This window comes from Argentina anserina, chromosome 6 (assembly GCF_933775445.1).
Source record: "Argentina anserina chromosome 6, drPotAnse1.1, whole genome shotgun sequence".
In the NCBI taxonomy this organism is placed as follows: Eukaryota; Viridiplantae; Streptophyta; class Magnoliopsida; order Rosales; family Rosaceae; genus Argentina; species Argentina anserina.
Window position 1 is genome coordinate 15832570 of NC_065877.1, and position 72089 is coordinate 15904658.

The window sequence follows — 72089 nt, forward strand, 5'->3', positions numbered from 1 at the left end:
AGCCTCAAGTGACTGTGACTTAGCTGATAGTAAGTAAATATAGCGGTACCGAGAGAAATCATTAATAAAAGTTATAAAGTAGACATTACCACAAATAGTTTGATGTCTAAGAGGACCACATATATCAGTATGTATTAATTCGAGTGAGTTGGCAATTTTTCTGGTTAAGTTTGTGATTTTTCCTTTGTAACACTCAATACAATCTCCTAAATCACTAGAGTCTAACTCGGGTACAGTTTTATTCTTAACTAGTTTCAGCAATCTTCTTTTAGAAATATGACCTAGTCTTCTATGCCACAAATTGGTTGATTTTAGAATTATTGTTAGTTTCTGTATTTTCAACAAGCAAAACTTCTTGCCGAGCTAAACAACAATTCAATTTCATATAATCATTCTCAATAACACTAGTTCAAAAAGTTGGAACACTTGGAATCAAGAAATTTGCAGAATCTTTAAAAAAATCTTTATTTCATGAGAATCAATCCAAAAAACACAACCAAGTTTAACCAAACGGCTGAGACAATAAATTTCTCCTAATATAGGGTACATAGAAGACATTATCTAAAAATAAAAGGTTGCCGAATCCTAAGTCCAATTTGAGAGTGCCTACATCCTTCACAACCACACGCATTCCATTACCAACATAGACATTGGCTTCCTCATTCCTTGGTTTTCTCTTCTTTATAAAGCCTTACAAAGAGTTTGTAACGTGTAAGGGACTTCTTGAATCTAACCAATAAGTATGAGGTGTTATGCTGACAAAATTAACTCCTACAGAAAAAGTATTTATCAGATTAAGAGAATTAATCATACCTTTTTTTCTCTAACCAAGATATAAATCTGGAGCAGTCATTCTTCATATGTCCTACCTTTTTACAAATGTAGCATTTGAACTTAAATGGCTTGTTGGCTTTGGTTCATGAAGTGCTAGCTGAAGAAGTTGAAGGCTTTCCTATGGTTTTATTGACCTTAAGCTTATTACTTTTCCAATTATTCTTCTTTTGCACCAAGTTGACAGGTTGTTGTAGGTTGCTTCTCAATTCTCATCCTATTCTCCTCTACAGTGCATATGGCAATAAGATCATTCAGTGACCAGCTCTTCTTCTGTGCATTGTAACTGGTTTTGAGTACACTAAAGTTGGGTGGCAAGGTTTCTAAAGCATGATGAACTAATTGATCCTCTTTAACGCCTAGGCTTAGCTCTTTAAGCCTACAATTTAGCTCAGTGAGCTTCATAATATGATTCTTGACACCTCCAATGTCGTTGTACTTGAGCTCATTGTACTCCTTTCCAATCCCAGCAGCTTCAGCCTTAATGCTCTCCTTGTACTTTGCCTCAATGTTCTCCATGAAATCACAAGCAAGAATTGGTTCTTCTATACTTCCTCTAACTATAGAGCTTAGAGAGTTTCTTATTAGTGTTTTGGCTCTATGGTTTGACAAATACCATTTTTCCTTGTAGGCTCTATCCTCAGGTGTGCTATTGACATCAGTAGGCAAGGGAAGGGGAGTATGGAGACAAAAATCCATGTTTTCATGAGACATCATATAGAACTCTAGGGAATCTTTCCAAGACTTATAATTAGATCCAGTGAGCATCTGGATGTTGTTCACATTCAAGTAAGTGATTCCTAAAGCGCAAACAAAAGAAAACATAAGTTTTGACAGTTCTTGAAAATTTTGCAAAAAAACAGTTTTCAAGTGTGTGAAAAATTTCTTAAGCAGTTCATGTTTTCACACATTTTCATACAGAAAAAAATACAAGAAAACACCCCAAAAATACTGAACTTGACATCGCACATCACTTTTATAGTAGAAGACATGATATCCTTAAGTTCTTAATCATCAGACCACAACCGGTGAATCGAATTTATACTAAAAGCAATCAACATCTTTTTTACAGTAGAAGAGTTTTTAGTATCTGGATTTGAATCCAAAATTGTGTATGATGCTTTTATTTAACTTTAAACTATATTAAAAAATTCTTTTGAAGACAATAGGTACATAGCTTAAAATCAAACAACACAAGTTTTGGTCTATTAAATCATTTTTAATTCACTTGCAGAAAATTGCTTTGTGCAACATTCAATTTTATAATTATCTTCTATATTGTTTTTCATTAGTGATTCGTTCAATTATTAAACAAAGTCATTCTTCTATATTGTTCTTCATTAGTGATTCGTTCAATACATGGAGATACCAAAACATGCCATGAACAATCACACAATCACAAAACTCAATCAGAAGCATCAATTCAGAAAGCTTATGATCTAACATGCAGTCCCACAAACAATAACATGCATCAACCTTATTGAATTGAAATTTCATCCGGCCCAAGATCTTCCTAACTTAGGTTCATGCTGAGAATGCTTCTAGAGTTCTTCAATTTTCCAGAAAAACCAAAACATGCTCATAATCGAAGAAAACAAAATTAAAACATAAGTATAAGTATTTAAAATGCGGAAGCAAAACCAAAATCGATTTACCCATTTAAAACACAACATAGGAGTGTGGAAGTCCATAGAGATCGTGAGATTCCTACACCATCGAGCCCATAACTGAAGAACCCCAAAAACCCAAATCGAATATGACCATTTAGGACAACGGTATGTTGGATTTAATTGCTGGAGCGGGTTTGGGCCGGTGCAACTGCGGGTTATTTAACTCGTGTCTGTTTTTCTTGACCCGAAAAGGTTTTATTGATTCTTAACATAAGTAAAAATAAAAAATTGAATTTTTACAGTTTGCAAAAACGAAGAACAGAAGAAACCCAAAAAAAAAAATCCCAATTCATGTTTTTGATTAGTTTTTGAAAAGATTTGTGCTTGCACTTGGGCAAGCTTTGATACCATAAAAAATTTGTATAAGCATTAATCAGAATCCAGTACAATAAACAGAAACACACCATATACTAATCACTGCATCATGAATTATCCAAAAAAGGAATAACTTCATACCTTCAGCTTGATTGATCGACATTGTTCCAAGTTATACAGGTAAGCAATTGATAACAATAGTTGTGTTGATCTTCTATTCACCTCTAGACTTAGATACCATCTATGGGGCAGGCAAACTGAATATCTTGTTGTAGAGGGAACATGGACCAACAATCATATATATAGAGATCTCAACATCAAGATTCTACCATAAAGACATGACTTGATTCCTAAGTTAACTCTAATTAGGTATCCTGAAGCAATACCAACACAATTACCTTATTTCATGTTGATTATGGATTCATTTACCTTTTAGGACTAGATATACTTAATCCTAAAACAAACAAGCATGAACAAGAATTATATCTCCTACAATTTGATTCTTGTTTAGATTAATACTTTACTGAATCTTGATGATGAGTTCACTATGGTTCTAACATTGTTGTCAAAACCTACGAATCAACCCTAGAGGAGTAGAGAGTAAAAAAAAAAAAATAATAAATGACTCTTTACTTTGCCGATGACAAATTTGACATGAGAACTCAACATGTCAATTGACTACTTGGTTGGAAAAGATTAAATGCTATCAATTATAAACGTTTATTGTCTATATAAGATTTTGACTATATGGTTGGAGTTGCTCTTAGATTGTAATAACTTTTTATTGTCGTTATGACCGAAAACTACTTTTTACATCTACGAGAGAAATGAAGGTGCAAACCCCACTAAATTGCCAATTTGGAAAAGCATGAATTCCAGAATCCGGGGTTCGGAAAAGCCTTTGTTCGTCCAAAAATAAAATAAAGAAGCAAGGTCAGAAAATCAAAGAATTTTCCTCCTAGGCCTTCATATGGTGCTATGAGTCTATGACATCTCCTTGTTTCTACAGTGCGTGTCGATGGTGACCCTAGTGTTGATGGTTACATTTTCATTTTTCATAAGCTCTGTGAGAATATTGCATGTTGTAGTTTATAGGACAACCAAGTCTTTGTATCAAACTATCAATTATCTGTAAACGAGCAGCAAGGCAATGGAGATGTATGCTCTCATCGACTTTGATTTTAGAAAAAAACTATCATCAAAGATTTGTTGATATATCTTTGTAGAATGAATCTACTGCTTAGTTGCTTGTGACTTGTGAAAGTTGAAGGGTTGTAAATGTGGTTAAATATTTCACACTTGTGTGGTAAACTGGGGCTAGTGAGACAAATATCAATGAACGAGTCTTAAACTATGCAGTGTTCATCAAATATGTAGAACAAGAATAACAAGAATAAGGTGTCATAGAAGAACAAGAATAAGGCAGTTGATTTCAATATCATGGCTTTTTCTCGAAGGTTGAATGGTGATTGATTTACAGAAAAAGTCTGAACCATTCACTACTACAAGTAATTACATCAACGGCGTTTGAAAAATGCCATAGAACATATTTTACGGCATTTTTAAACGCCATAACCAGACGCTGTAATAACCGACGCCGTCCATTATTTGACATTTCTGTGGCGTTTGCAAAATGCCATTGAAATTGTTTTTTACAGTATTTGACAAACGCCATCATTTTTTATTCAATGGCGTTTCGAAACGCCATCAACATGTACCACGATAGCATTGAACTCAATTCGATAACACTTCATAAATGCCATTGTCATTTTTTGATGGCGTTTTCTAAACACCATCTATAAAAATGATAGCGCTTAGAAACGTCATGAATCTCTTAGATGAATGTGTATATGAACTTTTCATGGCGTTTCTCAACGTTGTCAAAAATATTTACAATGGCACTTCTCAAATGTCATCTACGTTTATATGGAATAAAAAAATATATAATAAATCTGGGCATAAATTTTGGGTAAAAAGATCTTGCCATAACAACTAGCTCACTCCATAAGAAAGTACTAAATTCTACCATTGTCTTCATAATCAACCTTAGCATAACCAAATCCGTACATATCACCAATCTTTAGCATAAGAATATACCAAGTAGAGTACTTGTCACATATTAAAACTTTAAAACTAATACACAGTAAAAATCCCAGTAGCTAATACTACTCTTAAACAAAAAGGTCCATCTACCAACATCAACATATTTCCAGCAAGGGAAATGATCAACATGCTGCATCCAAACCTTGCAAGTCTCCATGCCAGCATACACAAACTGTAATATAGAAAATAATATGATCACTAGGAAATCTAGCAGGGGATAATGTGACTAAAAGATTTGTAAAGTCTCTAAAACCAAATTAAAGCTTAGACCTTTTCACAACTTTGTGGAATTAAACCAGTAAAGTTTTCAATTTACAGAAAGCAATAACACCAATATAAGTACCATACCTCATTACTCATAATCAAAGACAATGTATTTAATTGGCCAAGCTATAGTGCTTCCAAGCGCATCATCAAGGTTAGAAAATTCAGGCTCAGTCCTATAGAATTTTGCTCTTTCCACAAGAACTTCATCAATGAAAACCCTATAACAATCAGGTTCTAGAGTGAAGCCATGCACCTTTGATTTTGGATCTGTTGCTGAAACAAAAGCTATCGCCACAACTTCACATTGCCAGCCCAATTCAACAACTTACACTTGTCATTAAGTGATGGCAGATGAGTGCTCCTTTGTCGAGACTACAAATTTAAATACAATCAACTTCCAGTAATTTCCAGTATAATCAACAACATATATTTAATTGAGATAGATATAAAAACAGATTTAGGCAAACACAAGAGGTCATACCCTTGGGGTAACAACATCTTCTGGAGTTGCAGTCGCATGGACTTGATTCTAAGTTATAATTGAAAATGCATGAGTATTCTCATTTGACATTACAAAATCATTTTTAAACCCACATGAAGCATGTACAACAGCCAACCCAGAAAATATCTTTGGACTTCTCCTTCTTTCCTTTATACCATCAAACCACTTGTTCTTAATGCGATAATAGTGGTTTTGGGGCAAAAATCTTCGGTGACCCATATACACAGTCTTGTTAGCAAGTGGTAAATACTTGGAACATGTTTCAGGACCACACACAGGACATGCAAACTCCCCTTTTGTGGTTAACCCAGCTAGATTTCCATAGGCTGGAAAGTCATTCACTGTCCATAACAAAATAGCTTTCATGTTGAACACGCACTTCTTGTACGCATCATACATCTCCACCCATTTTATCAAAGCTTCTTTAAGTCATCTATTAATGGCTCTAAATACACGTCAATGTCATTACCGGGTTGTTTTGGCCTTGGAATGAGTAAACTTAACATCATATTTTCAGCTGACATGCACATATTGGGTGGCAGATTGTAATTGACCAAAATCACAGGCCAAATACTATGAGTAGAACTGAGATTTCTATAAGGATTAAACCCATCAGTGGATAATCCAAATGTCAAGTTTTGAGGATCAGAAGCAAATTCAGGCCACTTTTTATCAACAAACCCCCATTGAACTGAGTCAACAGGATGGCACATCATGCCATCCTTACTGTGATGAGTTGAGTGCCAAGTTAATAGCTTAGCAGTACTCGGGTTAAGATACATCCTCTGAATCCTAGGAATTATCGGAAAATAGCGCAAGACTTTTGCAAGCACTCCAATATCTATCTCTTTGGTCCGGGGATTCACTCTCCACCTCGAAGTATCACATTTGGGGCAGACCTCCAAATCCACATTAGCTTTTGTAAGAAGGACACAATCATTGATGCATGCATGGATTTTTTCATACCCTAAATCAAATTCTTTCAAGATTTTTTTAATTTCATATGTTGACTCAGGAAGGGTGTTAACTTCTGGTAACATGCCCTTGATTTCTTGCAACAACTCATCGAAAGCTGAGTTAGCAAGACCATTGGCAGCTTTGAATTTGTACAAGATGAGGGTGGCTGATAGTTTTGTGTGCTTCCCAGACCCTCCTAGAGGGGAACTTCAACCTCCTCTATTTTTTTTATACTCTTCCTCTATATTTAAAGCTGATGACCTCTCAGATCCATAAAAAAAAGGGCAAGCTAGTGTTCTTATACATTTGATGGACTTCAGGATGGTCAAAGTCCACATCTATATCATCCTTTGATTCATTTAAGTTTTATTCATCTTGTACAGGAGGACCTGCATGTGCACACCAAATATCATATGCAAGATTGATGCTGTATTTATACAAGTGTATCTGTAAGTCATCATCAGTTTGTGGGATAAGGTTGTGACAAATAGCACAAGGACATATAACCATTTCTGGATTTCTAGCATACCGCTTGGAAGTTAAGACAAATTGTCTTACTCCTTCTCGGTACTCATCACTACTTGGATCCAAAGCTGTCCAGCTTTTATCCATGGTGGCAGAGAATAAATTTCCCATACCTAAAAGAATATAAAAATTCAACTATGAAACAATTGACATTCAAGTAATTAAATGAACAATTATTACAAGAATGAAAATCAATGTCTAGTCTTAGAGGCAACCTTTGACTCCATCACAAGTTGAATTTATTAAAAAAGAAGCTCATAAACGTAATAGACAATCATACAAACCAAAACCCAATCAATTTATCTATCACTCTTTGATTAAGATTAGTCTCCAAGAAAGAAAATCATTCAAATCACAATTGGTAAGACATGGTAGATGTCATGAGAACTCTTAGATGCCCCATATTCCCACAGAACTTCAGTGAGCTTATTCAACAAACAAGCATAAGACATATTGAAAGCCCCATATTCCCTCAAAACTTCAAACATCACTACTCCAGCAGATCTTAATTAATTATCAACAAACAAGTTGGATATTGAAAGCAATTGATTAATAATGCTAACCTGGATATTGAAAGCAATTTATAGTAACTTCAGCCAAATCAAATCCTCACAGAGCCCATCACAAACCTGAATAATCGCATTTGAAACAATTAGAAATTAAACTCTTAAAATGACAATAACCATTAACCAACAAGTAAAGTGCTAAAACCGTCCCCTTTAATTATCAAAAAGTTCCATTTTAAGTGTCTTTTAGATCAAAATCAAAAGATATTAGGTCCATCTCCTTTCACCTGTCAACTATATGTTTCCTCCTCAATTGCAAAACGTGTGTGTTTTCTAATCCATAATTAACTTCCTAATCAATAGGTGTTCATGCTAGTACCTAATTAATTCACTAAACCCACTACTTTTGTGGATTAATCTAATAAAAAGCAACACTAAAAATTCCTTTCAATTGAGGACCAAAATGTCTGGTTGTTGTTTCTTTAGTATAAATGTGAGTCATCTTCACTAGAAAAGAGCAATTGACTTCATCTATTCAGACAAACGTATTTACAAATTTACAAACCAAGATTGAATTTAGGGTGTTTTACTTGAGTAAACCAAGATCGACAAGAGCCCAGAAATCAGAGAGATGAGTACTGATAAAGAGCACGTCAGAGAGATGCAGCCCCAAGTGGGATTACCCAGAAAAAAACCCAAGTCTATCCCGGGTCGCGAGGGTTTTGGGGAAAGAAGGTTTTCTGGGTTTTGAGGAAAGAAGGTCATTTGGTGGAATTGGTTTTTGGGGACTTTCATTTGGATCCAAAATGAAAAATAAATTCCCTCCCCCCCCCCCCAACCCCCCAATCTTTTGGTACTTAGCGCCAAAGTGAAAAAAGACCCACTTCACCGCGAGCTTAATTTTGTAGAAAGTATGAGATCTTTCGATGTCGTTTTTGAATGCCATGGAATTTATGGCGCTTAAAAACGCCATAAAAATAGACACATCAAACTACTATGGCGTTTGAAAACGTCTTCATCATTTCATGGAGTTTTGAAAACGCTGTCACTTTTTCTCATGTATTTAGACTACAATCATCAGTGGCGTTTTTTTATAAAAATGCCGTTAAATGGTAGTTTTAATGACGTTATTTGAAAAAAGGCATCCCTAAAATGCCATAGAAGGCTATATGTGTAGTAGTGATTAATGAAGGATACGAGAAAATGTGTCGTTAACATAGTACTGATAGGATTTCATGAATCATATAAGCATATGGCATACATAAGATGTTAAACAAAGATAGAAATACTCCAGTAGGCTTTAAAATCTAAACTGATATTCACTGACCAAGAAAGAAGTCACATATCTACAGACATAAACCATGGACTTCAAGTACTGGGATGAGCATTTAAATATTGATCTAATGAAAGAAAACCCAAGAAAAACATATAACAAAATTATATTAGCTCCATCAATATGAAGATGATTGATGGCGCATTACATCATACAGAGTTTGGAAGCAGTGCCTTGGAAACTATGGTGATCCCATCACCTGAAAATCATAGTCCTCCCATATAGAAGGCAAATTGGAATAGCGATATGGTGATAAAGGAGGAGAATTGCAAGGAGGTGTGTAACCTTGCTTGATAGGTAGCAACAAGGTGGATTGATCCTCATGTATCTCTTCCAAGTACATTATCAGACTCTCCTGCCAAAGATCAAGATACAAAGATTGCTAAATGAAGTGTATTGTACTGTACATACTAATACAAACTAAGAAAATAGCTATTGATGAATAGTGACCAGACTCCAGAATAATCCAAACTAAAAAGCTTTGCTGCAATAGAAAACACTTGCCAATTTACCCCGACTTTGGTTGGCAGAGAAGCTCTTGGTGGAGATAAAAGCTTCTTGGATGAATTTGGTCCATGTATCAATCTAAACATATCCATTTCATCCATATGGGTAGCCTTTATCCTTGCCTTGATGCACTGCTTATGGTCATGCAAAAAGCCTTCCTTCTCGTAATCAAAAGATGATTACTCTGCCAAAACACTTGAAGTCTTATGTAAAAGTGGTTCCATTGTGTTAGACAACATCAGATAGAGGCTTTCGGTGCATATTGATCTGCAGTTTGCCTGAGGTTTTGGACGAGCCTTTCTTACTGCTAGAGTCAGCAATGATTTCGAGAAAGTTAGTGAGAGCGGGCTTTTTTGATGCCTTGGTAAAATCAGGCTCCCCCCAATGTGATAGATCTCCCAGAGGTTTCCTTCCACCAAGTCTCCCTTTCTTTGTTGATATGAAAGCATCACCCTTTCCTAAAACCCCTGCTGTAGATAAATGATAATATGGTCAGACCAAGATATCATATGAATGCTTTTAAACCATATGGAAATGCATAGCTATAATCGTGACAAGTACCATCAGGGTGAATATTAAGGTTCTGATCTTGAACCAAATGAACAACTTTTGATGCCATTGGTTTACTCTTTGTAGCCAACTGAACTTGATTATCTGCTAAAATAGAAACAAATAAAAGAAAGAAAGAGATCAACCATTTACTAACCATCAGCCATCATTCATTGCCAAGATGTTTAGCGGAGTCAACATGAAACATCTTGGCAATCTCAGCAGAAAAATTAAAGAGCTATTTAAAGGATTTATCCAATCATGACAGAGGCACTTATACTTTAGAATTAACACACTCATAAATCAAGTGAACATGAACTATGTCATATTAAAGGGAAGAACCTTGGACTAACTGTATATTATTGTTAGAAAGAAGCAACGTATGAATGAGGTTTCAACATTTTCTATTGCTAATAACCAAATATATATTATCTTACTTAATATCAAGGTTCTAAAAAACGCTAGGCGTTAATCGGGCGGACAGCTAAAAACCAACGCCCAGAGGATTAATCGGGGATTAATCGGATTTGTATTTTTGTATATATTTTAAATTTTTAATAACAAATAATTATATAAATATAATTAAAATAAGAATATAATGCATGAAATTAATGTAAAAATATATATAATTTCTAGAATACTGAAAATACATATGTTCTTAATACTTAATCCTTAGAAATGTTCAACAATATTGATCTAATGATCTTAGCCTCTTAGAAAAAAAAGAAATACAATTCAACAACAATGAACTTAGGAAAATCAATAATAAGAAACACAATTCACCAACCCTTTGGAAAATAAGAAAAACAATTCAAACAACGGGAATGTATTTTTGCAAGCATAATCCCTTGGAGCTCATCAAATTCTTCTTCTCCATATCATTCAAGTACTTCTTTTGTATCCGAATCATACTCAAAATCCAAAACTTAAAAAAAAAACATAGCCGCCCAGGATCCACCCAACCGCCTAGGCGGGAAAAAATCGGCTCAGGATCGGCCCATAAGCCGCCCAGCCGCCTAACACTGCCGTTTAGCCCAAAATTGTGGTGGCCAGAGGTCTCCGGTCGCCTAGGCGGCGATTTTTAGAACATTTCTTAATATTACAACATCCCAGTCAGACTAACACGCTCCTAATACAAATACATTTACTTAATATTAAAACACCTTTGAACTACCAGACAGTTTTTTCGTTTTGCTTAAATGATTTTTTAATCTCTGGGGACTGGAACCATTATCAATTCATGAAAAAAATAAACAAAAAAAATGAAAAAATAAGCTTGCTACAACATTCACAAAAGGCAGAAGTCAAAATAACCCAGCTCTTCCCATCTCAACCAAGCATTCCACCTGATACCATAATTGAATCAAATAAGAACCAATCAACATACCACTGCACCAAACAGTAACAAAACAGAGAACTAATACCAATCTTGAAAAAACAAAAATAAATCAAATCCATTCCTGGTATTTTCCCAACCAAATATCCATCCCATAAATTACAAAGGAAACAAACCCAAACAAATTTCAACATTATACCAAAATCTCCAATCTTAAACTGAATTAAAACAAACAAATCCCAAAACCATTACCAAATTTGGTTTGCTTTATGCCCAAATCCATACTCTCAATTAAAAATCCATTCCAATACCAATTTTTGAAACTGAATATCCATCCAATAAGTTACAATGAAAACAAACCTAAACAAACTATACATTGTACCAACATTTCCAAGCTTACACTGATTTACCACCAAAACTACGGCAACAGTCAGAACAAAACACCAAAAATCCATCCCCAACAAAATTTCCACACCATCAATAACCACATAATCAATCAACTGAGATAAGATCAGAAACCATTCATAGAGATTAACCATACTCATATAAACCCTTTTCACAACTACCACAAATATACCCTATAATTCAATGATATTGTAATCACAATTAGATCTAGCTCCATGTCCAAACTCATCACTAAATTTATTTAAATCAAAATGAGCAAAAGCAAAACCATACTTACAACCATACTCTATGATCTAATTCTGTTTGGTTCATGCCCAAATCCACACGCTCAATCGAAATCCATTCCAATACCAATTTTCCAACCGAAGTTCCATCCATACATTACAACAGATACAGACCCAAATAAACAAAACGCTATACAAATCCATGCTTATATTGAATTTTACGCAAAATTAGCCAGAAATCCCAAATCCACAATCAAAAGAGAAACCCAACATACAAAACTACATACCCCAAGAAATTGCAACAAAAAACGCAGACAAAATAAGAGAACAATACCGGAAACCGACCTGAAAACATATACATGATCGGATCGATTACTCGATATCAATATTTAACCATGTAAGCATCGTTAGTAGTATAAAGCAAGAGGGTATCGTTCACAAACCGGGGATCCAGCCAGGGCATAGAATCACAAACATTTAACAACAAATTCATTAAGAGATATAGATTTTGATATATAGGTTCGGTATCAAAACAAAAAATAAATCCTAAACTAATATATACATGTGGTCACCCAACCAACACACAATACATCACCAAAACAAGGTACACAAAGGCACCGAAATTGAAGTTTCATTCTCCCTAAGGTTCATGCCGAAACAAGTCAAGAACAACTAAGGTTGGATCATGCAATCTAGGCTCTTACTCGGCATCCTATATGCATAGACACTTAACACATTCAACCATTGCTACTTGCCATTCATTGAAATCTAACATGTTCATCTAACCACATAACTCCAAGCCATGTATATCGAATTCATTAAGCATATCACCTACTTAACCCTCAATCATGCAATTTCGAAAATCATATAGAAACGAATAAACATGTTTATAGCATAAGTCTTTAATCCAACAACCTAAATATCATGCTACTACTCACATACATAACATATAAGTATCGAAATCATTCAAAGCATGCCACGGCAGATAACCAAAAATCATAGAATCAAAAACCAAAATCGGTATCTTCATATATCTTGAAATCAATAATCAACTTCATAGACAAAGTCGGAATAAATTAACAAAACCAAATACATAATCATCGAAGAACAGAAGCTAAAATACGAAATCAAAGCTAGAAGGGTCATTATTACACTTGATGATGTCCTACTCGGTGTCACTGATAGGAGCACAAAGTGTGACATTCTTAATGTGATTATGCCCTATTCTTACTCTTTGTTACCTCTTATTTAGTATGTTTTAGTTTCTTTTGTATGAATAAGTGTCTAGGTAGAGCTTATATCAATTATGAATGAATTGATGATCAAATCGTGCTAAGTGTTAAGAATCCTTGTTGAGATATGCTTCATTGTTCGAGTAGGATTCATCCTTGTGTATTTCTTTGTTTCTAACATACTTATTCTTATTAGGAAATACAAATCCATGTTGGAGAAGGAAAGCAATCCTAGTTCCACAAGGAAAGAGAAGAAAATACACTTCAAAGCCCAATCCATTCAAGAATCAAAATGCTGTCAATATTCGTAGTCCATCTTCGACGGGCTCCCCTGGATAGCTCCGATCGAGTTAGAAGACCTACTTTATATGGAAATAAAGGTATTTGAGTCTAGTTTCTGTAGGATTTGGAATCAAATCAATATCTTATTCCTACAGAGAGATATGACTGAATCATTGATCGGAGGTCCAGTGAACTCGGCGGAATTATCTCAGCCATTGATTTGCTTTTGATCCAAGGGCTATGAGGGAAACTTGGGACTTTGTTCCTCCTGCAAATAGAGCACAAATATGTATCAGAATGTCCATAAATCCCAGCACCAAAGAATGTCAAAGAAGGCATGCAGCAAATTAAATGAGAAGAGGCAAGAAAGTCAAAGAAGGCATGCAGCAAATTTAATGAGGAGAGGTAAGAAAAATCAAACATGGCTGCAACAATTAAGACTTTTGCTGCCTCCCTAATTCAAAGGAAGAAATTTGTGCAAAAGAAATCAGCAATAAAGGAGGAAGAAGATATGTAATTAATGCAAAAGATATGCAATCCTTATAGAAATCAGAATTCTGCAGTGCAGATCATCCATCTTTGACGGGCTCCCCTGGACAGCTCAAAATGATTGAGAAAATGTACCTTATATGGATGAAAAGCCACGGAAGTCTAGTTGAAATTGCCAGTTGGAATCATCTCAATATCTATTTTCTAGAGAAAGTTATGGCCACAACAAGGGACAAAGGTCAAATCTGCCGAATCTAGGAAACCTCAACCAATTTGGTTTCAACTTTGTGGACTTTGTGGCCATCCTCCCTTGGGTTTCTTCCTCTATATATAGCACCTCAATTCCACAGAAACAGATCATCAACCTTGTGCACATACTAGCCAAAGCTCTACCAAATTTCATACTCACCCATCCAAGAAATCCTAAAACCGATTCCACCATTCTCCACCAATCCTTAGCCTTCAAGCACGCTTGTGAAGAGGTTTCATCCCCTTGGAAAGCCACGGCTACACCTTGTGAGATCGCTTGATTGATAAAGTGTAACCATGATTCTCTCTATGTTTATTTCGGTTTTTGGTTTTTTCTTGTTCTTGGTTGTGTATGTGTTTTGGTCATTGTAAACTTGTTTCAATTTTGTCTATAAGATGTTTACTTGTTTCAAATTATATAAAGTTTCGATTTTAGGTTTGTAGTTCTATGATTTTAGTTTATGCCGTGACATATCTTTGTGTGATTTCGAGAGTATCTATGTGTTATGTATACGCTTGTAGCGTGATATTTAGGTTGTTGGATTTATGACTTGTGCTATGAATATGTTTATCTTTTCTATGTGATTTTCGGAATTGCATGATTGGGGGTTAAGTAGGTGACATGCTTAATGAATTCAATATGCGTGGCTTTGAAGTTTCATAGTAAGATAAGTATGTTAGATTTCGATTAAGACCGCTTGGAATGAATCGAATGTGTTAAGTGTCTATGTGTTTAGGTTACTGCTTAGGACCCTAATTGCATGATCCAACCTTAGTTATTCATGATAGTGTCTCGGCAAGACTGTTAAAGGAGGACTAGAATCTGATTTTCGTTAGCTTTGTATGATTTGTTTTGGTAATATATTATGTGTTGGTTGGTTGATCACATGTATATATTAGTTTAGGTTTTATTTTCTGTTTTTATCTTTCAACCCGATCCTATATATCAAACTCTTTTAAACACTCATGAATTCGTTGTTAAATGTTTGTGATTCTTTACCCTGGTTGGATCCCCGGTTTGTGAACGATACCCTCTTGCTTTATACTACTAACGATGCTTACAGGGTTAATATTGATCTCGAGTAATCGAACCGATCAAATGGCGCCGTTGCCGGGGATCCATCATTATGGATTCCAATCTTTTAATTTCGAATTCACTGTTCATATTGTAAATTTGTATATATTTTTTTCTTACTTTGTTCTAATATATACTAATTTAATCTTAGGTTGTTATTTTTTATGATTAATGAATGATTGTTGTAGGTTGTAAATCGAATGGAATAGGTAAAGTCCCTTTTGTTAATATTAGCCTCAACCCCTCATGTTTTCTTCCAAAGTTTTTGCATGAGGTTGAGGGCGGCTTTTATTAACACTTGGAGAATTGTCTAACACCCAAGTTTAAGTCCAGCTGAGTAAGAGGCATGCTCTTTTATTACCCTGGTGCATGGGACCAAAATTGGATCTCAGAGAACTATTGACTGACATACATCTCGGTGATGGAGTCGATAGGGAGTTCGCTCTCCGTAGTTCAACAAATGAGTCCTACCATGTTCACTATCTCTAATTGAGCTATACGGTCTTCTGAAACAAAGACTTGATCTTGTGTCTAGACATTCATACTTAGGCCGCACGTCCACCTCGGTTTACAACTTAGAATCAGTCGTTCATTCAGTCATTGAAATAGCAAAAAGAACTTGTGAATTGTGTGAACTTTATAAACTTAAAGAACTAACTTGTGAGTCATTATTTTATTTTGTTGTAACATATAATAATTGTAATTGTGTATACTTTATTAGGTTTTTGAGTTGAGAAATTAAAACGAACTTAAACATAAGATTTGACATTATGTTGGATTGGTTGTTAAGCTTGTTTTCGTTTCTTTTTCCCCTTAACATGTGCTTATTATATTTAAATGACTTTTGACATGTTTGTGACTTGTATATACAATGACTTCCTAATTGTTATTCTCTAACTTTTGCATTGCATCTTCATCATTTCATTCCGCATTGCATTCATTTTGCATCTCATTCATGTTGCATTTTAAATTCCACGGAATATCATATGCCTAGAGGAACATAGTCTCTTAAGGACCTCGTGTCCTATGTTATGTTCGGTAAGTTCCCACTTTCACTAATGATTTTAATTGAGATTCTACAGATTTATAGTGAAGTGACCAACAATGAGCTCAAGAATATACTACAAGGTTGGACAACAAAATGGCGGAGGAGAAACCCCATAATGTGTCACCTACAAAATGATTGAAAGGAAAACTCGGTCTAAGCTTTTAGAATTTAAACTTAAGCGCTTGTTGGGAGGCAACCCAATTTGTTTTCTTTTATATTTATTTTTTTTTTATTTTTTTTTTGTTCTTTTTGATTTGTTTTGTGCGTGTGTAGCTTAGTTTTCGAGAAAACGTGAAGAGGAGCAAAACATTTTCGTTCAACATAATCTGGCAGAAACAGTCCGTCGACTTCGGCAGACTGTATCTCCCAGATCAGGGGGAGTTGGAATATGTGCTTTATATGGAAACAAAGGTCTATGAGTCTAGTTTCTGTATCATTTTACAGAACTGAATTTAGAGGTCTACATCATTCCCGGTTGCAATTTGAAGGCAGCAAGGTCGTGTCAGAAATACAGAACTCGTGCAGTTACAGTCTGGAAATGGCAAACCAGCGAGCACTTCCGGCCTAACTGGGCAGTCGTGCCATATATGGATTGAAAGCTTGTTGTGTTATCTTCAACTTTTATTCAGGCCCCATTTCCATTCCAGCTGTTTAAGTCAACGGAATTCAGGTACAAAGAGCGAACATACTTTATATGCTTGGAAAGCTAGAAACATCAGCTCTCTATTCCCACTGATGTCTTACTTATCGGAGATTATTTTCAAACGTTACGAAGCATGGAATGCAGGCTGTTAGACCGCGTCATGGGGGAGCTTTTCTCATCTTTTTCTCTTGTTTTTATTTTTGTGTCTTTGTTTCCTTCCACTATACTTTTGTCTTTCATTGCATAATTTATTTTTGACATTCATTGAGGACAATGCATGATTCGAGTGTGGGGGAAGGTTTATATATTTGTGTTAGTCATAAAATAAAATAAAATTTCTATTTTTTGTTTTGTTTTTGTTTTGTTTTGAGTCTTAGGTATGCCTTTAACTGTCTAGGATGAGTATGATCTTTGGATGATTGGGTGAAAGATGATCACAAGATTGAAAATTGAACTTAATTTCTATTTGATGGTTAATGGATGTGTAGAGATTGTACGAACATGTAGTAGATGAGGATTTTGAAACTTAGGTACAAAATGAGCATGTTCCTTACTTGTTTAAATTCATGTAACCTATGTGAGTTTCGAGCTATATATGTGCCTTTGTTTAGAGAGTTTATTCTACCATTTCTTGGCTATATAACCTCATTACATCTATTTTGATCAATTCATATGTCGTAGAATTGCAATGAACTAGAGAATGCTAGAACTTACTTTGTGAAACTTTCAAAACTTTTATCATAATATACTCTGATTTTGAAAATGATTGTTGGATCTTTTTAGGGATTCCACCACTTAAACCAAAAGGCCGTATGCCTTATTTGTGCCATGCTTGGGACACCTTAGTATGAACCCCTTTGAGCCAACATTAAACCTTTTCTTTCATTACCAACATGTTAATATCCTTGCTTAGTATAGTTATATCTCTACCTTGTTCTCAAAGCTTGGCAGAGCCGATTTCTTGGTGTTAATATGGAGTGATGATTCGATTCAAGTGTGGGGTTATGCTATGTATGTATTTGTGCCTTAAGAAAAAGGTGAAAAGAATGAAGAAAAAATAGAAAGATGCCGTAAGAAGAAGAAAAAAAAAATATACATGAACACGGCTTGAAAGAAAAAATATATATATATACAAAGAAGTTACGGCATAGCTATGTTTGATGTGAATTTGGAGTTGTAATGTATTTGTTGAAGGCTCAATAATGTTGTACTTTAGCCTTTGTTCGTTTTCACAATGTTTAAAGTGAAGAATGGGTCCAACATGATAAAATTGGCCCTTGTTTTATGGAGTACGGCGACATAAGGTGAATGATTCTTGCTCTGCTAAGTCTTGAGGATGACCTTTGTGATTCCTTTTACCTAAGAAAATAATATCCTTACCGAGCCTAAGCCTACCTTTTATAAAGATCCGCATGATTCTTAAAATGAGTAGCTCTTGATTTGTGGAGTTTGTTTCATGAGTAAGCATATGGTTTGGGTTCATTTGTGCATATGATTGGTATCTTTCATGAGGTGTTTGAATTCACTATGTGTTCATAACTCTTGTGTGTGAAAAGCTTTTAAGCATATGCCATGTTCTTGAGAGAAAATATTTGGAGTGCATATCCCTTGTCAGTTAAATTTGAACTTGTTTTGAACATGTTGAGCTTAATATCACCTATCTTTCTGCCATGTCTTACTTGTTATATGAGTTCTCATGTTTATTAACCATTAAATTCATTCTATCTATTTCGATTAAGTGTTATTCTTGATGCTATGAGTTTGAAGATCGCGGAGACAAAATGTTGAAGGCATTATAGTTGAGTCATTAGTTTAGTTGTATTGATTTTTATTTTTTGTTTTTGTTTCCCTTTTCTAGTGTTTGCTAAGGGACTAGCAAAGCTTAAGTGTGGGGTTGTTGATAGGAGCACAAAGTGTGACATTCTTAATGTGATTATGCCCTATTCTTACTCTTTGTTACCTCTTATTTAGTATGTTTTAGTTTCTTTTGTATGAATAAGTGTCTAGGTAGAGCTTATATCAATTATGAATGAATTGATGATCAAATCGTGCTAAGTGTTAAGAATCCTTGTTGAGATATGCTTCATTGTTCGAGTAGGATTCATCCTTGTGTATTTCTTTGTTTCTAACATACTTATTCTTATTAGGAAATACAAATCCATGTTGGAGAAGGAAAGCAATCCTAGTTCCACAAGGAAAGAGAAGAAAATACACTTCAAAGCCCAATCCATTCAAGAATCAAAATGCTGTCAATATTCGTAGTCCATCTTCGACGGGCTCCCCTGGATAGCTCCGATCGAGTTAGAAGACCTACTTTATATGGAAATAAAGGTATTTGAGTCTAGTTTCTGTAGGATTTGGAATCAAATCAATATCTTATTCCTACAGAGAGATATGACTGAATCATTGATCGGAGGTCCAGTGAACTCGGCGGAATTATCTCAGCCATTGATTTGCTTTTGATCCAAGGGCTATGAGGGAAACTTGGGACTTTGTTCCTCCTGCAAATAGAGCACAAATATGTATCAGAATGTCCATAAATCCCAGCACCAAAGAATGTCAAAGAAGGCATGCAGCAAATTAAATGAGAAGAGGCAAGAAAGTCAAAGAAGGCATGCAGCAAATTTAATGAGGAGAGGTAAGAAAAATCAAACATGGCTGCAACAATTAAGACTTTTGCTGCCTCCCTAATTCAAAGGAAGAAATTTGTGCAAAAGAAATCAGCAATAAAGGAGGAAGAAGATATGTAATTAATGCAAAAGATATGCAATCCTTATAGAAATCAGAATTCTGCAGTGCAGATCATCCATCTTTGACGGGCTTCCCTGGACAGCTCAAAATGATTGAGAAAATGTACCTTATATGGATGAAAAGCCACGGAAGTCTAGTTGAAATTGCCAGTTGGAATCATCTCAATATCTATTTTCTAGAGAAAGTTATGGCCACAACAAGGGACAAAGGTCAAATCTGCCGAATCTAGGAAACCTCAACCAATTTGGTTTCAACTTTGTGGACTTTGTGGCCATCCTCCCTTGGGTTTCTTCCTCTATATATAGCACCTCAATTCCACAGAAACAGATCATCAACCTTGTGCACATACTAGCCAAAGCTCTACCAAATTTCATACTCACCCATCCAAGAAATCCTAAAACCGATTCCACCATTCTCCACCAATCCTTAGCCTTCAAGCACGCTTGTGAAGAGGTTTCATCCCCTTGGAAAGCCACGGCTACACCTTGTGAGATCGCTTGATTGATAAAGTGTAACCATGATTCTCTCTATGTTTATTTCGGTTTTTGGTTTTTTCTTGTTCTTGGTTGTGTATGTGTTTTGGTCATTGTAAACTTGTTTCAATTTTGTCTATAAGATATTTACTTGTTTCAAATTATATAAAGTTTCGATTTTAGGTTTGTAGTTCTATGATTTTAGTTTATGCCGTGACATATCTTTGTGTGATTTCGAGAGTATCTATGTGTTATGTATACGCTTGTAGCGTGATATTTAGGTTGTTGGATTTATGACTTGTGCTATGAATATGTTTATCTTTTCTATGTGATTTTCGGAATTGCATGATTGGGGGTTAAGTAGGTGACATGCTTAATGAATTCAATATGCGTGGCTTTGAAGTTTCATAGTAAGATAAGTATGTTAGATTTCGATTAAGACCGCTTGGAATGAATCGAATGTGTTAAGTGTCTATGTGTTTAGGTTACTGCTTAGGACCCTAATTGCATGATCCAACCTTAGTTATTCATGATAGTGTCTCGGCAAGACTGTTAAAGGAGGACTAGAATCTGATTTTCGTTAGCTTTGTATGATTTGTTTTGGTAATATATTATGTGTTGGTTGGTTGATCACATGTATATATTAGTTTAGGTTTTATTTTCTGTTTTTATCTTTCAACCCGATCCTATATATCAAACTCTTTTAAACACTCATGAATTCGTTGTTAAATGTTTGTGATTCTTTACCCTGGTTGGATCCCCGGTTTGTGAACGATACCCTCTTGCTTTATACTACTAACGATGCTTACAGGGTTAATATTGATCTCGAGTAATCGAACCGATCAGTCACAAAGGAGAAACAAGTCTTCTAGGTGGATGGATCTTCAAGCCGGATCCACACTTGAAGGCTAGGGATGGTGAAGGTATGATGAAATCGGTTTTAGGATTTTCTGAATTGGTGATTATGGAATTCGGTAGAGCTTTGGCTTATGCTTGTGTGCAAGATTGATGATGCTTGAATGGTGAGGCCGTGCCTCTATATATAGGAGATATAATTGGATTGGGAAGCTGAAATCTTCTTTGATATGGAATTTGATTAATGTACTCCAAATCCAACTTGATATAGGAAACCAAATCCAATGAGGAAACACTTAAGGGCTGCATGGCATCTCTCATTCTTCAACTAGGAATAGCTAGGCCAGCCTCTATTCTCCTCATCCAACTCGGACATGACTTCCTTGTCTTACTAGGAATGCATCACGATATCACTACTCCTTGTCCAAATAGGATTTGTCTTTCTTGAAAAGAATTCGACGATTAAGGAATAGGAAATAATGAAAATGGGAAAGTAGAGTCCTAGTCGAGTAAGGAATCCTAGCTCAATAAGGATTTCTAACACTTGCACAATTTCATCATCAAAACATCCAAATTCGGCATAGCTCTACTAAAACATACAAATGACAAATACGAACCTAAAACAACTAAATAAGAAGTAACAAAGCATAAGAATATGACATATATACATTAAGAATGTCACACTATGTGCTCCTATCAATACACCGCCAAAAAAAGGAGGAGAGCGGAAGCAGAGAAAAGAGAGGAGACTAAAAGAAGAACAAATATGATATTGAGGTGTCTGATGCGTGTAGAAGGGGTTTAATTAAGTGCGTGGAGGAGGTGTTTGTTATCATGAGAAGACACGAAGCCTCCGTCAAATAATGTTCATGAAGCCTTTTCGGTCTGATAACGCGATAAATCCACACCTATCTCTGCACAAACATTTCACCCAACCCGACCCATTTAACACAGAAGTTCCCCGCACCTGACCCAGTGGCATTCTTGAAATTACACAGAAGTCTCTTAGCTACACTAATTTTCTCCCATTCCTAATGTTGCTTAGAGTGTCTTTCAATGCCTTTTTTCCCAGTTATCTCCCCATACTGGTAGTAATCTTTCAACTTTAAATCTATCTTTGTTTCCTAAGATTGAATGTGGATGTTACCCTGCATATGTTGATAGGCAATAGTAATGAGAATGGCTTATCAATGAACTTGTCTTATTCCGGTGAGATAGATTGTGAGTTAGTTTTGCAAAGCTTAATGTGTCAGTAGATTGTAACTACATCAGTTTTTTATGTTTTCCTTACTTTGACATAGTCTTACTTGATATATAAGGCTTTTATTTGACATTAACAACTATTAATTGAGGAAGCATATAGCTAATTGCGGTGTTTTCTAATCTCAGCGGAAGAAGAATGGCAATAATTGGTAGTACTTGATCTGCCACCACAGATGTGCCAAAACAACCAGGGACTCATGTTGTTTATTGTCAACAACATGGCGAGCACATAGGAACTCCTTTGTAAGTAATATTTACTTGCTTATACTTATATGTACATGTCTACATGACTATATATATAGCTGATTATCAAGTCGGATTTTAGTTTAAGGTTATTTTAAGAGGATTGGTATTGTTAATAGGGCTTTTGTGCAAGTATCTTTAGGCAAGTATGTTTGTTTTCATTAACGAGCATATGCTTTGAAATTTTTATTTGGTGGTGATACAAATAATATACCAATAATACCATCAGTCATCCAATAACCTTCTTCACATTAATCTTTATGTTCACCTTCATTCTTTATGTGTTCTTCACAGTGATCTCATTGAAATGCAATAAACACTTTTCAGATTACAGTTTTGCATCAGTTGGACAAAAATTGCAAATTCACACTCCACTTAAGGTTAGTATTTGAAAGCCTAATATTGCTCGGTTTTGAAGTCTTATGTAAATTTTCCTGTTTTAAAAAAGGGTGAAATGAATTTCATGCCAAAACCTAAATGTAACGATAATTTACAACCACCAATAGAGCAGAAGAAGACTAAAATTGGTCCAACTTTATGAAGTGTTTTTAGAGCAAGTGAGTTTCACTGTTACAATGAGACCAAATTTGTGTGGCATGACTACATTATTTTGGGTGGGAAATGAGCCTCGATATGATGCCAGTGAGGTCAAAGAAAGATGTTCTAAGTTTTATATTAAGTAGGCTATTTAATGTGTATGTTATCTATTACTCTTATATAGAATAAATAAACTTAATGTCAATAGGATATGTTAAAACAAATGCAAAAATCTATAATTCTCAATCATTTTAAATTCATAGTTTATATTTGCATTTGTAGTTTCATTATAGAGTTGATAAGGCAACCTACTACTCAAAACTTAAGTCTGTCATTGAATATTTGTAACTAATAAATTAACCTGAAATATTGAGGATGTTTAGTTAGAGCAATAAAATTGAGCGATACCAAACTTGCCTCCAATCGAGAGTGGAACAGTGAGAGCAACAATGTTTGAATTGATGAAGTCTTGCATGTAACATCTTATTAGAAGGTGGCTTCAATAGAAGAAATATTGCATATCAAGATGGAAAAGCATTGACTGATAACAATGTGCACCCAAAGATTATTGTGGAGACTAATCATGATCAATCTAAGTTTTTACTCACATGCTTTGTTAAGTTATCTCTTTGCTAATTCATGATGTCTTCATTCTTTTTATGCATTTGAACTCGAGACAAGGTTCTTTTTTAACATTAATTTCTTTGGTTTTGAGTACTAATCTACAAACTGGAAGTTAAGTTTCTCTAAATCTACATTACGTATCTATGAGGTAGGCATAAAAAATTAGATCGACTATCTCTATCTAAATTTTATTTTTCATGAGGGGTTTTTTTTATTATTTTCTCTGTGTTTGGTTTTCATTTGTTTTAATGGTTTCTGGATTCTTCATGCTTGGTAATGGGGAGTGGTGGTTTGTGCTTGGTATGATTTTTTGGGTCGGTTTTTGATGTGGTTGGTATGTATTGAGAAATTTGTGATCATTTGTGTTGGCTTAGTATCTTTGCATTTTTATCATTGGTTTTTGATGTATTGATTTATAAAGATGGAATTTTATGAAAATTTTATAAATTAGGAGTATTTAAGTAAGACAACCCGCAACAAGGTGAAGTAGCACATACAATTCATACAAATGAGTTGATTTGGGGTTCCTTATTTCCAATCCCCAAAGTGGATTGTCTAAGGTCTAAAAGCAGCTGTGAGTGTTTGATTCGGATTCTATACTATACATATTTTTTTAATTTTGTTTTCTGCTGTTTGGTTGCTAAAAAAGTAAATTACTATTTGAGAAACAATGGTCTATTAGTTTGGGGTCGGTCTTTAATTGAGAAACTTGCGTTTGGTGTGCGTATGTGCTTCATAGATGTTCACTGTAGTAGTTTGTTTTATTCTACACTATATGGATTCTATTTTGTGCCAATTCAAATGTGGCCTATACATTAGTGTAAATATGTTTATAAACTAATATAATTTTGTATACTGACTGCAGGTGAGTGTTTGTGGAACTCCTAACCTGCAAATGTAAGGATCATATACTGAGCACACAACCTGGCCACCTGATTTTAGGTGATCTCTCTGTACTAGAATTGTCTTTTTTCTAATCATGTTGGTTTGATATATGTTTCGATTGCTTTTCATATATGTTTATGATCAATCTCTTTTTCTTATGTAGGAAGTAGGAAGAGGAGGAGACTTGAAAATGAAGGATTGAAAAATTTACCCAAACATTTGGTCATGTAGATCTGCTCCGTGAAAGTCATTATTTTAATTTCTCAGATTTTCTGCGTATTCCAACAGAGGTAAATAGCTCTTTTATTGTAATGTGATTCCTCATTTTCTTTCAAAATTAGCTGATCCAAAAGACTTAACTCAAATAACTACATAAGAATATTCAATCATATATGGTATTCCATTTGGTCTAGCAATTCTAAATGACTATACATGGACATAAATTTAGACTTATGGAAGCTAAAGGGGTTCTGGATTAATTGAGTGCGAGTTATGTGTGCATCTAATTAATATATATGAATTTCTTTATTATTTTTTTGTGGCTACTTCAGGTTGCATTGTTCTTTATGGGTTGACATAGGCTTAAACACCAAAGTCCTCTTATAATTATCGAGGTATTTCTGATTCTTTGTTCTTTTGATCAATGCTTATACATTCTTTGTTCTGTCTATCTATAAAAAGGTACTCCATATATTGTTGTTGTAGATTTTCCTCCAAGGTTTTATCAGGCAATGCATTTGAAATTTCTAATTTGAAACTGGCAATGAGAAAAGCTAATGTTTGCATAGCCTAACCTTGGTTTCTTATATTCAGATCATTGTCGTATACCAGAAAGCACATATTTGAGAATAGAGTGAAGTTGCTTAGATGCAAAAAGCTTCACACTTAAAGGGAATTGCCTAATGATTAATTGTAATTGATCGTATTTGAGAAGTTGGATGTTGGGTTGTAGCTCTACAAAAAATAAAGATGTTTTTGTGATAGGAGCAAGCCAGGTCAATCATTGGCCTTCTCAAAATCAAGTCAAGTATAATGTCCCTATTATTCTAAATTCTATGTATTTTTTCCCCTATGTGTGTGAGTATTAGCTTGAATAGATGTGGTTGTTATAATATCTGAATATTTTTTGTCTAAGTAAAATTGGTAGAGAGTTGCTCAGTATTATGGAATGTTTTGTAACTGATTGCTAGTCTAATGTACAAGTCATTCATTAAGAGGTTTGATATTGTTTTGATTACACTGAGAATTAAAGGAAAATAACATAAGATTAACAGAGCTGAACTTTAAAATACTGGTGAAAATAGCTTGGTGAGAAAAATAGACAGATTAAAAAAAACCATAAATTTGGTTTAGACTCTATGTTGCCTTAAGTTTTTGTTACTATGGTTCTACATGTTTTCATGTATTGTTAGTTTAAACTTTAAATGGGACTGGAGTGATCAAGATGAAAAATTATGTAAAACCCAAAGTTTCTAGCCCTAATTGTCGTTATTGATACACTGATATTACTACGTAGGAGTCTACAACGGTCTCATGGGTATGGTGAGTTTTGTTCTAGATTTGAGATAAGGTAGTATGAATTTTAATTGTGTAGGGTTTGAAGGTAGTTATTTTTAGCTGGATATGGGATAAGGTAGGTTTCTCAAACTGTTAGATTAAAGTAGAAGTGGTTTGATGTGATTTAATCGTGGTTTTTACATTTTAGAGGTTTGGTTTATCTACGAGTTTGGTATATGGTTTGATTTTGAATTGATATTAGTTTTTAGTTTTTACATTTTAGGGTTTTCGTTCATCTTTGGTGTTGAGGTATTTGCCACTGATTTGGAAAATCTGAATGGTTATGATCTTTATTAGTGTAATGAATTTACTCTTTCACCTTTATGACATTATTTTAATTTTTATGGTTTGTAGAGTTTGGCTGTTTTTGAAACTGGCCCTCTCCTCTGTAGTAATTGTTTGGTAAGTGTTTTTCTGCATTTGAAAGTTTCTGGTAATGGACTGGCATTTATATCACAAAGCAGCGGATAACTACGTACGACGGAGTCTTTAGTCCTAATGTTTTTTATTCTAGGCTTGATGTATGATATCATTTAAATTTGTTTAAATTTCATTTTTTTTTGTATTTTCAGGTTACTGAAGAGAACTTCAGTGCCAAGAAATGATGAATCAAAAGCTGAATAAGGTAGCTGGTCTTGGTCTTTGGAAATACTTGTATCATGAAAATTTAGAAATCATTGATGAAGATAAAAAAGGTTGCATAGGTATTTTAAAATAGCAGTCAATATCATAGAACCTTCAAGTGTTAAGGTGTGATACTATAAATGAGAAATATGTTAACAAATTACAACAATATAGAGAGAGGAGACAACCAAAAGTGTTAGTTGGCAATATCCTTTGTGTTTTTGATGTAATAGGGTTTTTGTAATTGGTGGTTGTTTGGACCGTATTTGATGCGTCAAGTTTTACATGTGAATTGGAGTCGGTTTAATTGTTTTTTGGGTGTGGATCATATTTTATATTATGTTGTAGGTTGATTTTAATTGGGTTAGAGTGAAAGAATGGTGTTGTTGAATTAATTGTGTTATTTTCTTATTTCCAGTATATACATTTGCTCCATTGAAGAAGTAATATAGTTGCTAACGATCTTTGTATATAACTTGATATATTTATCTTTTACTCATTAGGTACGACATATAGGAATTTATAGTTGACGATGATAATGGATTAGAAGTGCGAGTAAAAGGCAATGTTGGAGATTGACGATCAGCAAAACCCTCCACCAGACGTGCTCGAAGTAATATATAATGAATACACGTAGACAATAGTCTACAAAGATGGAGGATACGAAGTCATTAATATAACACCAATCAACAAAAATAAAAGGTCAATGTTAATATCAGAGGTGCATACAACTAATGGAACAGCTAAAGTATGTGGCAACTAAATAGATAGCTAATAAATAGTTATCAAAATTGTTATCAAATTATCATTATCAGGTTAAGCATTTACTTGAAAACATAATATCAAATTGTTATCAAAATTATCATTATCAAACTAACCAAATATAACCACTTGTTATTTGTTGTTTTATATGTTAACAGTGATGGAGAACATAATAATTCCAAAAAATAGATATATCATAAATAAAGTGAGTGAAAACCAAATGAGATAGCGTTGAAAAATGTTTCAGTTTCTTTATTTTTCTACGTAATAAGCTCTTGCTTTCTATTGGAAAATATGTAATCTCTGTGGACAACAATTAATAAAAATAGGTTAATATGAGTTAACAGCTCTGATGAATAAAAATACAACTAATGGAAACAGATGTCAGCGCAACGCTTGACCAGTAAGCTAGTAGTATACAATGCACAACACATGTTTAGCATAACTTTTCCAATACCAACTCATGTATAAGATGTCCCTTTGTTGTTATATTCATCTTGCCCATTGACTTGAATAAGTGAAAGGAAATATACAGACACAATCAAAAACAAAGCTATGACCCTTGCATAAACACTTTTCCAATGAACAAATAGCTACCAAAATTCATATCAATACACCCAAGTACTAATTGTTTTAAATTAGAAACATCAATCATAAGATCACAATTAAGTGAGAGAGTTAGAATAAATGGACATTCAATCACCAACATGTAGAACATGTCCTCCCTTTTACCCCTAAAAACACAATCTAGTAGATTTACCACATGTAAAACCAGTGACAATTCAGTAAATCTAGTCTTAGACATAACACCATTGGGACAATTCTCAGTTACATGATCAGAATAAGAACATATGCCACATACATTGAATTGACGTGGGAACTACTAAATACCTTGACTAAGACGTCAAGCTTTCTCTCTAATATAGCCATTTGGTTCCTAATATCCACTTCATAGATGCCACGACCTTTTTCTCTTCTCTTATCCTTAGAACTAAATTGGCGATTGTTGTTTGCCAAATCATCGATCAATTATATACTTATTGGCCGGTCTTGTTCATGAAAGTGCATCCACATGCAGAATCCACCATGCTCTTGTTTGTGGTGTCGAGTCATTCGTAGAAGAAATGCACAATCCAACAAAAATCCATGGTGAGGGCACTTGCTTTGAGCGAAGTTCTGAATCTCTCTCCTAAGTATTTTCGTTAGTTGAGCAAGGAAGAATTGTTCCAGGAACTTCTTAGTTATTTCATCCCATGTAGTGATGATTCATGCAGGCAAAGAGTATAACCAATGTTTATCATCATCCTTAAGAGAGAAAAGGGAATAAAGTAACTTCAAGCCTTTAGGGGTTAGATTATTAATAGATTGCAATTTGTATATATCTAGAAACTCTCTTAGATGAACATTAGAATCCTCTGTTGAAGAACCTGAGTACTTAGGCAGTTGCCCAAGTAGTTGAACCGGTATGGAGAAAGCTCCATCAACTGGATTGTAGGCAATGCATGAAGGGGACTCTTCTATCGTCGGAATGAATGCTTCCTTCAGTGCCATTAGCGCAACTAGAACAATATCACCTATTGTGTCTTCTTCTTAATCAAAACGAAATGGAAATTGAAAGTTTTCCTCCTCTTATGATCTAGGTGAGGAGTTTAAGATTGTGTTGCTTGGTGATCCTTCGAAATCCAAAAGTCTTCCTTCGAAAAGAGAGACGTCAGAATTAGATGTTTGTGCGTCCTTAAGTCTTTGAATTCGATCTTTGAGCTCTTGTGTTTTTCTAGAGACAACGGACATTCATGGTCTCTAAAACGAAAGTTAGAAAGTTAGAATCGAAGAACACAACATGAAAGCAAGAAACATGCCCTTCTTTGTCATACACATGGAAACACTTTTAGAGAGGAGGCACGACAAACATTTCACAAGTTACAAAAATTCTTTATTTACGTTTACAAAGTTCATACAATTCACAAGTTCATTTTTCCGTTTCAACAATTAAATGATCGATTGATTCTAACTTGTAAACCGAGATGGACGTGCGGCCTAAGTATGGATGCCTAGACACAAAATCGAGTCTTTTTTCAGAAGGCCGTGTAGCTAATTCAGAGATAGTGAACATGATAGGACTCATTTGTTAAACTGCAGAGAGTGAACTCCCTATCAACTTCATCACCGAGATGTATGTCCGTACGTAGTTCTTTGAGATACAATTTTGGTCCCATACACCAGGGTAATGAAAGAGTGTGTCCCTTACTCAACTGGACTCAACCTTCGGTGTTAGACAAATCTCCAGTGTTAATAAAAGTTGCCTTCAACCTCATGAAAACCCGTAAGCTAACATGAGGGGTTAAGGCTAATATTAACAAAATGGACTTTACCTATTCCATTCGATTTACAACCTACAACAATCATTCATTCAATCATTAAAACAACAACGTAAGATATAATTACTATATGTTACAACAAAATAAGATAAGCGTATACAAATTTACAATATGAACAGTGAATTCAAAATTAAAAGATTAGGGATCCATAAAGAATTAAAGATGGATCCCCGGCAACGGCGTCATTTGATCGGTTCGATTACTCGACATCAATATTAACCCTGTAAGCATCATTAGTAGTATAAAGCAAAAGGGTATCGTTACAAATCAGGGACCCAATTAGGGGCTGAATCACAATCCTATACTCACAAATTCACAAAGAGTTTATAAGTTTCAAAGTTTCGATTGTAGGAACACAAATATAAAACCTAAACTAATACATACATGTGATCAACCAACCAACCAACATACAAGCAATCACCAAACAAGTAATATAAAACCAACGAAACCAAGTTCTAATCTCCCTAAGGTTCATGTCGTAGCACCTTCACAAGTAACTAAGGTTTGATCATGCAATTAAAGTCCTCAGCGGTTATCCTAAACACATAGACACTTAACTCATTCAATTAGTGCTCAACACCTTCATTGAAATCTAACTCAATCAATCATAACATGCATACTCAGCGCAGCAAATAAGATTCACCAAGTTCTTATTACAAGTCCTTAATCATACAACCTAGATATCATGTTATACTCAGCGCAAACACAACACATAAGTAATCTCAAGATCACTTAAGAACATACACGACAGAAACCAAAAATCATTGAATCAAAACTCGAAATCCATTGACATTATATATAACTTGAAATCATACTACAACTTCATAGACAAAATTGAAATAGATTAAACAAAACCAAACATTGTAATCATCCAAACCAGAAACTAATACACGAAATCTATCAAAGAGAGTCATGGTTACACTTTATGTATTCCTTAGCTGTGTTCACAAGGTAGGTCCAAGACTTCTAAGGGGATGAGCATCCTAGGCGCAACGCTTTGGAGCAAAAGGTGATGAAAGGATGGAGAAATCGGTTTTATGATTTCTTGGCTGGTGAGTATGTATTTGGACAGAGCTTTGGCTAGTACTTGGCGCAAGGTTGATGTGATTCTTATGTCCATGCCGTGCTCTAAATATAGGAGAACAAAACAGTCCATATGCCGTACAAATGAGGAGATAGAATCCAATATGGAAGCTGAAATCTTCTTTGATATAGTTTTTGATTTTTAACTCCAAATCCAACTTGGTGTAGGAAACCGGATCTGATCGGAAGTCTCCATTGGGCTGCACGACATCAAGCTCTCCTAATCCATCTAGGAATGTGTCACACAGCCTCTCTTCTCCTAGTTTACCTAGGATTTGTCTTTTCCTAAAAAGAATAAGAAAATTTAGAAATAGGAAATAATGAAAATATGAAAGTAGAGTCCTAGTCGAGTAAGGAATCATAGCTCAATATGAATTTCTAACACTTAGCACGATTTGACATAAGTATTGCCTAAACACTTATTCACACAAAATGAACTAAAACATATTAAATAAAAAGTAACAAAGAGTAAGAATATGACATATACATTAATAATGTCACACTTTGTGCTCCTATTAAGTCCCCTAGATGTAATGAATACATGGTCTCACTATAGTGACAAACATGTCAAACTGGTTTTTGCATGATGTATGAAGTTTGTGACAATGAAGGAGAGATTCTTATCAGAGGAGCATCCAGAAATATGTTACCTAGGACATAATGCACGTTATGCTCTTTTTCTTTTTCGACCAATGTTATTTTTGTCCCACTGAGTTTTTGTTATTTAGGACATAATGCGTGTTATGCTCAATTTTATCATTCATTCGTGGACATCTAAGGGAGAGTATTGTAAATATTATAATATATATGATTGTCTACGTAAATACTCATTAGTTATATATTTTGTTGTAAACTTTACCTTTATTTAAAGAGGCTAATGAGAATAAATGAGTAGAACTCTTTTCTCTTCATCATTTATTATATAGGCGCTGGGCGGGTCAAGTAAACCGGTCCAAGTTCCCATGCCCATACCCGATTAAGTGACATGATGGGTCTTATATACCAAGACCAAACTACGAAACTACCCAGTTTACCTGTTTCTGTTGAACCCTACGCTCTTCAACTCCGCGAGCTCCGTAGCATTCATGGCCTGCAGTGCCTCAACTTGCCAGTCAACCTGCTACTCCGACCAACCAGACCAACAACACTCCACTTCAACTGCTTCCACCAACAAAACCAACAGAAACATCATCAGCAATGGTCTCTGTCTCAAATGCAAGACCAACCCTCCCATCTCCGCCGCCGCCGCCGACTCCCAATTCTGCGCCGACTGCTTCCGCGCCAATCTCTTCGGCAAGTTCCGCTTCGCCGTCACCTCCAACGCCATGATCTCCCCCTCCGACAACGTCCTCGTCGCCTTCTCCGGCGGCCCTTCCTCCAGGTCACCCTCTCTTCCTCCCCATTATTCTCACTCCCATTATAATTCAATATCAAAAATATCAGAGGATGTTGGTTTTGGGTCTCAGGGTTGCTTTGGAGTTCGTACATGAGATGCACAGCAAAGCGCAGAAGAATTTCGACGCCTGTAGGGACAGATCATTGCCTGTTTTCGGCGTCGGAGTTGCGTTTGTTGATGAGACTAGTGTTTATTCTGCTCCGTCTGATGAGGAAGACAGAGCAGTTCAAGACATTGCATCTATAGTGGAGAAGCTAGCCCCGCCGCCGAAGCAGTTACATGTTGTGCCGATTGAGAATGTCTTCTACTCTTCGGAGTGTGGTGATGAAGGGGAAAGGTTAAAGAAGTTACTTGATGCGGTTACTGACCCCACTGGGAAAGAAGACCTTTTACTTCATCTGCGGATGTTGGCCTTGCAGAAGGTGTGTAATCTGAATGCATTTTGTTTTTTTTGTTTTGACTAGTCAAGAGGGATGATTGAGTTGTTCTTACGGTTTGCAGTTGTTTGTTGCAGATTGCCTCTGAAAATGGATACAACAGGCTTCTACTGGGATCATGTATATCGAGAATTGCTTGCCATGTTCTCACTGCCACTGTGAAGGTCTGTTTTCTTAATGCCCTGCACTAAGTGGCTTTTTCATTTCAGCCCCTGTTGAGGTTTGTATTGGGATTGTAGGCGGATTAAACTTGAGGACACCTGATATTGCATATGATACATTATAGATCAGAAATAATCACTCCAACAAAATGGTTTAAAACTGATTGTTTTGGTTAATTTTGCCCACGCATCAATGGAATAGCTGGGTAAATAGTGGTGACGGGTACACTCATCTTATCTTTTGTAGATGAACTAAGGCTGGCCTCATTCAATGATTTTACAAAAGCTTGCGACTCTTGCTTGGTGTAATATTAATTAGTAATCACCTTAGGAAAGACATTGTTATGCGCACACTACAACTTCTCTGATTTAGGTAGCATACGAAATATGTATTCCAATTTCTTGCATTCGGTCTGTATAATTGTTAACATATATTAAGGGAACCCAGTAATATTTCATCGTCGAGACGAATATATAAATCTCAATGTAGTAAATAGTAATCCGTTCCTTTTTATCTTTTGATGCTTGCAGACCATGCTCTTTTATGGGGTTTTGTACTTCTGGCTGCTCCAGTTGGCTGGCTCAACTCCACAAAAAAAAAAAAATAATAAAATAAAAAACTCTTGGGATGATTTCTGAATGAATTATTGTCTTTAATTTATTTTTGTATGTGTTATGATTGTTTTCCATTGATACGTGTCAAATGAGTACCATTAATCTAATTGCTAGTATGTACACGTGCTTTCTATAGGGACAAGGATATTCATTACCAGCAGATATACAGTATGTTGATTCAAGGTGGGAAATACCAGTTTTGCTTCCTCTTCGTGATTGTCTTGCACACGAGCTAAATATGCTTTGCCGCCTTGATGGGTGTGTAATCTGTACCATTTCTATAATAGCTTTATACAGAAATTTTTATTATCCGTCCTTAATAATATGTCTGATATCTCCTTTCGGCAGGGCAGTCTAGAAACTGTTGAGTTGATAAGAAATCCTGGCACTGGCATTAATGGGTTGGTTTCGTCATTTGTGTCACTCTTGCAGGTACCAAATGGTTCTGGTTTCTCTTGTCCATTTATGAGTAGCTTCTTGAAATTGGCACTTTTAGGTACTAATGTGCAATAAAGTTGCATTGGCACCATCATTTAGGAAGAGTTTTCTTCAGTATGCACTTTACATGAAAATAGTATAAGTGTTAAACTAGTAAAACTATGAAAGGTGGTTAAGAGACAAAAAAAGAGTTAATATAAAAGGAATCCTGCACAGGCCGTAGGCCCGTAGTAGTGGCTGTACTCATTTATTTGAAAGTTAAATCAAAGTTCAAGTTTCCAAGATAACATGTATCTGGCATAAATATAATCTTACTCCAAAATAAATTCTCTTATATATAAATACATAAATGAAGAATCTTCCCAAACAGTTAAACAGAGTACATGACGAAAATCCTTGAAGTTGTTCCTGTCATTGAATTTATTGTTTTTTCCAGGAAGAAAATCCTTCTCGAGAGTGCACAATTGTGAGAACAGCTGGAAAGCTTATCCCATTCCATTTCAACAGAATTCAAGAGACTGATGACTCTAATGTTCCTTTAGCAACTCGAAGGCGTCAGAAGAGATATAACCTAAAACCTAATGAATGTTTTTCTTCAGAGTCCTTCTGCTTTATCTGCAATGGCCCACTCAGCAAATCTGATTTGCTAAGTTTGCGCACTCTTGAACAATGCCAAACAAGTCCTGATGCTTTGAGTGCTGCCTGCTGTTCGAGCTGCCGGTTCCAGATACTTCCCCAGGACCCTTTGTTACTGGATCAATTTTCTTCAGTTTTACCTCAGCAGCTGGTTTCTCGGGCAAAACATGATAACTATGACAGTTACAGTGTGCTCAGGTCAGAACAGTACAGTTTTTATTTCTTTGTCTACTCTAAAAAAAAAAGAAGAAGCCTTGTTCCGTTTCAAAAAAAAAGAAGAAGCCTTGTTCTGCCAGTAGGTAGGTTCATGCATATGTCCTTTAGTAAATGATGTTTTAAATAATAGGGTGACTTGTTTCGTCAATGCAGGCACGGATCTAGGGGTGTGCTAGTATGTGCTGCAGCACACCCCACTTTTTTAAAGGAAAGTATGGGTTATATATATATATATAGAAATTTTCTCAGGTCTGGAGGTCCGGACCGTCCGGATTCGGCCATTCCGGCCACCGGCGACATGCAACGACGGCGCGGATGGTGCCAGCTATGCTCCCCTCCTCCCGGTGATCCCGTTTGTGCCGGCTGGAGCTCCATTGGCCAGAATGGTGAAATCGCCGGAATCTGCCCAGAAACTAGATTTTTGCAGATTTCGACCGCCGTAGGTCGCCGATGGAGCTCCGGTCGGCACAGACGGGATCACCGGGAGGTGGGTAGTGTGGCTGTCGTGGTCCGCCCCGTTGTTGCGGCCTGCTGTCGCCGGAAAACGGCGAATCCGGACGGTCCGGACCTCCGTAGCCAAGAACGCCTATATATATATATGAACTATATTGAACTTATATATAGTTTGCTTAGTCATCTATATATATTCATGATCTTTAGAAGCGACTGAGTGCATATAATGGATGATTAGAGAAAACTTGGACTAAGCAAACTAAGTTCAATATAGTTCATGCCAATTCTGAATTATAAATAGATTGACTTGGCTTAAAACGCATTTGCATGTTTATAGAGATGTATTACACGAGAAACCTTAGCTAGCTAAGAGCTATGTCCAAACATGATACTTATACATCTGGGGTGATTTAAACTTTAGCTAGCGCTAAGAGCTATGTCTCCTAATCATGGAGACACATGAGTTTTCTATGAGCTTACAAGTACGCGAAAATATGAAGAAGATTAGGCCCCCTCAACTTATGTTTCTGCTTCTGTCCCTGCGTCAATGCATGCTTCATCTCTAATAGTAAATACCAAATATTAATCTACTTCTTATAGGTCCACCAATTTATACTAAATCTTAGACACAAAAACCCAGTTAAGCCCTACTCGTCCCCAAAAGAGCACTCAATAGTAATCAGAAAACTGAGAGTTAAAGAGTGATAAATGGTACCATCACTGTCAACATGGACACTCACTCTGTGTGGGAGTCCAAACATGAGCTAGAAGATAAAATGTGCTTTTTCTTGCGTAGCTGAAATTGTAAAACCTTCCCTTGGGAAGTTGGTAGAGGTGTCTGAGCCATATATTACTGCTAAATCAACCACAGAAACCTAAGAATTATCTATTAGCTTAGAAGTTGATTGTCTTAGCGTTTACATTCCAAATTTCATGAATATAAGGAAACTTATGGGTTGACTTTTTTTAGTGTAGGTCAGCTTTTTTTCCCACATACGGATCTACCCATTGAATTGGAAAACTAGTACAAAATTTCTGTTCAGGGATCATTTGATAAAGTTCTGTTGATCATGCTTGGTAGCTATCACTTGTATTATTTCCTTTGTATGGCTGAAGATAAATAATTCGGAAAAGGAGCCTACATTCATTTTAATTTGACCTTTTTTCCAGGGAACAAATACAAGATTGCTTGCTGTCAGAAGGCGAAGATGAAATGTGACTTGGGCCACCCATGCTGGGTTATGATTTCCTTAAGGCACTGCATAAGCAGTATTCCTATTGACTTAGGCAGACAATTTTGAAAGGCTAGCAGACGTTTATCGAAGGAAATAAAAAAGAACTGGCGACATCAATGTTAATCTCCCTAATCGGTTAGGTTTCATCTGATAACCTATTAATGGTGTTAATCTTGATGACGGGATTTACATTGGAAAGATAATTAACTCAACCTGGTTCAGTTTGACTCGGTCTGTTATGAAAATTATTTGATTATTGTGCTTGATAAAACAAAGAACCTGTAGCATTTTATGTTATTGATACTACAAAGAAATTTAGCAGTCTGATGTTGAGGTCTCGTTGATGTTGATGTAAATTACGTTCCATATGGTGAACATTTCCTTTTCAATTTGTTGATGTAAATTACGTTCTTCGATTACTCCATTCACGGTTTTCATCAAGTCATGCCCTGTGTATCCATCATGCTTTGCATAAAATAGATGCACAATTTTGCAGATCTGCCAAAACAGGTCCTTGCAAGCTCTTGGAATCAAGCTATCCTTCTCCTGCAAAACTAGTCCTTGCAGTTCTCTTCTCTTACTGGTTATAATGCTCTTCATCTCATTGAAGGTCTTGTCTTCAGTAGCACTGCCATTGCCATGAAGCATGGCCAATGTTGCAGCGTATAGCTTCCCTCCCGCGGATTCGCTCTGCAACATTGTCTTAAGTTAGCAATGCTAGATGGGATGTCAATGCTCCTCTTTTAGAAGATACTAAGGGATGTAGTTGTCTACCTTAAAGGTTTGCATATCATTGAGAAGACGCCCACAAGTGCTCATAAGTTTAAACAGCTGGTGGAATTCGAAACTGCACTTCCTCGGAGAGCTTAGGACCTACCAAATAGAGAGCTGGAAGGACAATAGGTCCCACGGCAAATGATACATATGCATTTTTCATGTATTCATCTAGTGCTGGTGTCGACTTGGTTATCGACCACTGAGCTTCCTTCATCATCGACTTGACCAAATCCAGCCACTGAAAATCAAAGATAGAGTTCACCATTTGAGATCATTTAGGATTTGAGTTTACGATCTTGGGAGTTCAGCCTAGAGACATTTTACTACTCTGATCAGTACGTAGTTAGAACTGGATAACATGAACAAGTTCAAAAGTTTCATCTTACAATCTCAACAAAGTGATTTGTCACATTGCGTCCTTGCCGTGGGAATGCTTTGGCTCCAATCTCATTTACTGTGCTCTTAATTGCTGAAAATATGATTTCAACTCGCTCAGAGCAAGAATCAGATTTGGCATTCACATCCCACCTGTGTTCCAACATATAGGTCAGTATATAAGGAGCACAAAACACAACACATAGGTGGGTATATTAGGAGCACAAGCAGATGTGTAGGATTAACAACAGATGCAATGGAAAAGGAATGGGAGAACTCAACTTACTTCTCAATCAATTCTATAAGGTTTACCGGTTCCTCTTCAGAACCTCCAACGTCGAAAAAATCATCAACCACAGTTGTAAGCACTCCATTTTTGGCCATGGTATGTGGGCATCTGATAGTTCCGGAGAGAAAAGGGTTGCAGCAGCAGAGAAGTAACAGTATGCTTGCTTCTGCCAAGCAAATTTTAGCTTATCTAACCTACTGTCCACCACCCACCTGCTTGCATGGAGGAAAAATCACACTTCAGAAAGAAAAGGAGAGACAAAAAAGGTTATTCACTGTCTTAAACAACAAAGTAAGAAGACCAATCTCCAAAACCTGCACTCTCAATGATTATTTACATGTCTTCAAGGTGGAAACTCTTCTAACAAAAAGCAAGACAGATAAATCTCACAGAAGAGGAGAAAGAGAAGGAGGGACATGTACCTTGAAAGATGGTTTAGTTCTTCCCGATGCATCAATTGACACATATTGAAGTCTTCCATGGCCAGTTTTAGGAAGTCTCCATTCCTAATATTCAAACAACTACCATAGAAAGAGTCTCAGTAAAATAAGTGATACAATTAAACTGAGCTGTCATGATAAGGAGGACGAGGATGCTAGAGATATACCGATAAGAAGATTTTAAAATCCTTGTACTATTGGTGTTGTAATATTTGCTAGCTTTCCCGCTTGACAACCGACCTAAAGTTGCATGGGATGGAAACCGAAGAGCATCATCCACCTGAAACATTCGAAAACATTTTCAGTGATTTGTTTACATCACCAAATCAATAATATAAGAGTCTTCTATTTGAAAGTACCTGTAGATAAATATGATTATTAATTAGTGTATCAGCTTGAGTAAAGTTATTTGATAATTCCTGCTACAAGAAATGACTTGTCCAGTAATGTAGTTTCTCAAGAACCGATTCATCTGGATGTCTGATGACTTCTGAAGCCCTAAAAAGTTCCAAGGCAGCACTTGTGTCCTTCAGATATCCTCCAAGAGAATTGAAAAAACGATCTTCTGAATATAGACTTAATGGATCTGCAAGACAGTATAAATTCAATTAAACTATCCTAGCCGAAACAGACAGACCATGAAGACAAAGGCACCTAATTGAAAAAATACCTTCTGAAACATTGTGTCTATGAACACGTAAGAGTCGAAATGCCATCGCACAGGTGGCAGGATTCGAAAATATATCTTCATCTTCCTGCAGCCAGCATCTGTTTTTCCGGGAATGTCAGGCTTCCCCATGGATGTGAACTAGTACAATCTTACTAGAGAATTTAAATTGATAATGCAGAATCCATTTTCGACAAAATTACACCCCATTACTAGTGTAGATATATGATCTTTGATATATAGTTCTTCACCTGTATGTTTCATCCAGTACACTCCTTATTTCCTCCCTGAAATGTTGGTCAACGGCTCAACGCCCATAGTTTCAAGACTGGAAACCATAGAAAGGCGAGCATATTTATCTAGAGGATAAATTGTTGGAACTGGAAAAGGTGAACGAAGACTAATCGGCCAAAATTAATCTCAAAGTAAAATTACACTAAAAACAAAGTTGATGGAGATTATGAAAGTAGTACTGACCTGCATTCCCAAACTTCTCTATGAGTGAGCGTAGGTAACTAAGACAACCAGCATCATCGATGTTAGTAGAAGCAGCAGCAGTAGTTGATGATGGTGAATTAAACAAAGACCCATTCTTCTTTTGGCACTTCATGACCATCTCCCAGTCCTGTGACTTTCCAATTCCTTCAGAAATATATGCTAGATAGGCTCTCCACCCCTCTGAGTTGCTTTCATTGCCTCTGAATAATTAAGTTACGGTCATAATTCATATTTACGAAGAATTAGGGTGGGACACAGAACTGCATTCAGTTGCTTCAATTAGCATAGGAACTTGACTCCATTCTGTACATAATGCCCATCTTAAGAAAGGATACCAGATTTTGTTTTTTCCCCCAGAAGTAAAACAAAAACATCTACAGTTCCAGTAAGAAAGCCAAACCAGCCTATTAAGCTCAGTTGGTTAGATGATGCATGTAAGATAATTATGGAAACTTAACTAGGATATAAGAACAAGTAAAATTCAAGAAAGAAAGTAAACAACATACCTTTGAAGCTCAATGTCTCTCCTTTGAAGTAAAGTATCTAAGGTTAGTCCTCCCAGGGGTAGATTCACATTCTGAATCATTGCAGATTCAATCATGAACGGAAATATTACATCAAACCCAACAAGAGATAGTTGCTTTTCATCAGTAGCTGAAGCTAAATTTGACTCCCTTGGCCCCGCGTTTTTTTTATATATAAATTATGAGCTTATTTCTTAATTTAAGTTGGTAAGAGTGTTATGTAAATTAGCTTATTTACTAAGTTCATAAGATCTATTGCAATTTTTAAATAAATTATGAAAACTACAAAATTAAACTTGTAGAAATAGCTTTAGAATCTGCAAACGCCAAACTGGCCCTTGAGAGTTTTGACCCGTCAGTGCTCTCCTTTGAGTTTTGGCCCATCAATCACTCATCGTACCAATTTCCAAAAATAACACATTTTTGGTGGTTTCTTTTATAAATTTTCACTTTTATGGATTTAAATTTGCTCACTTCCCATCTTGGGAAGGATATATTACCACCATTAAGAGGTTGTGATTCACTTCTCTTTTTTCTACTTTTAGGAGAAAAATAAACAGTTGCAGAGAAGCACATCTAGAGTAATGAACAGGCTTTCCAGGATGAATACTCTATTAGGCAAATGAGTTCATCGGCGACAAAAACCACATTCCCTCGTACAGTACTAGGCAGCCCAAACACAAAAATGGAACAGCATTCCCAATGGAGTTTTCCAAGGGCAACATAAGCAAACTAGGTCTACCTTACAACAAGCATAAGGCATGCTCCCAATTCACACCACACTAGTCTTGCAGTTTCACTGGATGAAACAAATAATCCGAGACCTCTTGCATAAAACAATAAACAAGAATCTAGTGGATCAGACATTTGGTTCTCAATGTCAACAATCAGGAAGAAATACTATACTAAACTACTCAGAGAACCGATTATGAAAACACCATACCATCTAATTTGAATACACATTTCTTTTTGGAACATGGATCTAAATGAAGAAAGCAGTAGTGAGAACAAAAACTCTCCAACCATTGAAGCCAAAAATGCAATATTTTTAAATATTGAAGTAACATTCCATTTCTCAAACTGCCCCAACATGTCATACAGCAACAGACTTGACTCAGAAAACGGCACAAGAATGGTTATATATCAAGGAATTTGGGTAAAAAACTCTTCCAGTTGATTTTCACCTACAACCACACCGAGTTTTTCGGTAAAAACTGCATTGGACATATCATAACTTGCCTCCTTCACAACATCTGTAGCACTAATGTTAAAGTAGTCATTCAGATTATGTACAGTCCCATCTGCAAAATAAAGGATACCAGCTTCAAGTAAGATTATGGGAATGAATATATAAGACCTTTAGAGCCGTATTTCATTATCATGCACATGTTCTTAAGACATTTACTTCCAAGCCTTTCTAGACAAGTACCAATTTTCTGTAGCAACCAACCAGACACTCGATGTACTTCAGTGTCCTAATAAGAAATTTTGGCTGTTTAAGCCAACATTCAAACCACTTATCTAGGCTTGCCTTTGGTTGTCCATGTAACAAACAGCTATAAGAAGACAAACTCATTTCAGCTACAAAGAATGGGAGAAGAAGATAAGCAAAATTATATTCTTGTTCATACGAGATGTATACAAAATGATCTATTCTATGGAATACATAGATATAAGAGTAATTTACAAGGAGCATGATGAAGACATCATAGTCACAAACCATTTAAGGTTAATGAGCGAAACACATGTAAAATGAGAGCATATAATCATTCCCTTTCATAAGGCTTGATTAATTGCTCTCAAGAAGATTACTGGAAGCTTGGAGGGAAAGACCGAGTGACACTAGAAGTCTGTAAGCATAATCTCCTTTTATATTTCCACTTGGTGTCTTTTCAAATTTGTGTTTCAGTTTAGAAGTTTTAAGGTTTCCCTTAATAAGTCGTTTATGCTATAGGTGGAAGTCTAGGCGTCCTAATGACTCTTTAATGCCAGTTAACGTGAGTTATCAGCTCATGTATAAATAAAGCCCAAGTTCCAAATGGCTGTGTTCTGGTCAATAAAACATCAAAGTATTTCCAAGTTTTCCTGTGGTAGGATCGGTGTGGACCCTTGTTTTTGGGTAAGAAAACTAGGAGTGAATCCTAATTCATAGTAGTTTGTGTATGTTTTAAGCTCTAACTTTAGATCATGTTGATCCTAGTGCCTGGGCAATGAATATACGGCACCAGAGCATGAGCAGCTACACATGAATCCATACCAGTGAGAAAGCCATTTTTTAACTATAGCAGAAACGAGTATAATTATCAAGGTATCAGAACCAAGACAATGGCTTGGCCTAGTAGATATGGTATCTAATTCCATATAAACGAAGAGGCGATCAATCACAAGGTTCAAGATCCAAACAGGACACAAAATCTATACTTAATCTCTGTGTCCACCAAACATTAATATGAGGAGATTGCCATGCTGCAACAATGAAACTAGGAGCTGTCGGTATTCAATATGAGTTCTCTAAATAGTAAATACCCTTGGTTAAGGGCACAGAATCAATTTCAATCTGCCATGTATGTAAATAAACAGTAGCTACAGTACCAAGATAACTCTAGCCTCCATACCCATCTGACTGTCCATTCCCAACATCTACCTCAGTGTTCTTTGAAGTTTAAAGCCTAAGCTTAAACATAGCTGCCCATACTTACGAACTCATTAGTTCTGACTCTCTGTTCTATTCGGACAACCCACTTCAGCTACATGCACATTTCCAATGCCACCACTGCGCCAACTTGTGCCGCCACCAACTACTCGAATCCATAGCCATGTAGCCAAGGAAAAGTCTCCACCTCAAATTAATGTCTTAATTTTTAAAGTTTCCTATTTCATTTATGGGACATCACTCAACCACTTACTAATAGGCTGTCTAGATTTTGGAGCTCATGTAGTCACGTATGTGACTGGATGATTTGCAAGACAAAAATGTGACACACACGCCTAGTCAAAACCTGAGCCAGAGTCAGGCTGCTAAAAAGATAGAAGGAGACGTATGACAACTGGCATTAGAAAAGGTCTAAAGTGAGTGTATATTTTCTTATAGCAGTCAAATGTACATGCCACATTAAGTGGTTGGCATTTTCCTTGCAAATTATACCATCATAATTCACTTGGATGTACATACTTGAAAACTATTTGGCTACTCAGAAAGGGGTCAAGCAAGATGACATGTCAGTAATTAAGGAAACATCTCTAGTTCAAAAGGCGAGTTGAAGAAATTTGCCGATATTGATAGATAAAATCAGACCACTCCCCTATATGGATGCATGAACTTTGCAACACCCTAAGGTCCTGGAGTCAGTTTTCTTTCTTCCACTTATTACCAGAAATCAGATGACGGTGCTACACTATGATTATGACAAACTCTTTCCAGGTTTTTCTTCCTTCTTTGCGGTTTGGGTGTTAACTTGAAGCTAAGACAAACTTTGAAGCTCATATAGGCAGATCACTTTTGATCTATTCTGAGTTCAGTACCCAAACAATTGAATGCCAATAGCATCTTGATAAGTATTGCTCTTTTGTTTTAACCTTTAAGCAACAACTAACCTACATCACAGACCATAAATTTTTAAACAAAAAAGTTTTCACCCAAGAGACAGAAAGAAAAGTCAAGTCAACTTGAACACAGTCAATAACCTTTTTTTCCGCTCTATGTTGCTTAGAAGTGGCATTCCCCAATTGAAGAACTGATTGCTCCTGATTTCATAAGTCCCTGACTTTATAAAAATTTAATACGAACTTGGCACTTACCTTCAGAAACAATCGGCTCATATTCAGGAGGTTGATGAAGCCATTCGCCGAGAGGATCTTTCATGTGCCTCCTATCAGATGCAAAGGAACGGAGGAATATTGGGGCATGCACAATCCGAAAATATCTTGCAACACACAATACCAGCAAAACCATCAACTCAAAGAAATATAACGTAAAGTGAGGTCAATAACCAATCACCTAATCTCTCTTTATGAACAACAAACTCACAATTTAAGCTTGACAAAAACTAACAAATTCAAATAATAACAGTACCTCTGAAATTCAGAGAAGGTCTGAAACGTGGGGCGGATGGTTTCGGCAACATAACTCCCTAAACCACAAGGAAACGAAAGAGTGGAATCTAAATCCCACACTAAATACTGAGTGGGTGAATCACCACCACCTCCACCAAGTTTTCTCTGTACGCAAATCACATGATAATCCCACAGAACAACTCCATCTGCTCTGTTACTCGCCTTCTGATGCCACAACGGAATCTACCCAATTTCATCCCCACAAACAACAACAACACACAGTTAGTAAACTTGGGTTCTCCAACAATATAAAGACAGAAACAGAAAGATGAAACACAAGACCTGTTTCTTTTCGTTGGAAATAAAAACCACAAAAAGATCAGAACTGTTCGCATCGGCGATTCCCTTTGCGCCCAGCTCCTTGCATACCAAGTACACATTCTCCTCGCTACATCAAATATTCCATAACAAAAACAATCAATCTAAAGTTGATCGGCGAGCAATTAAATCCGGCAAAACAGTAACCAACAGTAAAAAAAAAGGAGACTGATTTACTGTGGGGAAGAATTACCAGTAAAAAGGAGTGTGCTGGAACTGCGAAACGTCCACACTGCCAGTGCTACTGCTTGTGCTCTCGGTCGTCATCTTCCTTCCGCCGCTTTCTCACTTCCATTTCTTTATATATCCCCCCCCCCCCACCCCACACCGATTCGGACGACATGTCGTTTCTCTATTTCCTACACGGCGTCGTTTTCCAGCTCGTAAATTGTTTTTATAGATCCCTAAACTGAAACTGATCGAGCTCGTTCAAAAATGGAAGCCGAAGACGACGAATTCGGAACCGCCGCCGCACCACCGCCGCGGAGGTCGATCTGCGGGAACTGCGGCCGGCCGAGGCGGGTCTGCCTCTGCGGCTCTCTCCCGGCGCAGCCCATCCCAACCCGGACGCAAGTCATAATCCTCCACCACCCCCACGAGGCGCAGCACAAGCTCTCCACGACCCCAGTCCTCACCAGATGCCTCGCCAACTCCAGCGCCATCGTCGGCCGCCGCCTCCGCCCCGGCCTCTCCCCGCTCCTGGACCAGTCCCCCTCCGCCGTCTACCTCTTCCCGCCCTCCAAATCCTCACCGTCCGTTAGCTTATCAGGCCTCCTCGAGTCCTCCTCCCCGCCGCAGGTGATCATAGCCTTCGACGCCACGTGGCGGCACGCGAGGGAGATGGTGAGGGCGAGCGAGGGGTTTCTGGGGGGATTTGCGGCGCGGAGGGTGAGTTTGGATTTGGAGGTGGATGAGGGGGTGAGGGGAGGGAGTATATACGACTCGGAGCTGATTCTGAGGAAGGAGCCGTGCGGTGGCTGCGTCAGTACTATGGAGGCGGTGGCGAGGGCGCTGAGGGTGGTGGAGCCCAACGGGGCGGAGATTGAGAGGAGGCTTATTGCGGTTTTGAGGGACATGGTGGCGCTGCAGGCGGGGTTTCTTAAGCCGGTCAAAGAGAGGGTCAAGTTGTTGAAGAAAGGCAAGGAGGAACAACAGAGGAGGAGCAAGGAGTGAGTTAGTCTGAGCAAGCGTATCCATGTACTAGAATCTTCGGGAAATTCGATTCCAAGTATCCATACCGGAATCGGATTACCTTTGGCCAAGTGGAAATTCTTTCCCTACTTGATTAGGGTTTGCCGTTAAGACCTACTATATATGTTTTTGTATTGAAGATCGACTTCATCTGTTACTAAAGAAAGAGAAATAGAAACCTAGCTAGAGCTCCATCTATATTTCTATTGGTTAAGTACTCATTCCGTCACTTGATATTCTTGCATGGATTTGGAAATCACTAGCGAGGCAAATCACTTCAACTTTGAAGCTGTTCGTGCCACCACACTAGTCCCACAACCAGGTCCCCGGAAAGAACGACCGCAAATCCAGGTCCACTTTGTCTGTAGCATCGATCACAATTACTACCACACTTCTTCATGTGACACCGGAAATATACTAAACCTCATCAACCATCGGGTAGAGACGAGGAAACAAATTTTTGAATTCGATCAGTGCCTAGTTTTCTATAGTCCCGACGAGTTCCGCGCAGATCTCTCTCAGGTTCTGTCGAAATTCGAAATCAGAGAAGATGATGACGTCTTGCACAGGATGGCGGGTGAAATAAAACGCTTGGCTTCCAAGATTTATGAAGAGTCCTGGGGCAAACGGATATTCGCCTTGGAAGCTTCCATGTCAAGAAAGCATGACATGATTTGCTGCAAGAGTTGTCTGCCCGGGATGGATTTATGCAAGGGAGTCCATCATGTCGGCAGATTAGCAAAGCCAATCAGTCAGCTGTGATCAAGAAGCTCCTGATCAAACTAAATTAAAGAAGGGTAAGAGCTCAAGAGTAAAGATCGATGTTAGAATTAATTATGTATACTACTGTTTGCTTGTGTAACTTGGAAGAGTTTGGCGTTGATATCAGTTTGGTTTATAGGATGTTCTATACATGTATATGAAGAGTACTAATCATACAGTACGTATTATATATAGAAGGAATCTGGTAGTTGATAAACACAGCAATGCATTTGGTAATTGACAAAGTAATCATATTAAAGTACGTGTATTATTTATTCAATCACAAACATCCACTCGCCTATATATAACGAAAATAAAAAAGCTAGCTAGCAGGTGAGTAACTTGGATTTTGATATGATTCACGTACGTATGCAATGAGCATAAGTTTGTCTCAATTAATTGCATCAAATAGATAAAGATTTCAGCAAGAATGCGGAATGGCAACGGCTATAAGAGGATACTTTCTATGTACGACTGCACCAGTGAACTCAGTCATGTCTAAGTTCTCCAATTTTTCATCACCAGGCAATGACCAAGTGAAGTTGTGTACTAAACTTGCCAGAGCAATCTCAATAACAATCATACCAAACGGAATTCCTGGGCAGCCTCGTCTACCAGCACCGAATGGGATCAATTCAAAGTCGGTCCCCTTGAAATCTATCTCACTATTCAAGAACCTCTCTGGCTCATACTTCTCTGGTTTGTTGTACGACTTGGGATCTCTTCCGATTTGCCATGCATTCACCAGAACTTGAGTATTGGCCTTAATATTGTAACCATTTACTTTCACATCTTGTGTCGCCATCCTGGGAAGTAACAACGGAACCGGTGGATGTAAACGAAGAGTCTCCTTGATTACCGCTCTCAAGTAGTGCATGCTTACCAAATCATCTTCTGTTACATATGCTTTATCCCCGACTATTTTCCTCACCTCATTTTGCAACTTCTTCATGTTTTGTGGATGTTTCAAAAGCTCTGACATTGCCCACTCCAAGACAGTAAACGTAGTATCACTGCCAGCAACAAACATATCCTACGTACGCATAGAAATATCTACGTCAATGTTTCATTAATTCAACCATAATAGAAAAAAATTAGGTAAAACATTTATGCACGAATATTTTTACTCGTTGAAAGGTAAATTTTATTTTTGAAGAAAATGAAACGGTGGTTCATATTACTTACCAATATGATAGCCTTTATGCCAACTCGCTCAAGAGCAAAACCAGTAGAGTTTTCTTTCTGAACCGAAAGCAAAACGTCCACAAAATCTTGGTGGACTTTGTCAGCTAAATGATCACCTCCAGTCTTATTGGAACTATCTATATGGTCTTGAACAACCAAATCCAAAAACTCGTCGAATCTTTTGGCCAAACTGTCTAACTCAGCGTCCAAACCATTGATACGGCTCACCCAAGAAAGCCATGGAATATAATCACCAATATTAACACGCGCAAATAGCTCATTGATCTCCGTGGAAAGCTCCATAAACATTCTCCCACGACCTTCTCCACTATCACTGTATTTTCTCCCCATAGCAACTCTGCAGATCACATCACTAGTAAGCGTCGAAAGCATTTCGCTTAAGTTCACGGCTGGTGATTCAGCAGAGGAGGAGGAGGAATTACAGGACTGTTTTATCTTGCTGATAAGTAAACTTATTTCCTCCTCTCTCACAGCACGGAAAGATCGAACCCTCTTGTTGCTCAAAAGATTCAAGACACAAGTACTTCTCATCTGCCTCCAGTACTCGCCATAAGGTGATGTTACGATGTCTTTGCAGTTGTAGAACATCTTCTTGAAGAAGACGAACTTGGGCCGGTCAGAGAAGACCAAGTCATGGTTTTTCAGGATCTCGCGGGCAGCCTCAGACGAGGAGACCACGAGCACAGGCTTACTTCCGAAGTGGAGCAGCATGAGAGGTCCATAGCGTTGAGCTAGGGCTTGAAGAGAGCGATGAGGATACAAGCCTAGTTGGTGAAGGTTTCCAATCACAGGCAGCTTTGGTGGAGAAGGCGGTACTGATGATGGGTTTGTGGTGGTGGTAGATAATTTGTATAATATGACGAGGAAAATGACTAAGAGTATTAGCTTTAAGGAGAAAGGTTGCAACAATCTTGCAAGAAGCAATGGCAGGAGATTGAGCATCTCTTTTACCTTTGTAGGGAACTATTAACGTACTACGTACCAGCTTGACTATTTCTGTGAAGATATGTCTAGCTAGCTTCAGTGATCCATTTATATAAAGATGTCAATGATCGATACAGGAAAAAAAAAAGTAACATGCAGGCTAAAGTGTTAGACTTGTATTATCATTGACTTTCTTTACAAAGGTAAAGCTTACAAGTAATATGATAAAATTAATATGATTAAATAAATACAAATGCAAATTATTGTAGCAATTAAGAGTATTCAAAAGGACAAGGGGAATATTAACAAACCACAAAGGGAAACCAGATTTACAAAGAACAAAGAAACAGATGATGTAATCCAGCAGCTCAGAGCATGAATTTAGCCATATATAAACAGGGAAAACCAAGTTGCATGTATGATGATCCTACTCTATGGTTATACATTGCGTCTAATTACTCTGACAGGTTGAGTTCAGCACATAATGACAAGTCGCAAGGTTCCAAACCACTGATCCTCAAGTAATTCAAAGAAATTGAAAAGGCATCTAGCAGATTCGTTGGACTGCATGTATATTCTTTTCCAGATAGAGAATATGGAATTTGAGAAATTTTTAGTCCTCCCGGATTTAATGGGATACCTTATATATGCATATGTATACGTATACCTAATATTGTATATAAATAAGAGAAATTTTATATACACTTCATTAACTTCTTAATACACAATTACACACCCCTAATTTATTTTTATCTCAAATCAGATATATATATATATAAGTTAAATGACTAAAATAAACATATATTATTAGAAAAGAAAAAAATGGCATCATACCTAAACCTAGACGTATAATATATATATATATATATATATATATATATTATTCTCGGGACAGCAATAGGAAGTAAATTTCTCGACCACCATAATTTGCCCACCAAAATACCCACTTTTCTTAATTAATGGCATGTGTCATCTTCTTCATTTGGTTTAACTATGGTTAACTATACATTCCTAACAATTAATTATAATTTCTTTTAATTTTAACCTTTATCTATTTTTAATTAGTTTAGATCAAAATTAACTCAATCAATATAGTACTATCTGTTTCTGAGGATATTTCTCCAAAATTAAACTCAAATGGTTCTTCTACTCTAATAAAGAAGGTATGCTCTTTCAGTCTTTCGTTCCTCATTGGTAACTCTAGTTTCCTTAAAAATTGGAATTTTCTTCCTTTAGTTTGGTGAAAAAATCGTTCACAATGCAATTTTATCATCCTTAATTGTGATTATTTTCTCTCACTTCCTTCAGTGATCAATCATATATTCTGTTTTATTTTTTAAGGTTGTAATTAATCACCAAACATAGAGTAATACGTCAAAACTCACAGCTCATATATAAAATCCCAAATTTATAAGAGAAAAACAAAATGATAATTACTATAAAACTTCGATGTAACTAGTATGGTTTAAGTGTGTGAAGGTCATACCACGTGTGAATCTGTTTATATTATAAACTCATGTTTTGAGTTGTTATGAAATTCTCTTTCTTTTGATTCATTTATGGATAAGTGTACACATCTGATTTAAATGATTTGCGAGATTTGATAAAAAAAAATCATTGACTCATTACTACTTTTGAAGAATGTGAGGAGCGTTCATATACGATATCTATCTAAACTTCGAGATTGAGTTACCGATCATGGGAAGTTGTTTTGCAGACTTTAGGGGGACTCTATTCCACATATTATCTTCAACTGTAGTTGGTGCGGTTGGTACGTTGTGCTATTTTCTCCTTCGACCAAGATTTTTATTCTACCCAAGAGGTTTTTGTTTTACTTGTCAAGGTTTTAGTGAGGCAACAGTTTATTCCCATGTCACATTAGGATCACGATACAATGGGGAGTATTGTAGGAGAATTACTCTATTTAAATTTCAGATGTATCTTGTCCGAATCATTAAATAATGAATGATATATAATCCATAATTCTACGGGATACTCGATATCATGCATATATAAAAGCTCATTTATCAATGGATAAAATGATGTTTCTCCATATTCTAATGCGTATTACATTCTCTTTCAATAATATGGACATTTTGAAATCTCCGTAGTACGTTTATTGTAATTTAATGTGAATATTTCATTCCCCAAAATGAGTACAAATACAAAGTTTTTTTCAATTATTTTTTTGCTGGTGTCAACTTGGATTCTAAATTGAACCCATAGATAAAAGATAACATTACAAGCATTTGAGCAAAAGATAAAAACATAAACCATTACAAGAAAATAGAAAGGAAGACTAGGCCCAAGTAGAACCCAGTACATGTCTTATTCTTCCAACATATATGATCAACCTCCCTCATCCGCTTCTCCTTCAGAGTTCCGAGTCAATATTTCCAACTTTTGCTTCTTCATTTTGGTGGAAACCCCGGAGGAAATGGGGAACTATTGCCCAAAATTGAAAATTTCCACCAGTTAGAGTATCTAAGGCTAACACCCACATCTAAATTCCCAGCCGGAATATCAAGTCTCAGATTTGCATAATAGACATCAGGAAGATCAGATACACTCAGTAAAGTAGTGCAGCACGGAAGGTCTTGATCATAACCGAATTGCTTAGCCACATGATGTGGTCGGTATATTTCTTCCGAATCGAACCCAATCAACTTATGTTTACGTGATGCCAAACATATTGCGAATATGAAAGTGTCATCATTGCCAAGGTCGGAGCCAACCATAACTATTTTCTCATCGTCCTGATGTATCCTAGCATAAGGGCGCCACTTGAAATCAGCTTCAATTACTGAATCTAAAGCTCTCCTCCAATTATTAATTTTGACACCCTTAATTTGGAACCAACGAGCCAATCTTGGTGTAGTAGGACTAATAACTCTCGGCTCTGGACTAAGTTTCGGGAATCTTTCCCATGCCCAAAGTTGAACGAGATGAAATGGAGACTTGATAATGACTTTTTCACTTGACGGATGTAAAATTTTGAGCTTTAATAATGTCAAATCTCGATAAATATTGGAAAGAACAGCTGATGCAAGATCAACTCGTCTACCCGTAGCCAATTGAATTGCAAGGGTTATAGCTCGTTTTTCAATAACATAACTTTGGAAGACGTACCTTGATAACCAATAAGCGATAAACGCTTGATGCTCGTACTCGGATTGGTTTTTCATAAATCTCTGCATCCAAAGGCTTGTGGTAGGCTTCTTAGATTTAGTTTTATTGAACTGCTTTCTAGCGTTGTCTAGATACTCTTCAATATGAATCTCTTCAGAATTCAAAGAGTATGCAACAATAGAGTCCCCAAGAACTGGGAAACCTCCCAAAACCATTACATCCTCTAATGTGAGGGTGGCTTCCCCCCATTGAAAAATAAAAGTATTGGTATCACAGCACCACTTTTCAGCCAAGCCATAGACCAGTCTTTTGTCTTGATTTATATGGTATTTCGAACACAAAATTGGCTCAAATAGGCCAGCACTCTTCCATAAATCCTGATGTTTTGAAGCCATGTCATCAACCCATGAATTCCAGGCTTCATCATGAATCCTTGTTAACCAACATGGGAATGAGACCTTCAAAGACCATTCTTTTGGCTCAAAATTGAGAGGGAGGGAGGGAAAAGAATAGCTAGGGAGATGAGAAAGAGGTTCCTTTGTGTCTAGAGGCACAATGGGTTTAAGAAATAAAGCTTTTCTGATAATGGTGTCTTCAGTTTTTGGTGATGATAACATCACCTCTAATCTCTTTTCAACCAAAGTGAAGGACTCCATAAATTAAGGTATGGAGAATGACAACAAGAAAATTAGGGATTAGATTTTTGTTTCAGAGAAGGAGAATGATGAAAGTTTGAGTATGGAGTGCACTCTTAAACAAAAGATGATAACTTATATAGAAAAACTTACCAGAGGCTTGTTTAAATTTGGGTTAGTAGAAAAGGAAGCTAATGATAGGATTATTTAGATTATGTAGTTAAAAAAAATTAACGAACAACATTTCGCGCCAAATAAAATATATACATGCACTACAAAAAAACTTAGCATTAGACACATTTAAATGTGGCTTCAATGTGCCTAATACCTATGTGGTCAACATTTAAATGTGTTTATGATGCTCATCTCTAACTTATGAGCCTAATCACTACAACAAAACTTAACAAAAGACACATTAAAGCCACATTTAAATGTGCCTAATACCTATGTGGTCCTCCGCTGAGTTTGTCTTCGGACCCCACATAAAAAATGTCTTAGAACTGGAAATCAAAAAAAATACTCATGTGGCCAACCCCCTAAAATTTCAAGCCACATTTGTGAAATTTTAGGGGGTTGGCCACATGAGTATTTTTTTTTATTTCCAAATTCTAAGACATTTCCAATGTGGGGCCTGAAGACAAACTCAGCGGAGAACTACGTGGGTATTAGACACATTTAAATATGGCTTCAATATGCTTTTGTTGAGTTTTGTTGTAGTGATGAGGCTCATAAGTTAGAGATGAGCATCATAAACATGCTAGTAAGTTTTCAAATTGGTACAGTAGGCATAAAAGATTTTTGTTTTATCTCTCCTATGTAGCATGTTTTTTTAAATGTAATCATTCTAATGTATTCACGGATGCGTACGTACGCGACTCAGTAATATCAATGTGTTCTTCAACAATTTAAGACAAAAAAAAAGAGATATTTCTGTAAAAATATTTTGGCATATCATGCATCTAACTTCATAGGAAAAGAATTTTTCTAAGATTAAATATATCGTATGAAATCAATTCTTAGATAAAGGAAAAAAGAAGAACAATATAAAAAAAGAATGATATTAAAAACAAATCTGAACATAAGGTATGTAATCTATTCCTTAGATATACAAATAATGGTGTTAAAAACAAATATAAAAATATATGGTATGAAATATACTCCTTATATATAAAAAAAGGCAAGTCAAAAACAAATCTGAACAAATATGGTTTGAACTTCAATTCTTAGATATGGTTAAAGAAAAGGGTTTTAAAACTTGAAACATATATCCTTACATGCATGTTAATTTGCTTACAATTTGTGCCAAAGCAGTTGATAATGTTGTAGGATAATTACTCTCCGTAATATTCCAGTGTATTTTGTCCTAATTAGTATAAGTTTGTCTAGATAAGGAATGATATAATGTCTTATTCAACGGGATACACAATGTAATGCCTATATATAATGCTTCCTTATCAATGAATAAATATGACTTCTCCCCATTTGATGCATATTACATTCTTCACGTTGTCAACACGTAGTTCTAACCCTGAGTTCCTAGGTCTAGGACCCTAATTTTTGAAAAATTTCCTTCTGTCATGAAAACAATTCGACAAAAGAAGAAGTAAATTTTTTTCTATCATGAAAAATTCGACGGAAGAAGATAGAAAAAAATCCAAAAGAAAAATCCCCGGGAAAAAAAAACACAGAAAATCGATTTATTTTTTCCACTCATAAATCTTTTCTGGGCACCCCCGTCCCTTCTCCGATCTGCCTTGATCAGATTCTCTCCCAGGCGAAGCAACCGACATTCATGCCCGGATCCCCATCGTCAAACCGACGTCGCCAACGCTCGCCCAATCATGCGCCTCTCTTGCTCCAGATCTACCCAGAATGCGTTTTTCTCCTCAGCGGCAACTCAGCACTCCGGCGTCCTCCTTCAATCCCGATGATGGAGCCGCTTCCCAGATCGGAGCTCGCACTCGACCTCAGTCCCAACATCGTTGAGCGACCCCATCTGTAGCAAACACAGAAATCCTAGCGCCGGACATCGATTTGCAGTCCTCGACCCGGATTTGGGTCCGAACCGGTTGCAATAATCAACCCGACCCGGCTCAGTCAAAGAGGTTTTACCTCTCGGTAGATAAGGGCATGGTAATTTTTACCCTAGGTAAAAAGTGTTTTTTACCCGTTGCAATAATTATCTTTATAATTTTACTGTTTTTATTTATGTGATGAATTTAAACTAACCATATGTTTTCATTTTGTTGAAATTTATCACAGGACGATATGAAATCGAATGGCGTTACTTCACAACGCATATTCGTGGATTCAAGCATAATTGTGGAATTAAGCAAGAGAAACTATAATACGTTGTTTATTTGGCAAACAAACAAGTATGTCTTAATTAACGTTGTTGCTTTCATGCAATTTAAATTCCTCTGAATTTTGTTTTTCATCTAGGACTTTTAACCTCCCTTTTACTCGTCAACCCGATTCTTTCATTTCTCGGGTGGTATACAGGGATATGATTCCCCTGGTACCGAGTTTTAGCAGCGGCTGGGAGTGCCGATGTTATCATCCGTAGACGTTATGTGTAGCTACAATGTTTTTTTAAAAAAGGACAAACATCGGTTTGTGACGAAAATTATCGCTTATACCATTGGTTTGTGACGGAAATTGTCACGTATACCATTGTGACAGAATTTGTCACGGTTTATTGAATTGAGTTATCATACTATGGGACTTGACCTCCAATTCAGTACTAGGAAGTTGTATCATATTGATACTAATGAATCTTCCCTCTTGTTGACCGCAACATGTGCCTGAAATTTGGCATTTTCATGTTTGATGTGTTTATGCACCTAGTCCAGTTCTTTGGTGCAACATCGTTTCATTGAAAGACAAAAACAATATGGTCAAAATATACAAGAGTTAGATATGAGAAGTTCTTTAAACAAGACACTCATTATATGAAAGAACATGAGAATATTTTCTCACAATTACGGATTTTTAAAACAATTAAACATTACAGTTATAAAATGAAAACAATGAAGCATAAATGCTTCGGTAAATAGTCTAAATGACTATAAATCCGTGTATTTTTCCAAGTTTTTGTGAATGTATTCACCACACAAGTGTGACTATAGTTACTTAGCCATTACACTTTAAATTGGTTCATGGTCAGGATCTCAATCCAATTGTTGGCTATAAAGTTCTCATATAGTTCAAGTAAACGAACATACGAGAATGTCTCGATGCATTTATGGTTTCATTACCAAAAACATTATGTTAATGCAATATAACACGTTACATACTACATGACACTACCTACATAAGTCCACGGTTTTAATTGTGGCATAAGTCCGGCTTACACGATCTTTGTATGACACAATGCACACTTATATGATCATTGATGTTGTTATTATTAGGGGTGTAAATGGGCCGAGCTGCGCCGAGTACTGGGTTGTTCATATTTGGCTCATTTTTATTCGATCAAGTTCGAGCCCGGCTAAAATTTGATTTTTTTTCCTTCATGTTCAAGCTCGGCTCGGTTTGAATCAAGAAATTTAAAATAAAATTCAAAATTTGATGTCATAGCATCATATAAAATCTCTTTTAATTAAGAAAGAAGGGAATAATAGAGTACCTGCTTAGGGCTCCATGACGAATTGACGATGGAAGTTGTTTGTTTCTTTAGGGTTTGGCCATTTGGGGTAGTGAAACATTTATGGAACTGATCGAATTATGCCTCCTAGTAAACACTATTTATATAGTGTACAATAAGATTAAGATTTCATTTAATTATTATTTATAATACATTTTTTATATTATTTCTCATATAAAAATTATGCTATATATATATTATAAAAGTTATTGAGTCAAACTTAATAAACGAGCCAAACTTTTAACGAGCTCGAGCTAGCTCCGAGCTAAACGAGTCGAACGAACCGAATACTTGTTATTAAAGCTCAGCTCATTTTCAAGGTCGAGCTTAATATTGAGCTCAAACTTGGCTCATTTAGCTTTACGAGTTCAAGCCGAACTGGCTAAAATCGAGCCGAACACGAATCGAACATGAGCGGCTTGAGCCTACGTACAACCCTAGTTATTATACATCTGTTTTGGTTCTTCATAATCTTTAGCGAATTAGGTCATCATCTATTGATTTTGATCAACACTTTGCAAACTAGCATTGCAAAACGCCAAATGACTCCGAGCCATGAGCATTTACTCTCGGTTTTATTTCGAACCGACAATGCTTGTTCTACCATATTTATGCGGCATTGACATGATGAAGCCTTGATTGATGTCTTGTTATAACATGTTTCCACCTTGTTTTGGTGATGAATTGTAGTGTTACATGTCATGTAATGCACTCTATATTCCACCGTTCTAAAATATGCTGATGTTTTCACAAAATTTGAATTGAACTAACGCTCGTACAAGATTAGGGGAGTACGTGGCAAACTATAACATGTTTGCGAGTTACGGCATTGACAGTATCGCCAAGATGTTCCATCCGCCGCCCGGTTGTACTCCTAATGACATCAAAATTTGGCCTAACTCTTGTCTCGGCCCCGCTAGGCATCCTGCAGCCCCTGCAGGCCCGCACCCCGCACGGCCTCCGCAACCTCCCATGCACGACCTCCTCACAAACTTCTAGCCTTTTTAGCTTTTTTTTTTATGCCAGCAACCCTTTTTGGGTATGCTTAGGCAACACCGATCCTTGTATTTGGATCTATGGTGTATTTGCATGATATTTGCATGATATTTGCATGTCAAAATCACTCGTGAATGACGTTTGAGGGTCTAAAACCCTTAAGTAACGTTACACCGGCCATTTGAGACTATATCAATGCACTTGCCGAGCTTTAATTTGTAATACTTATATGTCTTAACATAAGACTACTTGTCTCTATATTCTTATTTATGAATATGTTTAAGAGACATTAAATGCATAGCTAGAAGAACTTAAAGCTATTAATGGATTTAGTTTTTAATTCATTGTGACTATGATGACTAGATCATCACATAGAATCACAAGCGGTTTAAATGCCCAAGTTTAAATGCCTCATGACATTATGATTTAAGTCACATGCTTTTATGCATCAAGAGTGCAATTGAACCTATGAAATGGTTTTGTCATAGTAGTTGTCTACGTTGTTGAATTACCAACGAAACCATAAATAAAATTGGTGAGACGATAAGCTACTTGAAGACAATATTTTTGCCAACATTATCACCTTAAAACTCATTTTGAAAGAGTTCTTTTGTATTACTTCTAATGACGGAGCACATCTCAAGAGTCGAAATAGTGTGAATTGTATTATTTCACGATACTATGATTAGGAATAATGAATCGATGACTTGTATATGCTATTCTTTTGAGCAATGATGTTATACGGATCAATAAAATTCCTCCAAAGCAATGGAGATGTAATCTATGCATTAACAAGTGAATAATCCCCCTCTATGATCCTTTATTGACTATGCTCAATCTCCAAGCCTATTCTTTAGAAAAGTTTAGGAGTGACATACACCTTCATACGCTAAAGAGAATGAGACATAAGATGGAAGCCAAAATTGGCTTATCGTGATTCACTTTGAGGATAAAATATGTTATGGTGATACTATATCATGGTTAAACTCAAACCATAACACTTAAATGTTGTGGAGCATCCAAGACAATTACAAAAATCGAAAAAGCCTAAAATTTCATGATTTACATATTGCAGACTTGTCATTGTGAGGACCGGTTCACCTAATGTTAGATGTGCTATTGAGGTGCTACTTGCTGCCACTGATTCTTAACATCCAAGGCTACATACTCACAAAATTTGAGCCCATTTGAGACCTGGAACATGGTGAACCGCTTGACACAATTGGGCACTGACCTCTAGCACTTATTTCGGCCGGTTCGGTACCTTTCCGACCAGTTCCGGTAGTGAGGCCGGTGGGATTGGATTCCTAACACCCATGTTTACTTGCTCCTAAAAGTTCGTAGCATTCGGGGTTCGGAAAGTCAGCGAACCATTCAAGGAAGTGTACAACCGAGATTTGGTATTGGTTGTTGATGTGCCTAGGCTTCCAACGAACCAACAATTCGAACCATAAGTTAGGGCTTGTAGCATGTCTTGTTTTACGGTATCCATCTATACCACCATCATTAATGTTACGGTTGTAACGATTCGCATGTTAGTGTTTCAAGTCTAACAATATACATGTTTGTTAACGGATTATGTTAACGGTTTATCGTCCACATATTTTATGTGCTGGATTGTGCCTCCACAAGCGCATAATGATGGGTTATTTGATATTTTATGTGACATGAACTTCCATCTATGTCCACTTCTAAAGACCTTAACAGTCATTCTCGTTTAGTCACTTTTGATGAGCCAGTCTCCTCGTCGTTAGGGAGAGAGAAGAACAAGTTTGTTCAAGTTCAACGACTTGGTTTTGTCATGGTTTGTCCCACTGTGCCCCATCATGTTCCCAATAGTCCTACAAATGGAAGTGACGATAATAGAGATACATGCTGCAACTATGCCTGTAAGGATTGATATTTGACAGATGGACCTGTAGTCACTCTTTGTTGGTGATGTGGTGACTCCACAAATGTGGTAGATGGTGTCACTAGGCCGTGGTTCTCAAGAAAGTGTAAAGAGACCATTTGGTTCGATAATACTTGCTGAATGTGAGTTATGGCACAACTGGATATATGATCAATGATATTCACTCGTCTGTTTTCTTGGATGATGGTTATCATTAGGGACGCCTCAATGTCAATACTAATCCAAATGTGAGATCTTAAAGAATGATGATGTTGAATGAGTTTGGTGCCGAACCATACATACTATGTTGAAGCAAAATTCCAACATTGTAAATTAGCCTACATGGAAAGTGCTATCTGGCAGGAATTGATGTTGATGATCGACCCATGTCGCCGCCACAGCCTCCTGGAAAGCCGTAGGATCCAGTTTTAACAAAGAGATAGGTCATTGGTCAGGTAATGCCAACACCGCATATGTAAATCCTATCGGTTATACCTTTGTTAAGCGTAGTGAGAAAGATAAGAGTTTAGACTCACCTTATGGCGCAAACTCTCTGAAAAAACGCTCTAAAATCAAATATGAGACGGCTTGTTCTCATAATACCTTATTAGTTTGGTGGTTTCCAAAACAACTGAATTTGCAGCTTGTGGTCACAGATCATCTATGTTTGGACTAAGTTAAGAGATGTAGATAAAAATTCTGCATGTATTGGTTTTAACCTAATTCAAGTGCCTCCAGACCACAGAGTGCGATAACTTGATAAAGGTAGGGATATTAAAATGAATTGTAATGGACAAATGATGCTTTCCAAAGCTCTTTGCTCAAAACTCAGGGCTCACCACCCTGACAATGTAGGAGAATTCACTTCGAAGACTTTTTATTGCATAGCCAGGTTTGGACATCCCCATAACCCCATGTTCATTCTGCATGAATGGATGAGCAGGAGCGACAATTAAGCAGTTAAAGCTTATAGCTAAGGCCCTCGTTATGCGTAAGTAATTTACCCATAACTGTCTAGGGATATGCAATATTGCATGCAGCTGTACTTAGAATGAAAGGATCTTAAGAATACTATGTCTCGAAAGTGATGACCGTTATTGATGATGTTATTCATCGGTTGGTTAAAGGCAGTAAGGACGTTAAACCAATGCCTACAAGTATTCCATGAATCAGTCAAAGTCATAAAATACGTGTTTCCGCCGTTTGAGCGATGATAAGTCTTAGGAGATGAAACTCTCCATTTAACTACGATATATGTATGCATGTACTTGTTGTAATATACATGACTCGACATCTCATTTGGTTTAAACTTGTAAGACCAAGATGATGGCTGAGTGCACCCACACATATGTTAATGCTTGATCACAGCACGTTATGACATTAAATCATATATCCCAACACCAAAGACACTTTAAATGAAACGATGTCAGAATATGCCCAGATTTGTAGGTCAACTTTTACGGGACCTATAGGACATCTACTTGTTAGAAAATGGTGAATTTTTAGTATCATTGGAAAGCTCTATGTGTCTACTTTCCAAGAACACCAACCATTTGACAATATCTATTATATTGAGTAAGTTATAGTTGTTACAGTAAAATATGACGGATCTGTCCGGAAACTGCAACTGAGTCAACTTCGACCGAGCTTTGTGATCAGCTCCAAATGCACTAGGTTGTGAATCATATATCAATGGAAAGCCACGGGTGTCTACCTTCCGGAAATTTTTATAGTTCATCCATAACTATTGCATCAAAGAAGTTATAAATGTTTAAGTGCATGAAGGTCATACCACGCGTGAATTTGTTTTTCATTGCAAACTCTTATTTTGAGTTGTCATGCAATTCTCTTTCTTTTGATCCATGTGCGGATAAATGTACAAGTTTGATTTAATAATGTTTGGCGAGATTTTATATTAAAATCATTGACCCATTGCTACTTTTGAAGAATGTGAAGAGCGTTCGCATACGCTATTTATCTAAACTCCAAGATTGCGTTACTGATCAAGGGGAGTTGTCTTGCAGACTTTAGGAGGAGTCTATACCACATGTTATCTTCAATTGTACTTTGTGCGTTGTGCTCTTTTTCCCTTCGACCAAGTTTTTATTTTGCCCAAGAGGTTTTTGTTTTGCTTGGCAAGGTTTTTACCGAGACAACAGTATTGCACAGACACATTAGAATCGCGATACAAGGGGAGTGTTGTAGGAGAATTACTCTCCGTAATCTTCTGGTGTATCTTGTCCTAATTAGTATATAATATCTTATTCAACGGGATACTCAATGTAATGCTTATATATAAAGTCTCATTATCAATGAATAAATATGATGCTTCTCCCTATTTGATGCATATTACATTCTTCTGTAACAGATAAATTATTTTGACTAGCCACTTTAGAATAACCTTTGCATATATTCTCTATATGATTTTTTTAAAAAGGGCTTAATATCTTTCAAGTAGACAATACTATAAATGTCTTTTAATATCATTCATAATTATTTACTTCACTACAAATATACGACATTGTTATGTTAGCAATGTATGTGATCTGAGAGTGAACTAGACCTACTTGTAGTTTGCTAGGATTATCCTATTATGTTGATAATTGTAAATTTTTAGAGGGGCAATGCCTTCTTTATACGAGAAATTTGTATATGCTACCGTAGTGTCATATGACAATGCCTAGTAGTACTCATTACTTATTATATTTCGACACGTGGATTTATTACACCAAAATTATAATCTAACATATTTTTATTATTTGTGAAATGACTTTCATGAGTATTGATGATTTAGGGTTTAGGGTTTAGAGTATAGGGTTAGGGTTTAGAGTATAGCGTATATGGTTTAGGGTATAGGGTATAGAGTTTAGTGTTTTAGAAAGAAACCTAAAATAGTGTTTAACAAAATAGCTAAAATATAATTTTTCTGATTAAAACTTGCATGTCAAATTATGATAGGAATGGTAGACCAATGGGTATTGCCACGTGGTGCTACGGTAGCACAAAACAATTTCTCTGTTTATATGTCTCTTACACACATATTATCGCATTATTAGCGGAAATGTAAGAGAAACAAATAACTTGTGCATTTTTTATTTTGGACAATTTTCCATAAATATTGGCACTCTCACTACCTGTTGGCCGGATAATAATGATAGTGAGTGTTAGTTGGTATAACCTTAAGGGGTGACCCCAAGTTGGTAGGATCTTCAGTCCCCTTGGAATTTCTTTATTCCCCCAGTTTTTCATTTACTACTTATTTGTGAGCATTTGAAATTTTTCTTCATTTTCTGACACTTCGTACATAGTAAATACTTTCAAAGCTATACTTTTGTATTAAACTACACGTTGCCATTAGCGTAATAATATTTGTCGAATATCTTTTTGATGCTTTTAACACATATTTAAAGTTTTTTGTGTGTTTTAAATGTATTAAATTGATTTTCAGAAAATTCTAAATACCTATTTTTAAATCTGAGCCGTCTATATTTCATCGTTTAATCTCAACTTTTGGACCTTTAGTATTTAGAGGCCCAACTCATATTCTCTCAACCCGCTCTCTTATTTCTCTCTCTCCCTCAACTTGAGACTCCCAATCGATCTATTTATCTTCTCTTCCAGACACATCGGTGGCTTCCCATTCGTTCGTCGCTACCATTTCAGCCACTTCAGGCAGTCACACCACCCTCAATCAATGTGTCTTCTCATTCTCTACAAAACTCATTAAAATTCCAACATGTAATCACATTCTCATATGAATCGGATGAGACACACATTGGAGCTTCCGTGGATTCCGTGTTATGTTAATATTAACCTAGTAATATTTGCCTTATTCTTTTGTTTTATCTTTTTGTATATTTATCTATTTCTTATTACGTTTCCTACTCATACTAGGAAAATGTGCAAATGATCGGAAACACGTCAAAATGAGTGGATTTAGCGCACATTCTGGATTCGGGTGAAAGTTTCAAGCCAAAAGAGTAAATGTGGAAATTTCACAAGAAAACAAAAGTCAACGTCAGAAAATGCTGGTTGAACTCCGCGATAAGAAGGTGGTTGCTGAAATTGTGGTGGCTGTAGTCAATAAGTCAATGGAGCATTGGTGAATCATGAATTGTGGATTTTAATTTACAATTCAAATTCAAAATTGAAGAAGACAAATGAAGGGGACCATTTCAAGAAGAAGATCCACAATTTTTGCTTCCACATTTGTCCACCATATCTAGCCATTCATCCCCTTACATCTTCACCCTTCATTTGTGACCCTAAGGCCTTTAAATACCCTCATTCTTCCCAAATTCGTGCAACCTACTTTACCACACTAAAACTCCATCAAAACTTCATCTTTTCCATAGTTTTAACATAGTTTTCTTAGGCCTAAGTCATAGATATCAAGTTATGTAGAGAGAAGTGTAAAGTGTCTTGGGTTTTCACCAAAAACCAAAGATCATTTACACCTTTGATCAATCACAAACTTGTTTCATAGATTTGAATTGGAATAAAGAGTTGTGATACTGTGGGGGTTTTACCAAATCCATACTCACTTCACTCTCTTCATCCTCTAATCATAATCATCCTCAACCATTGTTCTTTGTTCCTAAATTATGTGGATAAAGTATGGTGTTCATGGAGTTCTTCCTTTGTTAGAACTCATTAATACCATACTTAGAAGCACTTTCTTTCTTATTACATCTTTGTGGGTAGTGAACCTTTAGAGTTACGGTTTAGTATCATTTGGCCAAACCCTTGGTAATCTCTTCTCTCTTTACTCTACTTCTCTTTTGATGTATTTTATTTTCAAGGGTTTGTTGTCTTTAATGGGTTGTGAGTAGTTGGATTTGAGGCTAGGTTAGCCCTAGCTAAACTCATGTGCTAATGAATTCATTTTATTCTTAATTGATGTTGATGCATGTTGAATCTATGAGCTTCTATACTTAAAATGCTTACTAAATATGTTACTAGTTTTGTCACCTAAAAACATGTTTAGGTAATTAATGAATCGGAACTTGAACTTGACAACTTCGTGAATCCGTGAACATGGGTATTCTTTAGGTGGTGGCTTAGTGTTTCTTACAGGAAATATTAAGTTGCTTGAATTTCTTACCTTGAACTTAATGCTTGTGCCATGAGTGTAATTACTCTAAGGGGGTGTTATGTTTTTGGTACATAGCCCACTTGTATTATATGGTAATATAATTGGGACTAAGGTTGTGTGATTTAATTTGGCTCCAAAAGACTTTGTTAAATTGCATGATTAGTTGGTTTCTTGGTAGCTTTACCAAAGCACTGGGGGGAAGTTTGTCAAACATGTTTATGCATTAATCTTGAGTTACATTTGTGCATGAGTAAAGCTATGTGCAATGCCTAAGTCTCTACTTCTCTTTTGATTCTATCTCTACATTTACCTTTCTTTGTTGTTTTTGTGCAATAATTAGTTTGCTTAGCTTAATTCTAAAATCAGCCAAGTCGAGTCACTACCACTTGTTAATACCATCTCCATGACTCTTAGCTTCCAAATAGCTAAGATTGTGAACTTGTAAAAAGATAGAATGTATGTTTTTCTAGTTTTTCTTGCGGAAATCTATTTAGAGTTGAGTTTCCCCCAATCCCTTGGGTACGATACTTTACACTTTACTTTACTAAAACTTGACCTCCTATACTTAGGAGTATGTAGCTTAACACACAAATACACATAATCATACTTAAGTGATGCAACCAACATTCCGATGTTATTTTATAGCTCAAAAGAGCAATTGGATATTCTTATGGTAAATGTAGCCTCTTAACGTTGTCCCTGACTCAATTTTACCTTTAATTTTAATGGTTTGAGACAGATATGAGTTTCTCTTTTTTTGCTTTTAGTTGCCACTCTTCTGCTTGATCTCTTTCTCTCGTGTGTGATTTTGGAGCTGGTGATGTATTCTGTTCGTATTTGGTTACTCATTCCTCCACATTCGTTTCCAAATCCATTGATGCTTTGATTCCTTGAGTTCATAGCCTTAAGTCCTCTCTCTTTTATATTGTTATGTCCTACCGTGAAACCTCTACCTTCGAAGACTCCTCACTTTTTGATAGGCTCACTTTGTGCGACGTTCTTAACATATTTTTACCTCCATTTGTACTTTGCTTAGCTCTTATTATTGTAGTATAAAGTCATTGAGTCGAGTTAGGAGTCTTTAGTGACGTTCGTTCCCTTTTGGTGCTAAAACGGGTGTAAAATGCAGAAATTGTCGAGAGTACTATAGAGTAGTATTCCTTGTCGAACTAGGAAACCTAGTTTGGTTAGGATTTTTATTATTCGATATTTTTGTAATATTTGTGATTTATATTTATTATTTATTTCTTTATTTTCAGAATTAAATGTGAGATAATGACTTGGAAATTATGGAAAGAAAGAGAAGAAGAAGGAAACAAAAGAAGAAAAAAGAAGGAGAGAACAAAGAGATAATTGTGAAGAATGCATGTGGCCTAGAAGAAGGGAGAATGCATGTGACCAACAAAGATGATCATCATTCAATCGAGAAGGAAAGAAAAGAAAAAAAAAGGAAATAGAGAATCAGCCAATTACCATGCAGCCCCTCCTCTCCTCCTTCCTCTATAAAAGGCACGGTCTCCCTTGATATTTGGCATCTACATTCTCTCACAAAGCTAGCCGAATTTCTGCCCAAACACATCCAGAAAATTCAAGCCACAAATCTTCATCCATCACCACCAAACCGTGCTCATCTTCTTGCCTCTCCAAATCCGAATTCATCTTGCTCCATCCTTTAAGGTTTCTAATGTGTGATTCATCCATGGCTTGTAAAATTTCTTTTGGTTTTCTGCAAATTCAAATTCATTGTATGAATCATTGGATGTTATTTTCGGTTTCATATATGAAGAACATAAATTCAGACTTCTTTGGTTTTATGTTTTGATTGCATGAACTCATGAAATATGTGTGTATTCTGTTTGTAGCATCTATGGGCAGTAGGTTTTTGATTTCTTTTTAGGTTTTATTTCAATTTATTTATTGAATTTGTGCATCTAAATCAATGCTTGAGGAAGCCAAGGCCATGGTTCTCCTAAGGTTGCGATTTAATTCACCAAAGTGTTCATTGATTGAATATGCGCTTCGTGTTTCAATTATCGATACTTGTTTAGGGTTGTGATAGTTCTAGGAATTTGCATGCTTAATCAAGATGAGTGACGTCATGCTTGCTTACATGTCTCCAATTCGACTTAATGTGCTTATGTGCTACTTTGTTGTTTAACTAGTACGCTTCGTTATGTTGAACTCTTTTTAGCATATGTTTAGGATTGAACGCTTCGTTGATTCTAAATAACTAAGAAGTCTTAACGATTAGATGAACCGCTTCGGACTCTAATTAGAATTGGAATTGAAATGGACTTAGAAATAATCAAAATAATTCGCTGCTTATATGTTGTTCTATACGTGTCATACATGTTTCTTGAGTAGAATTCATGTTTTGGTGATGTGAAGAGTGGTTGATCAATTGTATATAAGTAATTTAGGATTTATTTTAAGTAGTAGTTATAGAATCCAAACCAAATCCCCCAATAACATGATAAGTGTGGAGGCCCTTTTGATTCCCCGGACTGAACGATCCCTGCTTATTCTACACTAACGATGATGTTTTTCAGGGTATTTTATATACGTTCTAACAAAACGCTCTATCACTTTTCCTTTGGGCGAGGATTCGAGCTTAAAGCGAGCTTAATTAGGAGCACCAGAAGATCAACATAAGCCTTGAAGTAGCAGAGGGGAAGTAATTGCCACTTGGATAAATGACTTGAGAACTCTGCCACCTGGTTCCATCATGCCACCTCTTCACGATAGAAATCAACTCTCATTTGGTGATGTTTAAAATAGGAAACAAATTTGTCGCTCACCCTTATCATGTCCACCTCATGTCCACCACCTTAAGTATGCCAAGTGTCTTTTATAATACTATAGTTATAAATTTGTTAAAAAAAATGACACTTGACATTTACTTAGAGTGGTGAGTATAGGGTGTGCATGATAGGGGTGTGCGACAAATTTAATTCCCTTAAAATAGCATTGCATGTTGGTTGTGTTGATTGGAACCGGTTTTGTCACTAGAAATTAATCGGAGACTAAGGGGGTGATCCCTTTGTTTTTACCACATGAAACTTACTCATTTATTGCCACCACTTGAAATACCAAAATGCCCATGTTACCGTTCCACCAGTATCTATAAACTCCCACGGATTCTAAATTTTTCTCATCCAAACGCACAATTATTATATGTATTTATTTTATCCATGGAGGTTTAAGTGAGATTCAAAATTGTTAGTTCTTATGTATAACTACAAAGAAACTAGCTAAATAGAATATCCAATCCCATGATGATCAAATTAGAGACGAATGAGCCGACTAGAGCAACACAGGTACATATATATGTTTCTAATACAAGGAAGTTTATTGAAATTAAGTAAAAACTGAAAACATAGAATTTAATAGTCAAGCAAAATTTCAAGCCTGAAAAGGTCTAAGATCAAATCCCAACAAATGCACATTTTGTGTCTATTTTCCATTTATTTCTAATCTTCCTTGATTTCTTCAACTTGTAATAAATCTATTTTATTTTCATTAGACATTAATTTTGATTAAGCTCTTTGATCAATTCCAAAAATTTCTCTTTGCAATCGACTAAATTTATGGTAATTATAAATGGAATGCTATTTTCACATCAGCAAGGTATACATCTAATACATTATAGTTAAATATTCTATGCGCTACAAATTTCTATAATTTCGGTCGTTGAGGAAAAAAATTAAGTTCTCCCGAATTGTGAATCCTAGATCCGCCACTGTTTGGAAGGTAAGCTTCATCGTTACCATTTCAAAGAATTCGTGTTTTTGAGTTTAGGACCTTGTCTTGATCGACTACATTTTATATAAGGGATAAGAAGGTAGCAGCTAGTCACCAGATTCGTATTTGAAGGCAAGGAGTTGGAAATTTGACAATTAATCTCCTTGGGTGTCCATATCAATTTTTGGGTTCATACAAAAGCTTATAATCGGTAAGCTTCTTAATTTGTCATCATAATTTCTTGGAACTGAGCTGAGATTCTAACTTACATGCCTTGATTTCAAATTAAGGAGAGACTGGAAAAGAATTGAAGACATCGGCAAATTTTTGGAAAGGAATAGAGCATTACAATCTTCATCCTTACCTTCACAAATGTATTGAAGGTAATTCATTCGATACTCCGACTTTAATCTTCACCCTTTTAATCTCTGACTGCATTGCTGAATGGGACCCTTGCTGAACCTGTATGTTGCTATTTTGGGTCACGGAAATCGCATAAAGGAACCATGAAAGGCAGCAGTGTACTTGAGTAGGAGAAACAGAGGAAGAAGGAGGCATCTTCGATTTTATCTTCTGGAAATTATTAAAGGTAAATTCCCAACCTATTAGGTAATTTCCTTATTTAATTTCCAGTTCAGAACCAAGATTAAGGGTTCAATACCTAAGTCTAAATTGTAGAAATTGAAGCATGAGTTTTCGTGCAGCCTTGATTGTGAGCAGAAGAGGAAGATGATAATCCCGGCAACGATGTCAACATTCCGACAAGAAGTCATCTTTTTGGCTAAGGCCCATTGAGGTAGATTTCTCGTTCTTCTCTATTTGCGTATTCGTCAAGTTTTACATTGGGAAATCTATAATGGGTGTCCTTAGTAAATTTAGAGATATTGATTATTGGCTAATACGACTTAAATCCTAAGTCGTAAATTGTACCTTCTTATTTTATCGACATATTAGTTGGTTGAATTTATTCGTTGATAAAAAAAAGTACATGATGCGAGTACTTGATAGTACTCAAATGTAATATGTTGATAAATTGGAAGTACACTTAGCTATAATCAATGTTTGACCATTACTTTGGTCAAACCAAAAATAAGGAGTCTAGTCTCCTATTTTATATGTGTTGCGACGTTTAAATATTTCGTATTTACAGCCACTCATTGATCGGTTATTACGGGACTTGGAAGCTTGGAGAAGGCAAGAGCTAAGCGAGAGCAATAACGTGGATTGAGCATTGGATGCGCATCACTTTTAGGTAGGGTGTGAGCTTACCCCCTTTGTGTATTTGGTGCCCATTAAATTCATTGTCTATGTCTCGGTGATGTTTATTGTTGGAAAATGCATATATGATTTTAGAATGCTAAAACCCGAGGATAGGCAGATAGATCATGATTGAGTACACCTGAGAGTGTATGGGGCCCGATAATCTGGTAATTCCACGGTGTTGAAAACGTAAACCTCCGGAGGGCAATGCCCTGCTTATTATTGGATTCATACCTTACAGTATTATATATTGAGGGCATTCCGTAAAATGGACACTCTTACTCCTTTGTTGTTTCAACAAAGGCAGTTGGCTTCGACTTAAGATGTGACTTGTTCGCTTCCTAGTCGTTAGGATCGGTCACCACTGACTTGTTATGTTTGATGGTCATCATGCATGTTTGTATTGTTTTCCCGTAATTGATAAACTTAGCCTGTTTCTCATTAAATGATATAAAGAACATGCTCATATCTAAACGTTTTAAGTTTTCATAACATTTAGCCGACCTTAACTTTTAAACCACATTGGTGGGCTGACACCTGCTGGATGAGAAGGGACGAAGCTCAACCCTACTTTTGATTCATTGTAGGTTTCTAGATTTGTTTCGGGGCTTAGGCTACGAGAAGTTACGAGTACATTTTTTTTGAATTCAAGATGTTTAGACTAGTGCTTTGTATGTTACTTGTTATTGATATTTGTACATTGAACCTCTTGTTCCGAGGTTGTGATTTTATTACTGTCACCATTTTTTTTTATATCTTGGGGTGCTTGTACTCTTTTTGGTTATGGGCTGGTGACACCCACTTCTACTTTTGTTGTTCATGACTTTGTTGTAAAACTTGCGTACTTTTGTAAATATTCACTTTGTAAAGAAAATGTAAAGTTTCCTTTTGTTGTAAGGTTTTCAGTTTCTTTCATTTTGCAAAACATTTTAGCATGTTTTCAGTTAGCGTTCAAGTCAAACTCTGTTCGCTTGTTATCTTTCTATTTTACCATTTCAATACAGTCATTTTCCCTTCTGGGATGTGATAGTTTATGAGAAAAGTCAGCTATGCAAAAGACATTTTTTTCACTCAATCTCATTCTCAACTTTAGGTACCAAATTATTTGTTTTCATACATCACGTATCAAATTGTCCAAGTAGCCATACATTAAGTACCATAGAAAAAAATTATCATACCACAAACGTCACTCTCATGCTTTTACGAAAGCACTAACATCGATCATATATATCAACGATCACACATGTTTTTATCAAAAACAATAATATCTGTGAGCCCCAAAAAAATTTCCTTATTTTTCCGGCATACTGACACGCTTACCGACATTTCTTCAAAATGTCAAATTTTTGGTTTCTTATTTTTTGTGTCAAACTACGCTTCGTCACGAGCGCGGAGGTATTCGCGGAATTTTTTTTTGACGCTCGGTTAATTTTCTACGCGTTAACGACTTATAAATCATGTCTTCAGAAATTCCTATTTTCCATTTTTTGAATCTTAACCGTCCATGATCTGGACCATCAGATCAAGCTATAAATACCCAACTACAATACACAACCATACACAGGAGCCTCTCTCTCTTCTTCTTCCTTCAGCTTCTCCTCTCTCCCCGAGAGTACCTAGAAAGGGCGGCAGCCTTCTCTTCCACCTAGCGCCGCCGTCCGGCTGACCCAGACGGCGAGACCACCACCGCGGTGACCGCCTCTCTCCTCTCTCTTCAACTATGTCCACAGAATCAACATGCAGCTTCGATCCGGCAACATCGAATCTTGTGGTGGTGAGCTCCGGCATCGGGTTCCTCGACTTCGACGGCCTCTCCTACTCCTTTTCCTGGTAAATCTCGGTCCTCTTCCTTGATTTCTAGTTTAATTCTTCGAGTCAAAGCTTGAACCACTTTGTCTTCTTGGTTTTGTCTCCGACATGTCCCATGAACTCCGGTGACCTTGTTCTTGGTTTCCTGGGATTGAGTTTTGGACTTTGGAAGGGGAGGTGAGCTCGAAGCAGCAGCAACAAAATTTCGGAGGTGGACAATACGTCCCACCAACTCGGATTAAGAATGGAGGAGTGCAACACCAACATGATCTCTTTCCGGTACTTCGTTGAGGTATCAATCGAACCCCAATTCCTTTGATTTTGGTGTTATTGTGTTCGTAACATCGTTTCGATTCATTTGGTATAATTGCATGTTGGTTTTGGTTGGTTTTGATCGAAGATTGTTGGCCGGAAATTGATCGGAGAAGATAGGGTGAAAAACCATGATTTTACTGTTACTGAGTTACCTTTCACAGTTTTACTGTCACTATGAAATTACAAAAATACCCCTATTGACTTCAAGAATTACGGTCTTACCCCTAGTAGTAAATAAGTTGAAATGGTATTGTTTTACCCAAACCTAATTTACTTTCTACTTTCCTTTTTAACTTTAAGATTTACGATTTAAATCGGATTAAGGGATTTTAGTATTTTTTTTGCTAAAACGTATTCTTAACTTTTCGATTAAACACCGAACTTGATTTTCACCCGAATCGGAAACTGAGAAACTTTTAAGCGTGAGAGATTTAAATGCCGGAATAGTAAATTAAATATTTCCATATTGATCGGTAATTCGCGTCTTAAATCAAAGATACGAATATCTATAAAATAAATTCACACTCACGTTTGAAAAAAATCAACCAATCATCTTGATACCTCGACTCGGATGATCAAATTGGTTAACCGTCAATAATTTGTTAAATCAATTATAAGCACAGTAAATCTTACTCCCATTTTTCCATTATTCGTCTAGCTACGAGACAAACTCGAGGGACGCGATTCTACACAGAGCACGAGGAGCGAGATCTGGAGCACGAACTTCAACACTACTATCTCAGGTAAGGGGTGAGCCGCCCGCTAGGGTAAGCTGTTACCTTTCCGAGTTAGTGATATTTATCTTTAGTCGACGTCTC

General features: G+C 36.4%; 6 protein-coding genes and 1 pseudogene across 6 annotated transcripts; 2 read left to right on the forward strand and 5 right to left on the reverse strand.

Moving 5' to 3' along the window:
• Window positions 1-9124: 9124 nt before the first annotated feature.
• On the reverse strand, window positions 9125-10135 carry LOC126800399 (protein PATRONUS 2-like). Its single transcript, XM_050527768.1, is given in 4 exon segments — window positions 9125-9364; window positions 9510-9749; window positions 9751-9983; window positions 10072-10135. Coding segments are annotated over 4 exon segments (711 nt in total). The 3' UTR covers window positions 9125-9190.
• Window positions 10136-32131: 21996 nt separating this feature from the next.
• LOC126797521 (cytoplasmic tRNA 2-thiolation protein 2) lies at window positions 32132-37008 on the forward strand. The gene is made up of 7 exons (XM_050524154.1): window positions 32132-32464; window positions 32550-32901; window positions 32994-33080; window positions 33829-33950; window positions 34046-34124; window positions 34567-34964; window positions 36606-37008. The coding sequence occupies exons 1-7, from the start codon at window positions 32169-32171 to the stop codon at window positions 36652-36654; spliced, it is 1383 nt and encodes a 460-aa protein (XP_050380111.1). The 5' UTR covers window positions 32132-32168; the 3' UTR covers window positions 36655-37008.
• LOC126796954 (terpene synthase 6, chloroplastic-like) lies at window positions 36981-40624 on the reverse strand (annotated as a pseudogene).
• A 426-nt stretch (window positions 40625-41050) lies between these two features.
• On the reverse strand, window positions 41051-44954 carry LOC126799145 (protein N-terminal glutamine amidohydrolase). The gene is made up of 5 exons (XM_050526273.1): window positions 44865-44954; window positions 44636-44741; window positions 44313-44536; window positions 44039-44163; window positions 41051-41541 (listed from the first exon to the last, which is right to left on the reverse strand). Exons 1-5 carry the CDS (start codon window positions 44936-44938, stop codon window positions 41384-41386), a joined length of 687 nt encoding a protein of 228 aa, XP_050382230.1. The 5' UTR covers window positions 44939-44954; the 3' UTR covers window positions 41051-41383.
• A 60-nt stretch (window positions 44955-45014) lies between these two features.
• LOC126799692 (uncharacterized) lies at window positions 45015-45993 on the forward strand. Its single transcript, XM_050526939.1, has one exon. It carries the CDS (start codon window positions 45107-45109, stop codon window positions 45842-45844), a length of 738 nt encoding a protein of 245 aa, XP_050382896.1. The 5' UTR covers window positions 45015-45106; the 3' UTR covers window positions 45845-45993.
• Window positions 45994-47045: 1052 nt separating this feature from the next.
• LOC126799647 (cytochrome P450 736A117-like) lies at window positions 47046-48775 on the reverse strand. The gene is made up of 2 exons (XM_050526888.1): window positions 47810-48775; window positions 47046-47657 (listed from the first exon to the last, which is right to left on the reverse strand). Exons 1-2 carry the CDS (start codon window positions 48770-48772, stop codon window positions 47046-47048), a joined length of 1575 nt encoding a protein of 524 aa, XP_050382845.1. The 5' UTR covers window positions 48773-48775.
• Window positions 48776-51165: 2390 nt separating this feature from the next.
• LOC126796955 (protein MAIN-LIKE 2-like) lies at window positions 51166-52539 on the reverse strand. The gene has a single exon (XM_050523665.1). The coding sequence runs from the start codon at window positions 52537-52539 to the stop codon at window positions 51166-51168; it is 1374 nt and encodes a 457-aa protein (XP_050379622.1).
• Window positions 52540-72089: the final 19550 nt, after the last annotated feature.

Coding starts and splice junctions, on each gene's coding strand:
- LOC126796955 (XM_050523665.1), bottom strand. CDS start 52,539: ATGGAGTCCTTCACTTTGGTTGAAAAGAGATTAGAGGTGATGTTATCA.
- LOC126799647 (XM_050526888.1), bottom strand. CDS start 48,772: ATGCTCAATCTCCTGCCATTGCTTCTTGCAAGATTGTTGCAACCTTTC. Junction 47,658..47,809: donor GCATAAAGGCTATCATATTG/GTAAGTAATATG, acceptor ATGCGTACGTAG/GATATGTTTGTTGCTGGCAG.
- LOC126797521 (XM_050524154.1), top strand. CDS start 32,169: ATGGCCTGCAGTGCCTCAACTTGCCAGTCAACCTGCTACTCCGACCAA. Junction 32,465..32,549: donor TCCGGCGGCCCTTCCTCCAG/GTCACCCTCTCT, acceptor TTTGGGTCTCAG/GGTTGCTTTGGAGTTCGTAC. Junction 33,081..33,828: donor TTCTCACTGCCACTGTGAAG/GTCTGTTTTCTT, acceptor TGCTTTCTATAG/GGACAAGGATATTCATTACC.
- LOC126799145 (XM_050526273.1), bottom strand. CDS start 44,938: ATGACGACCGAGAGCACAAGCAGTAGCACTGGCAGTGTGGACGTTTCG. Junction 44,537..44,635: donor TTTCCAACGAAAAGAAACAG/GTCTTGTGTTTC, acceptor GAAATTGGGTAG/ATTCCGTTGTGGCATCAGAA. Junction 44,164..44,312: donor ACCTTCTCTGAATTTCAGAG/GTACTGTTATTA, acceptor GTGTGTTGCAAG/ATATTTTCGGATTGTGCATG.
- LOC126799692 (XM_050526939.1), top strand. CDS start 45,107: ATGGAAGCCGAAGACGACGAATTCGGAACCGCCGCCGCACCACCGCCG.